General features: G+C 46.8%; 2 protein-coding genes across 2 annotated transcripts; both read right to left on the bottom strand.

The window, feature by feature from the left end:
* Positions 1 to 40,879: 40,879 nt before the first annotated feature.
* MCM5 (minichromosome maintenance complex component 5) lies at positions 40,880 to 50,615 on the bottom strand. The gene is made up of 17 exons (XM_027879560.1): positions 50,531 to 50,615; positions 50,165 to 50,347; positions 49,137 to 49,263; positions 48,912 to 49,040; positions 48,313 to 48,485; positions 46,972 to 47,127; positions 46,709 to 46,875; positions 45,920 to 46,091; positions 45,627 to 45,738; positions 44,730 to 44,873; positions 44,368 to 44,433; positions 43,342 to 43,518; positions 43,126 to 43,238; positions 42,753 to 42,881; positions 42,356 to 42,498; positions 41,663 to 41,790; positions 40,880 to 41,227 (listed from the first exon to the last, which is right to left on the bottom strand). The coding sequence occupies exons 2-17, from the start codon at positions 50,329 to 50,331 to the stop codon at positions 41,126 to 41,128; spliced, it is 2,205 nt and encodes a 734-aa protein (XP_027735361.1). The 5' UTR covers positions 50,332 to 50,347; positions 50,531 to 50,615; the 3' UTR covers positions 40,880 to 41,125.
* A 2,002-nt stretch (positions 50,616 to 52,617) lies between these two features.
* On the bottom strand, positions 52,618 to 58,679 carry HMOX1 (heme oxygenase 1). The gene is made up of 5 exons (XM_027879561.1): positions 58,544 to 58,679; positions 58,116 to 58,236; positions 55,272 to 55,763; positions 54,560 to 54,671; positions 52,618 to 53,353 (listed from the first exon to the last, which is right to left on the bottom strand). The coding sequence occupies exons 1-5, from the start codon at positions 58,573 to 58,575 to the stop codon at positions 53,217 to 53,219; spliced, it is 894 nt and encodes a 297-aa protein (XP_027735362.1). The 5' UTR covers positions 58,576 to 58,679; the 3' UTR covers positions 52,618 to 53,216.
* Between the last annotated feature and the right edge of the window lie 6,067 nt (positions 58,680 to 64,746).

Below are 64,746 nucleotides of genomic sequence, written 5' to 3' on the forward strand. Positions count from 1 at the left end.
CTAACTGCTGAAAAGAACAAAAAGCACAGATGCTCCCTGGGAGGGAGAAATGCAAAGCAAGCGTTTTAAAGAGATGTGAGAGAAATAGCAGGCAGCAAACTGGTCTTGGCTACCCAGGCCAGGTGTGTCAGCCAGAAAACTAAACACAGTTTGGCCTGCATCGGTTACCGTCAGAGCTTTGAAAGGCAATTACCTACTATTTAGGTGGCTCTGGCCAGCCATCTTTTGTAATGAGGAGCTTGAGTGTGGGAGCTTACCAGAAACATGCTGGAGAATGGTGGGGTGTCCTCTGGCTCCTTGCTTGGAGTCCAGCTTAGATCACTCTTGTCTCCCAGATGGTCACATCTCCCTCTACTCTCAGTCACACCCTACCAGAATCCACTGCAGGAATCTGTAAAGGAAGAAACCTGCTTTTCGCATCCCCATTTTGCCCTGTTTAGAGCAGGGACTAAACCCAAACCACTTGAAGTGTGACTTGATCATTACATCCCTGATGATTCAAGAGGTGAGAATCCCACATTTTGCTGGGACTACTCCTCTTTGAAAGTGAGTATGACCGTAACACTCTCCCATGGACCCTGGAACACTTCTTTCCTTTCGTCTCTTGAGATATCTGTTGTTGATACAATGATACCTCAACAAATCATGGAATTATGCAACTTAATCTGTGAAATACCCATAAAACCTTTCCTATAGATAGCAGATAAACTCCTTTGTGAAATGAGTAACCAAAACTAGATCATCTGCTACCTCAAGGTTTTTCTGCCCAAAGTAAAGGCAGATGAAAGGCTTTTGGCTATTACTGTTCCTGTGAAAAACAGGCAGCAATATTTGGAAAATGAAATGCATGGGAGAATGGCCCTGAATAGAGCCTAGACAAAGGCCTCTGTGTTGTATGGTCTTTAAAAGATTTTAGGGCCCAAGAGGAAAAATGCGGCATGGAAGCAGGATTTCATAGCTCCTTGGTAAACATACAGGACCATGCCAAAAATCTCCAATGGCATTAACAATTTCTTTGCCTGATGAAAATTACCTTTTATCTGAAAGAGATAGCATCTGTAGATCCATCCCTCCACAGGTGGAAAGGCCTTTGCACATGGGAAATGCCTAAAACAGGGAGACTAATAGAGGAGATAACCATAGTCCACAAACACCACAAGGTTGCAGATATCAAGGAAAAGAGTGAATTGTTTGGCAGAACATTCTGTCCGATGCTATGACAGTCTCTAAATGCTGGGATCTGACTGATTTTGGATTAATCTCCAGGGAACGTGTTGAAAAACAGCTTTGGTTTTTGCTGCTTGTATAAAGCTTAACAGACTCAGATGCTGGGAAGTGCCCTGTAGGGAGCAGTCCTCTTCTGGCAAGCAGGTACCATCTTGGATTCTCTTCCATCTCTAGAACTCTGCAAGAACACACCATCACAATGAACTTTCTTACCCCTAAATAACCCAAGTGAATGCACAGCCCTGTTTTTCATGAATGACTCTGTGACAAGAGTTTCAGGAGTCCTCTAGAGGCTGCAGCACATCTCAGCCTTCAGACACAACACTGCAGGGAACTCTCACAAACAGAAATCCAGGTCTAGTCTGCCATTATGAAGAGGGCTGGGAGGCAGTGCAGATAAATAAAAAAGGAATACACAGCTTAAAATGGGAAGCTGTCCATCTGACTGTCTCTTGGAATAATTTTTTTTGCTTCTAAAATCTGACTCTGGGCAGTTCACTCCTTGTCCTGAGGTCTATAGCTATTCTTGGTGGTGTCACTGGATCAATATCGCAGGAAACTGAGAGGTGATGTGTGGTGCTGTCAGATGAGGACAAAGGGGATCATGCCCTTCTCCCAGGGAAGGAGACAGCAGCGTAATGAATGTGAGAAGATGTCAATCAACATTTGCCTCCCTCCACGAGGCTGGACTCATGCTCTTGCAGCAGCAGGAATGCTAATCATCTGGGTGAGCTGGTTGTTCCACTGCTTGAAGGCTGATTGATAGCAGTAATTAAAACTTCATTTCTTTATGGGGCGTCTTGGTGTGGTTGCTGTGTCTAAGGGCCTCAAGCACTTTGGAGGCACAGTTCAGAGTGGGCTCTGTCATCTGTGGGACATTGTCAATGAAGTCAACACTCATGTTAACTCGATTAGCATGTGTGTTGTGTTTTTTTGCTGTGTTTTGTGTTTTCATGATGCAGATCAACTAATTTTCTTAATTACAGCTGTTAAAGCCTAGGGCATGATTGGCTAATTGGGTTTTGAAGAATGTGACATTTTGCAGCTAAAAGCTTTATCAAGAGTAAGCAGCATTAACCTCTTTTCTTGCTTCCTTTTTTTTCTTTAACATAAGCAATAGAGGTTTGTTGTCTCTAGCCAGACCCACTGCTCATGCCAGAGTCTGGGCAGCTCATTATAAATGACTGTGTCCCCAGAGATTTGCAGCCCAGTCCTTCCAGCTCAGCTGGTGAGCCTATTGCAAGGCAAGGTAGATCCCTCCCATTAAACCATACACCTAATGTGAAACAGTCCCTTTGCAAACACAGATGTGTCAGAAACTCCCCTAAATGCCATGTCTTGGGTGGGCTGGTGCTCCCATTTGCTTTAGTAGGAGTGCCCTCTCCTGCCTGCTCATCTCACCTCTCCAAACTGAGTTACTGCTTCTCCCCTCATGGTCTCACCGTGCTGCGCTTGCACACACATCTGTCTGCACACTTAGAGGAAACTCTCAGCACACTGGGAGTTTAGAGACATTACCTTAATAAACAGGCAGGTTTAGCTGAAGCCAATAAAGCTGTCAGAATGGCCACAAGCCCAGCTTCGACATAACTCTGTAAAGGCCACCAGCACGTCTGAATGAGCCGGGACCTCTCTGGCTTCTTGAAAGCAAAGTGCCATAGTGCAGAGAAACAGGCATCCCTGTCACAGAGCTAATCCAGGCTGGGCAAGTGACACCTTGTCCTAAACCTCCCTCTGTGTGATTTATCTGAGAAATATTGGCTTGAAAAGCTTTTGGTTATGAGCCTGCTTCCAAAATGGCAACATCCTTTCACGCTCTGCCACCCACTGAAGGGATTTCTTCCCCTCATCCCGCCCAAATTTTCATTTTGCTAGCAAGCCACAGATAGATGTTTGATATCAGGCTGCTATCAGATGCCCACTGGATATGCAGTTCCTCATGAACACCATATGGGCTCACTCCTCTTCAATTTTCTTGCCATAACGGCCAGCAAGAGAGAACCTTATTACAACCTGCAGGTAAGTGTCTTTCCTTAGCTGGAAGTGAACCAGGTTTATGATTGCAACTAGTACTGAGTACATAGGACGATAAAATTGCCCGGGAGGCTCCTCCAAGTTTTCCCCAGTCTTTACAAGGGTGTTGAAACAGAGGCTGCTCCTTACCTTAGTTGGTCTGGGTCATGGTAGTCCCTAAGACAAAGGAAGAGCTAGTGGGTCCCCCCAAACAGTATTGTTCTGTAGATACAGGCTCACAGCAAGAGCTTGACTTTTAGAAGGGAAAAGAAATTAAATCCTTCAAAATGTGTCTGCTTTGAAGATTAAATCATATTCATTTCATCCTATTTGTATATTTAGCACATTTTCTTGGCACAGATATAGATGCAATTCTCATTTCGTTTACACAGCTGCAAATCCCCATCTGAGTTAAAAGAAGAGAGTAGAGTCAGAGCCTGTTAATCCATTCTGGAAGAGATATTCAATCTTGTACATCACAGTTTACACTAGACCTTACCCGCAAGAGACTAAGAGGTTGTGTTTCTACTGTTAGAGTCAGGATGTAGGGCTTATAGACAGACTAGTGCAGTTTACCTACAGAAGTAATTTCTGCTCCCATCTGTAACTGCAAAGCATCTCAGTACATTGTGGGTAAGAAGCTACTCAGTGGTGAAAAGCTGCAGTGATTTCCACTTGAATAAACCACATCCACAGTCTAGCCATTAAATGGCAGTCTGGCATCACTGTCAGAGTTTCATGAGTGGTCTGTGCATTGGTACAGTCGGCAATCCAGAAAAAAGACAATTCTCTATTTTTCCAAAGAGAGGTTTTCAGCAAAAATCTTGTGGGAAGAGACTTATCAAGGATACATGAAATCATCTGAGACACTAGTTGGAGTGAGTTTTGGAGAGTGCGTTTTCCACTTGCTTGAGGAGAATTTGGAGATGGTTCATACCTGCCACAAAGAGTCCAGTGCTAAATGAGACATGGAGTTCAGCCAGCTGTCTCCAGTTTCCATCTCTTCCTTACTGATAAGGCCAATTTGGTGCAATTTCCCCTGTCTGTATTCATTACTGGTAGACCAGATTATTCTTTCAATATTTTTTTAAAGTGAAATATGGCATTTTATTGATGCCATATTTTTTACAGCAGGTCCAAAATATGGCATCTCCATATGGTTGCAAAACATATTAGCCAGCTTGAACATGAATGTGGGTGTAGAGTTGAACATGAAAGATACAGTAAAAATCTGCTATATAGTTGATAATTCTTGCTTTCTTCAAATGTTTTCTGCATGCACAAAACCGTACAAGTTAGTATAAATACCTGTGACTTTTACTCCTATTTGAAATCTTGGTCTGGACGCCAGGATCTTCCTGCAAGCCTTCAGGCTCGGATTTGGTTTTTGACAGATGAAAGTAAATACGAGAAGCTGATGAATGGAGTATCTCTGTTCAGTGCTGGCGCAGTTCAGAAAGCTGTGGGGGGAGGATGGGACTCGACACCTCCCAAACACTGTGCAGCACGTTGGCTTTGTGCAGAGGGTGCTTCAGCACACAGCTTACCTGGGAGAAGAGCACAGTGGGGAAATAATGGGCTAGGGCAACGTTATGTTGCAGTTACCACTTCATAGTGGAATGATGCTCACCCACCCAGGCTGCACTGGTATAAGTGCCAATAGCCATCCTGCGATGGGAACAAACTGAAGCCTATCCCTAAAAGCACCAAAGGCAGTATAGGGGCAGGGGGGGAGGGAAAAAAGTGAGTTTTTGATATTAAGAGACAATTCAAGAGACTCCAGTACCTGAAGAGGGAAATAATCTGCTATTTTGGCCATAAACTCTGTGTATCCTACACCCTAGCAGTAGGACAGGGCTGGTGGGATTCTGAGTCAGGTCTCTCATTTGAGATCAGTCTGTACAGCAAATAACTTAGCTCCCAGTTTTTCTCTTGAGTCCTGTTCATGGGGTTATCCATGGTACATGTATTGCAGCTCACTCCTAGCCTCTGTTGAAATGGATAAACCAGCTGCTACTGAGGCTGTGTGTTCTTCTATGAACATTTAGCTTCACCCTTAAGGCAGCATGAGTTGGAGACCTCATCAGTCTTGGCTTCCTCAGCCCTATTGTGCCCCCAGGCACTGACTGCTTACCTATCTTCTGCCAAGGGCACTTTTCTCTCTCTTTCTCTGGCCCAGAGCACTGCCTGCTGTGAGCCTTGGGGTAATCCCTGGGCATTTGCCTCTGAAACCACAGAGTTTTATGCACCTTTCAAATCTGTGGGAACTGCTTTTGAGATGATGTCCTCAGCAACTGCTAATCAGTACTCCCCCAGGATCTGAGACTTGGTGGTGAGATTACACATAACTTCCATTCAAGATTTTACAGAGCAAATTTCATAGATGGGTAGTTTCCAAGTCTAACTTGCTCCTTTAGGAGTCTAATAATACCTATAAAGGCATGAAATAGCCTTTGATTATGAACTCCTAACTGATACTTATTTCCCAGGAGAATTTGGCTGTTTACAGCTTTGCTCATTCTTCTGTACTCTCACTCCCAACCAAGTGGAGGTTGTTATTTTGGGGCTGCATTCAAAAACATCCATATGGGAAGAACATAAGTTACTTTCAGAACAAAAATAAGTCATGGTTACGTACATGCTTTAAAAGGCAGTCAGTCCCTTGGGCTGGTATTGAAACACCTTGATCTTTTGCAGTATTTACACCCAGCAACTCAGTCATCAAAGCACCTGAGAAGGATGGGAGGTAGCTATAACTCTCTTTTCAGATGTGTATTGGCTAGTTTAGGCACCGTCTTAGTCTACAAGGAAACCAGTTGCAAACCCTAATTCTCCCAGTGAGTTGTTTAGGCATCTAACCCAAGGGGGGGGGGAGGCCCTGGACAGCTATCTCCTCCACTTCTGTAACATCTGCTTGTAGCATCTTCTGCCTCTTTCACCTTCCCTCTCCCTATGCAAGTGGTGCCAGCTATACCTAGTTGTACCCTAGCCAAGCCAGCTGCCTTCGCAGCCTGGGGGGAGCACAGATAGGCCAGGCTGCAGAGGCTGCTGTTACCCTTAAGGATCTGGACAGTTTCCTCTGGGGGGGAAGGAAGGTGAAGGACTGAGGTTTAAAAATAACAGTTGTCAGGAGAGATGAACTGCTATAAATTTTAAAAGCTGGCCGAACTGGCTAATTGCCAGGAGTGAAAGTTTACTGAAGCAGTGGATCGTTTTGACAACTGAGATCCCTTTTGCAGCTGAATAACATTTTCTCTGCTTTTGTTTCCAGTTTACATCAGTCCAACATTTAACCCACTCAAAGCTGAGAAGCAGAATAGACAACAGAAAAGGGAAGTCTGTTTTTCTCTTCGAAGCCTGGACTTACAATGAGGCTGAGATCTACTAGTTCGACAGACCTGGTGAAGTCTAAGGGAAAAATAATTTCCATTAGCATGTTTTCTTTGGAAAACAAGCTACACATTTTAATGGAAAATGTTTTGATAAGTGACTTCTGTCCAGCACATGTGATGTTGTTTGACTTAGCTAACAATATCAGTTTAATGCTAGTTTTCTGGATTCTCAGATTTGTCCAAAATTATATTTATGTAGATTAGGAATTTTAAAAATGTAACTATTTAGAAAATTGTGAATGGTTGTTCTGCTATACTAAGATGTTTAAGCATGTGCACAGGTTATTCTCTTGATTAGCAAAAAGAGATACCTTATTTATTCTTCAGGTTGTAATTAGTTGCAAATCTGACTGTCAAGTAGCTGGGAGAGGGAGGGTGGGTGGGAGGGAAGCCACTTCTCTTTTCCCAGAAAAGTTATTTAAAAGCAAAAATGCAAAAAACCCCACAACCCCATGAATAACAATTATAAATTAAACTTTCCTGTTTGCTAGCTTTAGCTACAGCTAAATGTAGGGATTTTAAACACACATCCCTTTCAGTCAGCTGCCCTTGCAATGATGACCTGACATTTCTGAGGGGGGCAATCAAATATGATCCTGTTATTTGTTTGTCCACCTGTTACAAAGCAGGGATAGACAGGTCCCTGTGCCGAAGTGAGATTGAGTTCCCATGTCCTCTGGCTCAGCTATTTCTAACCTTGACTGCACCACGCTGTCTTTGTGCTCTGTGTGATCCTGTTCTTGCCAGAGACATTCAGATGTGCTTCGTTTGCCTGGATCCTGGGGTCTGATTAAAGGAGGGTTTATCGTTGTATAGCTCATGTGCGTGATCTTTATGTGTGGTCCTTTCTTGCTATGCTGAGGAGGTAGTTGTCTCTGTAAGAATCAATCAATAACCTACCATCCAGCCTCGCTCAGTATGCTCCGGTTCAGTACACTGTGGACTCGAAATACCTTTCCAAGTACAGCAACCTTATGATGCAGTGCCTAATGTTTCTTGATCGTGTAGCCAAGTAAGTTAGGAAGATTGATTGCCTTGTCTTTTCATGTTGCTGTAGCTCTGGGCTGAATGATGGGCAATTCCTGGCTCTCTTGGGCTAGCTTCACTCCTGCAGCTTCTCCTTGCCAGCCTCTCTTGTCAGCCCTTTGGTGCCTCCTCCAGCTTTTTACACTGATGTGTCTGCCTCTACAGTCAGTTCACAAGCTCCTAAAAAGGCTCTGACTACATGTCCTGGGTCTGTCCAGGACATGGATCTTTTTCAATCTGGGAAAGTCACTGCTGGTTTGACTTGTGCTGTCCCTGAGGGCTTTGTAGCCATGGCTCCTCATTTAAGATGTGAGCAGTGTTTTCTTCTAGCTCCCAGCAGATGTGTCTCAGCAGCAGTGTGGATGTGGGAATCTCATGTCTCCTATGTAAAGATGCTTCCTTAGAGCTACCCTGCACATGAACACTGTGCCCTGAACTGGAATTACACTGGGGCACTGATAAGGGGAATTTGAAGGGGAGGATTTACACCTGTTCAAGAACTCTCTACTCCTCCCCTCCTACATACACTGTAAGAAAAAATAAAGTGCCCATATTTTACCTAAGAATCAGATTCAGTTACATCAAACTATTGTTTTAAGACATACAGTGATAGCATACATCTAGGTGATGCCAGAGTCTCTGGTCCCAGAGACACCAGATCTCCCTCGTCACAGATGCATTTTTCTTGGAACATGTCCTTCACTTCAACCCTGTCCAGGTGACACCAGGTCTTTGCTGCCCTTGAGAGAGCCAAGAAGAAGGTTTGGTACCATCATGGCAAGCAGAGGCTGGGAGCCCTGAGAGGCAGGTGTGGAATGGGGAGGTCATCACGTTCCTATCTTGGAGGAGCACCAGGAGAGAAATGCCCAGCTGCTGTGAAGTCTTCAGATCCCACAAGGAAGGAGAGCTGCAGAAATTCCTCAGGAAGATGGATAAGTACTCCTCCAAATTAGTCAGTGTCTAAATATAGTGGCTCAACCCTTGCTGAATGACATGTAATCAGACCTCTGCCTTAATGCTGTATTACATTGTTATGCTGCATTATCAAGAATAATTATCATATATGTGTCATTAATATACCAATACCAACGCAATGTATTATAATTTTTTTTTTTTCCACAGAGGCAACAGATATGGGTGTATGTGGTAATGAAGACATCCTTTAAAGGCAGGCTTCAAACTTTCTCAAAAATTAATCATCTTGGTCTGGCGAGAGGGTCAAAAAATAACTATAAATATGTCTGTTACAAACTCCAGGATAATTGCAGTTCACGGGTTTGCTTTTCAGATGGGGAGAGTTTCTTTTTCAGTGTCCTGCATTTTGGGGGAAATTTGGGGGGTTTTTTTGGCCAAAAGGGTTCAGGTTTTAAAAGTATAATTTTTAAAAATGTGATATGTCCAGCTGAAGAATAATAAAGACTAAATTACTCAATGATCACAAGAGACTCTTCAAGAAGCTGTCAGATATCCCCATATTTATAAAATATTTCATGGTGTTGCAATAGGAAAGAGACTTTACAAGATTTCTGTGGAACACGGAGCTTTTTAAAAAATCCATTGCTTTTTTTTTTTTTTCTTTCTAGAAAAGTATCTTTTGAAGAACAGCGCTATCTTTTTAGAACAAAGGCCTTGGAGGACCAATTAACTCTATTCCTTTTTCTATAACAAAGCACATCGCAACAGCCAGTTCACAAAACTCCACTGTAAAAGCAACACTAGTTTTTGCCTCACTAGTCCTATCAGCAGGGGTTGCTCTAAGGTTAAATGCATTTGTGGAAAACTTTTGCTCATTTGCCACTTTTAAACGTCATCCTATAACTTGAACAGCTGTTCTCCCAACCTGATATTTTCCTCCTGCTGTGCTTAGCTGAAGCCAGACTCAAGAGATAGGCTCTTGCGGTTTCTCCTCATATGACAACATCTCTTTAATCTCCCCAAGAAACTCCTTTCTGTGTCTGTTAGATTCATCTTTCCTGAACACAGCTTGACTAGGGTTGAATGCAACCTGCCAGCCTGACTTTCACTGTTCTTCAGATGTCTGAGCATCTGTAGAGCACTTTTTAAAATTCCCTGAAAAGGTGCCCACATATCCTAGGAAAACCTGGACATACTTTGTGTTCCCTTAGGAACGTCTCTTGCCAAAGGCTTCATTCCAAAGGCTTTTCAATTCAGAGGTGAAAGCAGAACAGGTGATTAACGTGTGGGATTTACCTTATCACAGCTGCTGTCATTTGCCTCTGCATTCCCACAAGGATAAAGTCTCATTGAGATTGAGATTCCTTTAAAGTAAAATGAGTTCTGCAAGCAGACAGCTTTGGGGGTGCTTGGCTGAAGCAAGTAGCCAACTAGGACCCTATATTGTATTTTTAGCTGTGATGCTGGTATGATTCTAAACATTTGACAGGTCATGTCTTCTCTGTATCCCCTGCAACCATATTTCTGGTTTGTATGTTTACACATTTGTGGTCCTTGGGGCAGTGGTTGTGAATTATAATGGCATAAAGTCTAGCACAGGGTGGCTCGGATTCAGTGACTCTAATTGCTGCTGTTTTAAATACCAATAATTGCAGTTCAATCAAAAAGAATGTTTTTCAAGTAGGAATTCTACTCTCATCCCAGAGGCTGATTGCTCTGACGTTAACAGTGCAAAATTCTAGTTTAGCTTTACCATTTTGGTCCAAAGCTGAAATACTGCATCATGGGAGCTCAGGGCTTTAAGAATAGCATCTTTCCTATTCACATCAGATCATTCAGCATGTAATCTTTTTATCTCCTGCTGCAACTGCTTCTTGTGGTGAGACCAATCTTCTATTGTAGCATTATTTGAAGTGATTATCTCTGACAGATTCTTAAATTTCTGACTCCCAAACTTGATTTTTGGGGGTGTCGAGCCATGATGCTTCATGATACATTTCCCCCTAGATTATGATCAAAAATGGAGCAGTGCTTGTTGTTTGTTTGAAGTTGAATCTTATTTCCCTTTAGGCATCTGAATAAGGCAGTTTTCTGGAGCTTGATACTCACAGAGGAAACACAAGATTAAGAGCTTAATCAAAGTAAGAAACAATGCCTGGCAGCAGCCAAATATCTCCCAGTCTCTTTCTCAGTAGCAGCTTGTGCTCAGAACTGTCTGTAAAAAAAATTCACAGTCAGAAACTTTCCAAAGAGGCTTTTTTTTTTAATGATGTCACGCCCATCCACTGAAAGTGGGGATTTTTTTCAAGGATATGCCATCTGGGATGAAACTTGTCCTTGGGGGATGTTGGTCATCATTCAGAGCTTCGCTGTGTATTTTTTGCCAGTGTTGAAATTGAAAAGAGAAGCCCCCCAGTAGATTCATATCAATGAAGGAATAGAAGAATCTTTGTCATTCCAAAATCTTCTAAGGATGTAAAAATACATTTACTATACATATTTCTCTGGAATATATCTCCCATTGAAGACAGCAGGATGATTTCCATCTTAAATGAATCACAGACTCTTCTACTGGCCTGCAGTGATGTTCTGCATCTATGTGGTCTTCTTATCCTAAAGAACTTGCAAATATTTCTACACCCCATAGATATATGATCCAGAATCAATGGCAGGTTTTGCTATTTACTTCAAAGGCTTCATATTAGTCCTCTCTATGTACAGCAGGAATTACTTTAGGAAATTCACATCTGGTATGAAATGTGGCATCTGTTTAACAGTCTGGGGAGAGCTTTAGGGCTGAGAGTCAATAAAAATATTCCAGCCCAAACTGCAGTTGAAATTTGCCAAACTGGGATATGACCAGGACATGAGCAGTTTGACAGCTGCTCTTTGAGAAGGTACCTGCAAATGAACGTAAGTGATTAATAGCCTGGGTTTTTGTCTGATCCAAATTTAGAGGGTCTTTTGATACTCGAATGTCAGCCTTCTATTAAAGACATTATTACATTTCTCAGAAAAGAAAATGGTAAAGTTATGCTAAGTAACAGGAGAAGAAATGTCTATCCTATGAGTAAGAGCTGGTCACCAGTTTGCACTAACACTGTAAGGGGAGATCCAGGAGAAAGCCAAAACAATAAAATAAAATTTCAGGGGTCATACAAAAAAGGTAAGCTGTCTCTTTAAATGAGAAGCAAGACTTGAGGTAAATCAATACCTGTTTCCAACATTTTGAAAGTTATTCTGTTCCATATTTTGGACTTCAGGAGGTAGAAAAAGTCTTTATTCTACTCTGGAATGGCTGATAGTTGCTTTTGTAAAGCGCAGGAAAAAAGGCTTCACTTAATGATCCCTCTGGCTCTCGCTAGTAGTGAAAGCCACCTAATTGGCAGCCCGTAAGAGTGAAATCTTCCACTTACCCACAAAAAAGCTACAGCTGTGATAGCAGCTAGGCAAGCTACTCACCACTAGGAGAGGACTGTGGAGGAAAATACTTAGGCCATGTGAAAAAGGTGCTGTTCATAATTCATTTGTAGCATTCAATTCCATTGAAAATTATACTGAGGGGCTGTGATGTTGGAATCTGGCCATTGTGTTAAGGAGCCTCTCCATTTCACCTCTATTTGTGTAGCTCAATGAAAAATCCAGCAGGCAGGAAATACTTCCAGTTACTGATGACCTAGGCTGTGTTTGAATGAGTGGCTGGCAGCAGAAAGTATTAGCACTCCCTAATTTCAGTCCTTTTTGTGAGGACTCTCTTAATCCTGTAACCTCTTGCTTTGTTCAGGGTTTGATTATTACTCTTTTTTAAAGGCAAAACTTCCGTTTTAATATGACTATTTTTAGGGAAGAAAGATGTTAGGGAGGCTAAGCAGTTTTAGGCAAATGGAAGATACTAGTAGTTCAGCATCTGGGAAAGCATCAAGGTCCTTAGGTAGCGTTCCTCCTCTGCTGGACTAGAGCTCTATAGAGCAAAACATAGAAACATGCCTCAAAGAATTGTATCATCAGATGGTACTTGAGATATATCAGACTGTGAATAGGACAATGGCTGCAAAACTCCTTCTTTCCTAACCTGCTCCCACTCAGCATTATTCTGATGTAGGAGATGGAAAAATACATAAACAGATGGAATAAAGAAAATGAATGGATGTATTTTTAATGGATTAATTGTTACTGGATTGTGAATGAAAACCTCCATGGAGACACACCATAGGATGTCCTTAGAGCCCTTTGAGAAAGGATAGGTGCTTCTTGGATTTTAAAAGCTTTTGAAACTGCATTTCTGTTTGAGAAGTACAGCTCCAGTAGAGCCATTCTAGTGCTCTACACAGCAAGTTGGGGAGACCCATTTCTTTGTTACTTTGAGGAAAGTGAGACTGTCAAGGAGAAGCTTGGGCAAGAGGAATGGAAAGCACCAGGTCAACAAAAGGCAATAAGTCTGTGTTTGACAGAAAAGTCCCTTTAGTCTACCATTGAAAATAGGGCTTAATACTCACTGATAACTGCAGAAATATCCCAGGATGGCAGAGGATATATCTGGAGTGGATACAACCAAGTCAGGCAGAATAGCTTGTTCTGTAGCCAGAGGGGGGAAGTATGTGAAGGACAGCAAAAGCCTTGTGTGAAGATGGGAAATGTTTGTCCTTCATATATATGAAAGTTCTGGAAAGAGGTGTTACGTGGATTCAAACCCCTTGTACAATGTGCTCTCTGATACATTAAAACCTCTGATCACTCATCCTCCTCCTAAACCCAATGTTTCAAAGATCCCTGTGCTCTTTAGTGCCCTTGTCCCATCCTGTTCTGAACTGAATTAACCCTTCACAAGCTCTTGTCCTTCCCATGTTGGAGCTCAGATCAGCTCAGTAGCTAAGTGTAGAATAACCACTTTTATTTTGTGATTGAACTGATTTTCCTCCAACTTACTGAGTCAAATCAACAAACTAGGGAGTCCAATGCATGCCTGAAGTATCCATGAAAGGCTGATGGGGGATGTGAGTTCTGTCCTTCACTGAAGAGCATACTGGATCTATGGCATAGCAGTGCTGGGCTTGTGTACCTGCAGCTGCTGGCATGACATACACTGCTTTTGTGAATTTAAACTAAGGTATTAGACTACGAATCAGCTAACCTAGAGTGCAGTATTGTATTTTTAAAATTAAAACCTTTCTAACTTTTTCACCAGATCTTTATACTTGGTTTAAAAACAATACATTGCTTAGATGTTTCATTTTAACCTTTGCATGTTTCCATCAGCTTTTTTTCCTTCCTGTTTGTATTTCCCTGCTTGTAAAAACAGAATGCAGTGCTATTTAATCCTTTTTCCGTTCTACGTTTCCAAGCAGTTCGTGGTCAGGTTGTGGCCTATACTGTCCCCTTCTTCCACTGAGGTGATGGTGTTGTGTGATTACCCTAAGTGAAGAGCTGGCCAAGTGCTGCTTCCTCCTCATTAAGAGATCAAACCTGTACAAAACCAATCACTGCACAGCTTGGCTCCTTCTTCCAGGTTGTGCTTGAGAGAGCCTCATTCATCTACCTGCAGCATTCAGGCAGGGCAGAACCACAGTTAAATACTTGTAGGATGAGGTGGAAACTGCATGGAGGTGTTAAGACTCTCCATCATTCCCTAGCATTGGACTTTTGTGCTTTCAGTTGATGTTTTTACAGGAAATTGTTTTCATGGGTTAAGAGCTAGGGGAGCTTACATGCTTATTATATTAACCCTTATTTTCATGGCTTAGAAGCCTGGGGAGCCTAGAGCAAAGACTTGACCATGGTTTGGCCAAGCTGTGGCCCCTCACTGTGGAGTCGTTCTTCCTGTCTGAGTATACCCAAGAGCTCTTTACCTGTTTTGCTCTTTTCGCTGGAAAAACATTCATAAAATGAAAGGGGACCCATGAGAAACAGGGAGATAAAGGCAGAGTATATAGGACATAGCCAAAGCCAGAGGCAGCTACTGGAGCAATGGCACCATCGAGAATTTAAAGATTCTGATCTTATGTTGAACTGAGAAGAGTGCTCTCAGTATACCGGCAAAGGAGACTGCATGAGAACAATTTGCTGTGTGTGCTGAGGGATGCTCATTTGGCTACGCAGCAATGCTGATTTACTCTAGATGAGGATCTACACCATTATTCCTCTATGCAGAGAAGAAACCAGAGCTTACTATAACTCTCTCCAGTTAACCCTGGAGAGATGGGTACCATTTGTTCCCCCCCTCCTTTCTGTAGAAGGTGCTATATTCCTTGCCGAGATCTCCCAAGCATCCTCCTGTGTAATGCTTGAGGGATCAGGTTATGTGATGACAGACATATCCAGCATACCAGGGAGGATGGCAAGGGGCTGCAGTGGGAAGCAGCAGCTGTGGAGGGTTGTATACTCCCTGTGGCAGTGTGGTGCTGCAGTGCCTCTCCCACCCAGGCACCATGGACCAGAAGACATCCAGGACATCCAGTTCCATCTGGTCCTGGATGACTGCGGAGAAGGAAACAGACAATTATGTCCTAAACACAACGTATGGAATACCTGGTCTGCAGCAAGGGAGAGTGAGGCAATTACAAGTTTCACATTTTGATCACCAGACTCTATTTTTGTGCCTCCCTCCACCACTGCTTGCACAAGTCCAAAGCTGCTGGGCTTCCTTTATCCCTGGATAGCTTCTGTATCCTTGAGGAATACCTAAAATATCTGGGCTTCCCCTAGCCCTGTGGGTGAGTACTCTTTCCCATGGATGTCTCTTCTCCTGAAATATCACAGAAAAACACAGACATGAAGAGAAACAGATCTATCGTAGTTTACCATGGAAGCCAGCCCAAGACGTAAATAATAAGAGGAAGGACAGGTCCCCAAGGGTCCAGAGGATTCGCTTGGCTCTAACTGCTGTGACATCTCAGTGCTGTGTAGTCCCACCAGATGCTTCTGTCCCAGACCGGCACAGAGAGATGGATGGCCACTGAAAAAGGGAAGAGGGCAACACTGACTACAAGTTTTTAAGGTGCTGTTTCACAAAACTCTTTCCTAGATTTATTATGTTTTCATGTGCTCCTGTCTCTGTTTTCCTTTTCTGCCTGCAGAGGCAGCCCCCATTGTCCTCTACAGTTCATCTCTGCTGCATGCCATGGGTCTGGCATTGCCACCTGACCACAGGGAACTGGCTCAGACCCTGGGTTGTGAAGAAACTCAGCCAGTGTCTGAACACAGAGGCTTTACCTTCAAGAAGCACGGTGTTATCCAAGGGCAGGAGTGGATTTGGGGGATATTGTCTGTGCTTTCGGTGCTTTGTTCACCTGAAACCACACAGAGTGCACAGCACTTTGCATCGCCCACTCCAGGCTGTGTCTGGGCAATGAGGGGCCTGGCTTCTGTAGCCACCAAAGGGATAGGGATGCAAACAGAGCCTGGTTTATTGCAAGTGAGATTGAGAGCTCAGTCATAGTACTGGTGGTCGGGCAAAAAATTTGAGCCTGCAATGGGACTTCACCCTCTCCCCATTCCTGTTTGGGCCAGTTCAGGCGAAGATATATTGCTCAGCTGGCTGAGCTTAACCCTCTGCACACCCATCTTCATAGACCTGAGTCTGCTTTAAATCACTTTTGTTGCATTCAGTTGCTTACTGAGCTGTGATGAGTTAGTGTGGCTTTACTGTCACCAGAAAATACACTCCTGGTTTATTTTGGTTGTTCCAGTTAACTCTTTCTCTGTTTCCTCTCAGTTCTTCTCCTGGCACCTTCTGCGCTCCAGGTTTTCCGCCTACTTTTTGTTCCCTGAGTGTTGCCCTTGTTGTGACACCCTATTTGCTGAATTTAGGCATCTATAATGAGGACAGTGGCCAAGACCCTTAGCAGCTGTGCCCCTGCTCAACCATTCACACCTCTGCCCCTCTGTTCCTTCCTCAAACAGCCCTTGCTGCATCCCCTGTCTTCGCCTGGCCTCTGACCTCAGCACAACTAGATCATCTAGAAAATTTTTTGGCAAATACTAAAAAGGAACTACTTGCAAAACTGGGTCAAAATCAGCAAATAATTTTGGCTGGGGAAAAAAAAAAAGCGTGAAGAAAAAGAGGAATTCTGAAAATGCCATGCAATGTCACTTAGACATGTGCAAAATGAAATGTTCCATTTTGGAAAAGCCTAAATCACATCAAAGATTTTCAGACTGACTTCAGTCTTTCAAACAGCATTCTAGCCACTGAATTTGAAAACAGTGGCTAGAATGCTGGCTGACTAGCAATTTTGTTCAAAAAGATGAAATAAAATAAAAAGTAAGATTCCTAGAAGATTCACAAGACAATGGTGAAGAGTTTTCTCTTGGCTGGAGCAAAAAGACCTCAGGATGACCTGAAACACTTTTTTATGTTGAGAAAAAAATATGTAAAGCTTTCTCCTTCAGTTTGACACAAACAACCCCCTCTACCTCTCCCGTATTTACTTCACTGGAAAGACACACTAAGAAGGACCCTCTTTCACTCGATCCCAGCCAGGGCCTTGATTTCTATAATTTTAAACAGAATTTTGTACAGCTTCTTTCACCTTTGGCAACAGGGGCAGCTCCTTGAGAGAGATTGGTTTTGCTAAGCTAACAGTTGCCTTTGCAAATTCATCCAGTAGGCACACCTAGAGTTTAAATATAAATGTGAAGAGATTTGAAGTTAATGTAATGCACTTTTTAATGCAGCCAAGCCTAGAGATAACGGCTTTCAGCACATGATGCCTCATTCAGAGAATGAAGCGGGTGACCCACTCCATTGAAGTTTGAAATTAAAATGGAAATGAACTTCCCTGCTCATCCATCATGACACCCTCACCTTAAAATAGCTGAGGTCATCAAGAAAAAAGATGGGATGTGCTTTTTAATTCTGTTTCCATTATACTGTGAGTTAATATTCATGGAAATTCTGAGAGAACACTTGGGAGAGAGCCCAGAAAAACAAGAAGGGAAAGAAGGACGGATTTCATGTGGTTTATAGGAATATGAAAGAGAAGACTCTGTGATTCATTTCTGAAGTGAGGTGTCACTTCCTTCAGCCAGGAGCAGTCCTAGCAGCCTCCTGGCATTCCCAGGAGTCAGGTTTCCAGCTGGGAACGTCCTGTGCCAGGCATGTGTCTGGCCTGGCTTGACCAAGGACATCCTTGCTCCGAAGGAACCTGACAAAGCCCAGTCAGCAGCTCCTGGAGGCGCAGTGGCACAGCCGGGCTGCCGTGTCCGCAGCCGGTGCCTGCCTGCTGCAGGGCTGGCAGGCTGTGTGCTGTCCTGTTCTGCCACGGGAATGATTTGTACTAGCCTGTCTGCATCTGATTCTGCACACCAGGGATGGCAGTGTGGGCTCATCTTCAGTGCTCAAAGGTGTCAACAGAAAACGTAACTTCAAAGTCCAGAAATGTCACCCCACAAAGCCAGGAGACTGACTGCAAGGTCTGAGTTTGGCTGAGAGTCACAACGCACCATCCTATGAACCATTTGCGGCATTTTTCTCTCCAGCATTTCTTTGGTGTCTCTTATCAGCGCTACTTGCTAATTAGCATGCTTATTGTGGGTTGCTTGCTTCTTTTGAAATGTGCTAAGACACGCAGTTCTGGAAAAAGCACACTGACAAATTTGAAACACCTGTAATTATCTGCAGTAATAGCTACAACTTGGGTCCAATGGTAGTGAGCCACGCTATCATATCATGTCACATCCTCTGCTTATGAGCAGGGATACATCCTCTGCCTCCCAAAGCATCTTTCACACAGCCAAGCTGTACCACTTGGCCCTCCACGGCAAGGGAGTGCTCATTCCAAGCAGGCAGCAGTGCTGTTTCCACACCACATTCTGAAGTGTGTCTATTGCTACAGGGGACTATTGAGTATAGATGCCAAAAATCACCAGACGATCCACAAACTTCACAGTTAAGATAATTTCACAGCCTTCCCTGTCATTTCCTATTTAGATCCAAGTCTGCTGTTCTTGTAGGACTTAGTCAGGACCCACCCCATCTTTTTTGCCTGGCACACAATGCTGAAATCAAATGCAAGCAATGTGAAAGCTGATTCACTGAATGTCTCCTGAAGCAAACTTGAGGGCACAGGCAGTATGACACAGGGAAGCCACTGCTGGAGAAAACATTTTGTCTTAACCAACAAATGTTTCTCTGCCTGATAAGGAGGACACCAGTTTGCAGGTTCTTCCACTTTGTTCCAACCTACGCATCAGCCCCTGCATCCTCACTCAGATCACACAGCATCTGCATGATCTGAATCACACAGTCAGGGTTTATTCATTGTCACATGGCTGGAGCAAACCCACACTTGTCACTTGGCATATCTGCAGCTTTAACCGGGACAAGGGAGAGACCAACACATTAGTCAGCAGTTGGAAGCTCCCTCCCATGAAGCTCTCACGGGACATGGGTGACTTGAAGGTGCTTAGACCAATGAGTGCACCAGCCATGTCAGCACAGATTAAGTGGCCCGAAAAAAGCTTTATCTGAAACACAGAAGAGTAACAAGACAGCTGAACCCAAAGAGCAAAAAATTTTCTGCCCAACTTTGAAATGGGCAGCAACACTATCTGATCCATCTAGATCCATCTGATCCATATATTGCTCAGCTGGCCTATCTAATCCATCTAAGATCCATCTAGAAAAAAGACCTCTATCTTTGCTTTAAAGGGGTAGCCAGCCTGCCTGCTCATCTCTGGATGTGTACTCCTAAATCCTCTCTGCTCCTTTAGCTGGTTTCCAGCTGTGGTGTTAACTGGGGTTAGGCACTCAGGCTGATTCTTGTCATCTGTACCTTGCCTCTTCACCAGTTTAAAAATATCGATATGCTCCATTACTCTTTGTTAGGTGCAGCTTTCTGTGACCCCATGGGGTGGTTGCAGCACGGTGACAAATTGCACAGGCCACACATCACAGCGTGGTGAAAGTGCAAGATGGAGGAGAAGATCAGGTGGGAGTTGTGCGCTTGGTATTTGCAGGTGCCCACTTACGAAGCACAGTGACCTGGAAAGGGAAGGTGACATTTCTTCATCACCCCGAGCTAATATCTTGCCTCTGGGCTTGCTTTGCTCACATCTGAATCAACCCATGATGATTGCTTGCATTCCTCCCTCCTGCTCTGTGCCATTTTCTCACCTGCGCTTTGGAACAAGTGAAGATGTCATCCTGCGTGGTTGCACACCGGTGACCTACAACACTTCTGCACATCCTTGCCAGTGCTGGTTCAGCCTTTGTCTTACATGTGCATGACCGCGAAGGCTGGAGGCAGAGTGTGCCCATCGGAGGGTGGCATGATCTCTCTGCTCACCAGGGGCAGCCACCGTGTCAGAGGGAGGAGAGGCAACAGTGAAGGGCAGAGGCAGGAGGGGATGCTCCTCATTGCATGGATTAGGGCAGGAAGCTCAGAGGGTGGTTGGTCACACTATACCTCTCTATCTTGAGTTTGAAGTCATGTGGCAGCAGATACTCTGCATGATCTGGGAAACCCTCATCTCAAAGAGGCAAGATGGGCCAAGGAGGTGGTTGCCCCAAGAGGGGCAAAGGAGGTGCTTTTCCTATGGATCCAGGGCTGTGCCAAGGACCCAGGCTAGGACTTCCTGCTTGTCTTCAACAGGTCCCTGCCACTTCCCTTGGTCCTACTGGACACTAGTCCAAACCTCAACACTCGGTGTTTGACCACAGTGTAATATCCATCCTTTTAGCCAAAAGCATTTTGGAAGATATATCTTTAAGCATCTGGCTAAAATCTGCTCAAGAAAGGACCATATCATGTCACTTTTAATATAATTATATATATATTCTGTGCATACGTGCAAAGGTCCAGACTTACTCAGATTCACCAAAATAAACAGAGACAGCAGACATCTGACAGCTGTTTCTGCAGGTGGTGCAACTAAATTTTGTTATCCTTTAATAGAGAAATGTGATTTAATCACACCTGTAGTTGCAAGGCAGTTTAAATTAATTTTATAAAATAAGCAGTGTACAATTCCTTTACCTAAATTATGTGTAGATTACTTTTGATTCTTTGTTTCTGTTTCTCTTCAATTGTTCTCCTTCCCTCCTTCCTCCTCTCCTTCCCTCCCTCCCTTTCTCCTTACCTCCTTATTTGTTTCTTTCCTTCCTCCCTCCTTATTTGTTTCATTCGTTCTTTAGTTCACTGGAATAAAATAATTTAAAAAAAAGGTGGATTCATTTATTGTTTTTCATCTGGCTGTCCTAAGGAAATGAGACACGAGACAATGCTGTCTGGCCATCAGCCTCCTTAGTTTCTGCAGTGAAAACCTCAAACATAACCATTTCTTACAAGTTGCATGAAAATCAATGACCAAGTGAAGATATTCAATATAGGAACTTGCTGAGGGAAAGGCCACAGCATACATTTAACTGTTTTTTTTCCAGTTTGATATTCACTCAAGCCAAACTGCAAATGGATATCAGCCACATGATCACTGTCTGTGTTGTTTGAGCTCTGAGTGGAAGTAGAGACAGGGACAGTGGGTACAAAATTATAGGAACTCACATTGCATTCCTTCTGCTGTTCATTGGACAACTTGCTTTCTGAATTTCCTAGAAGACATTTTATTACAGTAAAAATAAACAAAACCTCTACTACATCTGGTTTATGGGGGTGGGGGGGGGAAAGCTGGTGCTGCAAAAGGAAAAACACAGGAATGAAAGAACATAGAGAAAAAATTTTTGGACTAAATGCTGCCTCAGAATTGCGAACAAAGAAACTGTTTCCTGCTGTTTCATTCTCGTTCTGCCCAAGTAAAGAGGGTTTAATGTACTGTCTGTGTAAATAAAGGAGGGCTGCAGTAAGAAAATATGGGGCTCTGTTATTAGCTTTTTTCTCCTAAATGAAACAGTACTGAGGACACTTAAAACTAGCTAACCATGCAAGTCAAAAAGGAATGATAACTTTGTGATCTAAAATGATCCCGACATTGCACAGACCTGGCGTGTGTGCATTATCTTAACGCTCCACTGCTGTTTATTTTATATGTGTTGTCACATCAGAGCTCTGACAAGGCTCGAGCTGAGATTCCATTCTGCTGGAAACACTTAACCCTCCCAAGACTAAAAGCCTTGTTCAAATGAACAGAGATGAATCTAAACACCCTCCCATTCTCTTAACCTTTCCCCACACTCACTGTCTCCACCCACCCCTCAATACAACTTCTAAGCAATCCTGTCCTCCAGTGACATCCAAATTTCAGTACTGATGGCTCCAGAACATTAAACTGGGGTCTAGGAAATACCCAGTTTTACTTTGAACTCTGGAATATTAGTAGCTGAGAAACCTTGCGTTCATTTTCTTTCCCTTCTGGTTTTGAAGTTCCAAGTTATGTTGGCCTTTTTCATCATATTTTTCTCTTTCAACATAAAAAGAATGCCTTTTTTTTTTTTTTTTTTTTTTTTAAATTGAAGTTAAGATGGTCATCTAGTTCATGGTTTCTGGGGTCTAGGCTTTAGAAAAGCAGCATCCCAGATCATAGATAAGGGTTGTGATAAAGACTGAGTGGTACTGGCATCTGCTTTAGTACATCTAATCTGAGATTTCTGCTCTTTTGGCTTTCCTTTCCCTACTTGTCAAAGAACTTTTTTAACCCCCAACGTTGAAGTCTTTATCCCCTGTGGGATAAAGAGGAGTTTTGATGCCAAGAAAGAAAATCATATGGATTGAGTGCTTCATAACTCAGTCCAAGAAGAAGTCACAGACTGTTTTGCTTTCCGAATTGTCTCAATAATCTTACCCAAATTTCCAGCTCTGAAATGCTGATATCCCCATTTCTCAGATTTCAGATATTCTTTACCTGATCAGTGCACTGAACGCTGTCTGGTGACTAAAGCATTAAGGAAGTTTCCTTACTGAAATATGCTTTCATTCTGTCTGTCTCTACTCTTCCCCACACCACACCCCCTCAGGATTTTCTAACCTCCCTGCTCTATTTTGGCTAGTGATGTCAGAGGCAGAGCAGTTACCATGGAGAAGAAGGGGACTGACTCCACTGAGATGGACACAGGCATAGCCTAAACCTACGGCAAACTTGTGATTCATCAGCCAAATTGCATGTCCTCCCTCATTAACGGCTTGCAGAAGGGGTCATCGATAATTTTTCATTTTAATGTATGTGGTGGTGGACAAGTTTACTAAAACTTCATGAAAGCCTGGATAATGTTTACATCAGAAAAAGCCACAACACATGTTATTAATGAATAAGTGGAACAATACAAGGCACCCTCTCAAGAATGGTTACAAGAACAAGGCCATAGAAACAAAGCTGGGGGCTGGAGATTTTCACTAAAAGAAAACACAATTACTCTTTGCACGCTAGGATCAGTGTAGCAATGATGCACAGAAAATGCAAGGAGCTCCTTAAATGGTGAGGAGAGAGCAAATCCAGTGGCACTAGGTTTCATAAAGGGCATCTCCATGAGGATGCCTGAATGCATTTCAGAATATTTCTGCTTCTCTTTCTGTTGTTTTGCTATTTTCTAATGTTTGGCTTACTTCCTAAACTTTGCTTATTATGTGAAATATTTCACTCCTACATAGCCCTCTTTTCTCAACAAGTGTTTAAACCTTTTCCTCTTCCATCGCTTTAGGAAAATTTTCAGAAGGTGAAAATAAGTAACCTTTGCTTGCATGGAGGGGTAAGCTCAGTACTAGGCAAGGCTCTAGGAACATCATTTGGCTGGAGAACACTGTGACATCCCACGTGTTCACTGGCCAAATACGTGTCTAAGATCACTAGAAAATCCTATATGCTACCTGGATTTTGGAAAAGCGTTTCAGAAACACCAAGAAACCCTTTTTTGGTCATAGAATTCAGCACTGAAATGCCCTGCGAAAGTTTTCTAGGAAAATAGCTTTACACACTATTTCATAAGAATAGGAAATATTCTCATCTCATAAACAGTAATAACGGAGTTGAGAGTTATTTTTCTCAGTTTCCTTTACGGTTGGGAGGCTTTTTTTGCTCATCACCAGGCTGCTGAAAGTATTATCTCTCTAGCAACGGAGGCCAAGCTGAAACACCAAATTCAGCTCCAGCTCACAATCCAACACAGGCAGAACTGCGTTCGGTTCACTCTTCTGTAATTTTATAGTGTTTTGAAAACTGTCGAGTGTAAAAATGTAGTTAAAATGACAGCAGTAAGAACTCTCTGGATCTTGGCAAAAATTGCTCATTATTGCTCAGTGGAATTTCTTGATGAGGTGTTGTGGTAGCTGTAACTGGCTTCTCCAGTGATTATTAAACATGGTTGCCCAGAAGCATCTCCTGGCTCAGGAATTGCTGCAACTACTGATTTTCAGAAGGGTTCTCCTGAGGCAAGACCACTTAAGATTTACCCAGCGTGCTGTACCCTTTCTTGCACGTGCAAAACTGCCTGCTGGAAGAGGCAAAGGAAAGCTGGATCTTGGGTTTGTACCACCACGGCTGTTTTTACCTTTCGTTCTCCTTAGCTCCACTGACATGAATCACATGAACCTACTTTGAAAATTATGTAGTAGTAAGTGCTGCCATGCCTTCGAGGTCCAAGATCCCAGAGAACACTCTGGCTGTGCTGAGTCTAGGAGCAGTGCTGTTCCTAGAGCTGGAAAAAAACAACACACCAGTGAAAAGGGCTGAGAACCACTGTCAAGAGACAGCTACAGCACGAGCATTATTCCTCTGACTGTTTTTTAAACAGTTTGACTCCATTCAATAGTCAAAACCAGCATCTTCTTAAATCTTGGAGATTTATATTTGGCAATATTCATTTACAGGGTCAGTTGTGATGGTAATCATTCCCCTGCTAAATCCAGGTTTGCTGCAATGCAGTAACACTACATTTTTTGTAAAGGTCCTGACCCCTCTCAACTGAACTTGTTCTCTTGCCATGAAACAGCGAGTCCAGCTCAGGCGAGAAAGAGGTATAGTACTCTTCAGAAATACATCCCACTCTGCTAGGGTAAGGAAACAAGAAAAAATAATGGAAGACTCCCAGCTGTGCTGCAGTACAAAAGAATATCTTGTTCTCTTTGAGATCCATGTGGGAAACTTCAAATGAATTGTTTTGCTTTATGGATTTTAACTCTGAGGCCAAAAGACCCCGTGTATAAAAAAAATGAGGAACGGGGGATCCTGACCCAAATCTGCAGTTCTAAGAGAAGGAGAAATACATCTCATTTTTCCCTATTTGTTTCCGTTCCTCATCCCCCCTCTCCCAGCTAAGGGACCACCCCTGTAGAGTGCTTTTAATTAAGCAAAATCCATTTGTTTAATGCCTGGAACTCAGGGAAGCAGGAGTAAATATTCCCGTGAAACACCAGCGTAAATTTATTTAAGGATGGGAGTTTGTAATGACCAAATCACATCTTGTACTCAAAATCCACTTAAATAATCAGATTCAGAGTGCCCAGAGACTGCCTGGGAGCTGTTTTTAGAAGAAGAAATGTTTTGTTCTGTTATCTGAGCTGTCCCAGGACGATCCTGCTGAGAGGATGTCGTTACCAAAGGGTGTCCTAAGTGGGTACTCACAGAATGACCCTCTGTGCAAACTGAGAGAGACCTGGGATGCAGCATGGCAAAACACTGTTGTGGAAAGTCATCTGGGTTTTCCTTTAACGTGTTTAGAAATTATCTATTTTCTTCCTTCCCAAATAAATGTTGGTTAGAGCATGGTGTGATCCCTGTATGGGCACCCCTTAAGAGTTGGAGTCAGTGATTCTTGGGGGTCTCTTCCAACTCAGAATATTCTCTGATTCTGTGAATGGCATCTTCACCAATATACATTCCTGGCTGTGGTGAAAAATGTAGTACTGAAAATTAAAAAAGGTTTTGTTTCTTCCGATATCCCAGGATTTTTCTTTTCTCCGTGAGAAAGCAAACATTACAAACATGAAGTTTGGGAAAAAAAAACCCACCTAATTTTTTTTGATTTCACTGAAATTTCCCATTTGCTTACCAGGTTTGCCTATTAACAATGCAATTAACCCTGCCTGTGCCCCCCTTCATCCCACTTCTGCTGAAAAATACCCTCTTCAGGTTTAGACATCACTTTCTGAAGGCTCTCAGGGCAATGGTTCCCAAGACCGTACCTTCACAGTGGCCTCAGAACAAATCATCTGAAAGTGGTCACTGCTGCATGTCACAGCTTGCACACTCACCACAAATTGGCTCTGGCAAATCAAGTGTGACTGACCTTTTTCTGAGAGAGTAATTTATTTCTGTATACCTGTCGTTGCTTGTTCCACTCAGCGGTACTCCAGCTCCATCCTGATGGCCTCAGTACTTAAAGATAACGCTTCCCACCTCCCTTCTGATTTCAGGTGTTCCTGAGTGTTAATCAACATGCTCTCATCTTTTTCTGCTGCCTACTGCACATTCCCCTGGATGTGGGAGCTGTGCTGCCATTGTCTCTGTGCAGCAGCAATGCCTTCAGGCTTGGGGCTGGGTGCAAGTCAGTCCCAAGAGGAGATGCTGGCCCTCCTGTCCCAAGGGATGAGAGCTCTTTTGAGGAAAGAATTGCTGGAAACCCCATTTTACCACTTCATCTCACACTGGGTGATAGCAAATCGTTACAGGTGAAGCTCAGATCAGTGCATGACCAAACTAGAGGCCCCAAGGGACACACGCAAGAAGGAAGAGTGTAGCCCTGCCTCTCCTGAGGCACAAGAGCTACTCTGCTCTGGTGGCAAGGAGCTGGGCTGTATCTAGTCCTACTGACGCAGGGATATCACAACATGCCTTGATGGAGGACAATTAGCTTTTAAGTAGAGAGCAATTTCCAAGAGAAGCTCCTGCTAACCAAAGTCTTTGTGTTTAATAAGGACTAAAGGTCCCTCTGATGTAGAGTAAATCGGGGAGAAACCACGCTGTTCAGTGGCAGGGTGTGCTTGTCTTGGTGAGTGCTGGCACTTTTTCTGACTTGGCCAAGTCTGTGGCTGGCCAACAGCTGGCATCTGTTTACTGTGCGTGTGCAGCAATACTTTTTGTAGTGGTTGCAAGCTGTGTTTGGCCCCAGCCCAACCCTGCTCACTGTTGCTCTGTCACTGCTCTTGTCTCCTGGTTTTCCTCCCCAGCCAGGGCACCAAGCCCCAGCAGCTACCTCCTGCTCTGCCGAGGTGATCTGCCTCCAAAGCTGCCTGTACTGGCCCTGTGTCCTGCTGTCACTCTTGGGGCTGCTGGACTGTCCACTGCTGGGACAACCGTGCACCTGTGTAAGTGTAGGTAGCACAGTGGCACAACCTAATGATCCCTGCCTTGGTCTCTGGACCTGCCTTACCTCTATTGGGAACCTACACTGGGTGCGGAGTCTCCAGTCCCTCACTAAGCACTTCCTTTCTGGCATCCTTTCTCCAGCCTTACTAGTGTCTCCTCTGCTCTCCATCACAACTACCCTACTCTCGTCTCCTTAGTTACTGCCTTTTCCTGTCATCTCTTCAGTGCCACTTCCCTGATCTTCCTCCTTGTCGTATGTTCCCCATGACCTTTCTCATATTTCCTTCTTCATAATCTGTGGCAACCACTAGCACCAAACAGCTAATCTCTTCTTCCTCATCTGCCCTCATCAGTCAGCAATGCCACCCTCTCTCCTCTGTCCCACAGGTACCAAAATCCTGTGTGACCTTCAGCTCCCTCCTCCCTCTTCTCCTTCCCTGACTTTATAACAAATTCCTGTAGTCACAGTTCAGCAGTCTGGAGGTGGCAGGGCCCTGTGGACTGTTCCAGCCCTGGGACTGGAGCTGGTTCTGCACGTCTGTACACACACTGTAAACAGAGCTTTCTGCCAATTGCTGAGTTCCAAAAGCAGGGATTTATGCAGTCATGAGCCCCCTTAAAACAAAACAAAACAAAACAAAACAAAACAAAACAAAAAACAAAACAAAACAAAACAAAACAAACAAACAAAAAAACCAACCCAAAACCAAACCCCAAAACAATTAAGTATGGTGAGAAATTGCAACTACTTCCCTGTTTTGGGATGTGGGAAATTGCATGTCTCCCTGGTTATTTATGCTGGTAGTGTTTTCAGCTGGCAGCTCTCAGGAGTCTTTGGGAACAAGGAGCTACAGCACCTTTTGGCTGAGGGGCACGGTAATTTACAAGTTACAGATGAGTGCATGCACGCACACACACACAAACCCATGCATACATCAAAACTCAAGCAGTGCACCAAAACTGCAGGTACAGAATCGCCCTGCAGAAACCATCCTGACAGGTCCTGTGAGGAACTGTCAGAGGTAATGGCATGTGGCCATCTTCATCATCCTGGAAAAACCCACGTCACCAGGCTCTGTCCTTCAAGACAGACTCTGCCACTGCTGATCAGGTCCCCTCTGGACAGAGTGAGTCAACTCTGAGCAATAAAGTATCAGCAAAGCAACCACCACGGATCCACTGGGACTTCTCTAGGAAACCATTTCTGCTTCATTCCCACCGATTCAACTTTACTCATCCCTACTAATACAAACTACAACACCAGGGAAAAATACTAATATAACATGAAGCAGACCTTCACTCCTTATCTGAATACCCTACAAAGATCCCTCTCCCTCAAAGCCTCCACTGCTGGGGCAGTGTGACAGGCTCAGGCTCGGTTACATACCATCTACTTTCAATCCCCTATTCCTCACATGGTGACTGTGATACTCTTAGACTGAAGGATACACAGACAGAGGACAGACCCATTCTGTGTAAAACAACAAAATGTGGTGAACAGGATTATGGGCAGGGCAATACTTTAATTTTGGTAGAAGATGCTTGTCTGAAATAGGCTTTTCCTTTTTTCTTCTATAGACTGAGGGGTTTCTGTCCCTCTAAGTCTACAATGTATGGGGCTCAGAAACATATTTAGCCCTCATGGCACAAAATAAGCCTGCTGAAAGGCATTGCTGTAGGCTTGAGCACTTCTGGTAAACTGGAACAATCCCAAATGTACTCATGATTATAGATTTTATATGGTTTCTTTATTGAGTAATTGTGAAATGAGTCTCAGCAAAGCTGCCATGGACATCAACAGGCTCAGATTAAGGGCTCCAATCCAAGTGAATATTTAAAATGACCTCACGTTCCTTCCATTTCTTTCCAGATCTCATCTTCATCTGCCCGGTACGTATCATACCCTTCCATCTATTGGCATGGCTCTGTACAAACAGTAGATAAGAAACAGTAATTAGGTGGAATGGCAGAGGGCAATTCCATGAGGGATGAAGCTCATAGCCCTGCAGTCCCAAATATCATGGGGAGGGCACTGCTGCAAAGAAGAACCTGTCATGGGGCACAGGACCAGTCCTGTCCTTCGAGTCTGCAGTCATTGAGGGCAAGAGAAGAAAAGGCAGGTGTGGATACCAGAGGCTGGGGAGCTGGGACTGAACAGAATGTGTCGGCATTTCTCTGCTTGCCTCCTTGGAGGCAGCTGTGTGTTTTGTCTGAAGCCAGTCTCTCATTGGAACTGCTTGAGAACAAGCACCGAGGAGCCCCATTGTAAACGCCACACAGAAACACAAAAGACAGAGTCCTAAGTAAAAAATATTTCCATAATAAAACTGTCAAGGGGAAGTGAGAGGCTAGAAACCTTTGTACCGCCAAGTCATTAAGAACAGTGACGCCCTCTCCAAAGCACTTGAGATAAACCATCTCCTTAATAGTCTAATTGTAGAGGAGCATTTGGGATGGGATGCACAGACAGATAGACCAGGGGAGTAGATGACCCGGGGATGAGAGCCTGGGAGCTGCAGGGGACGGGTACGTGGCTTGAGCTGCTGCCAAGGAGCACAGAAATCCCCACTCCCCTGCAGGCTTCCCAATACTCCTTCTACAGTTTCTCCAAATTAGGTCACTCCCACACAGCCTACAAGTAAGAGCAGCCAGCACTGGACCACCCAGAGCAACGGGGAGGAGGCTAAGAACGATGAAGCAGAACCACAGATGATATGATGCAAGGGTGGGTTGGGCAATTAGAAACATACGTTCCAGTGGATGAGGAGAAACAAAAGGCCTTCACAGAAGATGGTGCAACATGATCCCTGAGCTGTGGCACAGCCTAGGGTGGGAAGTCCTCACATCACAGTGCTTCGTGCAGGCACCCAGCCCAAGCCGGTGCATGGGGGTCCATCACTGGCCTCGCTGCACCCATAGATAGCACTTTGGGTCCTCAGCTGGGGTGTTTCTCTGCCAATAGAGGAGACTTGACTTTGCCAAAGGCATTGGTTGGCTCTGCCCAGTTGAGAGAGCTGTCCCCATGCTTAGCTTTCAGAAAGGGTTTACCAGCAAGGAATGAAATGTGGTGTCAGGACCTCAGGTAACTTCTCAACTCAATACTGAGAATCTGCCTCCTTCCCTGAACTGTCTGGGATTCAATTTTCTCAGAACTCAACCAGTGGCTGTTTTTCTTATGCATCTCACAGCCGTTTTCCTACCCACACTGCTTTTGCCAGAGGGCTGGCTGCCTGAGACCGTGAAGAATAACAGCAACAGATCACCATCATCCAGGTTCTTGCTCTTCTTCTGATCTTCTCACTTCACAGGTCACAGGAAGCCCTATCCAGAAGACGCCAAATGAGAATCAGGCCTTTCTAGGGGCAATGGTGATGAACTCCAGATCTGGGTGGTCTTACAGACTCTCACAAGAGTTCATTTCACCTTTGGATTTACAAAGTGAGTCTGTTCAACAGACACAGAAATACCCTTAGGCCTGTTATTCCTCTTCCTCACTGTAATTAGGAGAAGGCACCTACCTGACAAAGAAAAATCATATTTGGTTCAGCTCACAGAGCTGAATGAAGCAGACTATGGCCCTTGAAAGCCACTCATGCACCTCATGGTTCAAAGGAAAGACATGGATTATTGTAGGACTAGCAAGAGGACCCACAGTTTTGAACAAATCACCTGCTGTTTTTAGCCCAGACACTGAGACATAGGAGTACAGCGAATGTAATAACAGATGAAACACAGATGTGGAAACCAAGACAACCAAGTACTGATGGACATCAAATGACAGAAATAACCCTAACAGATCAATACCAGACCAAGCAACCTAGAAAACCTGCAGTCTCAAATACTTCTCCATCAGACTGAGAGGAGAAGTTACTTCCATTTCAGAAGTGATGGAGTCATTCGCACGCCAGGTATAAAACACAAACACCAGACACTTGGCATTGTGCAGCTACCTGACAAAGACATTAAGTTAGTTGGACTCACTTGAAGCACAGTCTTTTTATATTTTCAAAACACCAAGTTCCGTGGAAATATTCAGGCTGCCATGGCAACGTGGTACATTTGTTCCTGAGTGTCATTTCCCATCACAATTGGGTTTTTTTTCAGAACTTTGCCCAACTTCAAAACTTTGGTTGCTGAGGCAACATCTCACTTTCAAGGGAAATGACTGGCTCTGCCTATCCATGCCAAGGCAAGGGCTCTTCTTTGAAGACCTGCATGCTGTGGTAAGGGAGGAGGTGTTGGGGAGGCTAAAAAGGTATACAAGGAAGCAGGGGGAGAGGAAGGAACTGTGCTGAGAAGTGGCTGCGGAAGGGCAACACACGCCTTCGCATGAGGCAGGTGGGATGGGCTTTAAGTGGGAGGCTCCAGGCTTAGCACTGGAGAGCTAATGTGCCACATGACATCACTGAGGATATTATGTGCAATCTCAGTGAAAAAACACTTTGCCTTCAATGTATCATGTCAAGATCTCATGGAGATTCATAGTCCTCACAAGACCTCTGCAAAAAAGGAATTTGTCACTGGGCTTATTTGACAAAAAAAGTGATCGAGACAGAGAGAGCTTGAATGAACTACTGAAGGTCAGAGAGTAAATTAGTGGCTGATGTAGGAATAAGCCCCTGGGGGTGTTGTGTTTCATTTGTAAGATCATCATTCCTCTGATATTTAACTTATGCTTAAACAGAAACCCATTTACCTTCTGCAGAGAAGCACTGCAATCACTTTTCCTCTCACTAACATATTACAGTCCTCACCTCTGCTATTTGTCAGTGTGTTTGCTGAAATGCACTGAAGTAGGGATTCCTTTCTTTCCAGATAGTGAGGCCTGGATTTGGACTCTTCTTGACACCCTGCTGCAATAAATGTGATCACCACCAAAAACCATAACAGCTCTGGGCAGCTCTTTAAGTGGAGTCATTCCCACCTTCCTCTTGACTGGAAGTCTGTAAGAGACACAGCACCACCACTGTTTAGCTGCCTCTGGGTTCTGGCTGACTCACCTCCAGAAGACAGTGAGCAACTTCATGAGGCAATTTCTTTTATCCAGGAGAAAGAGGGAGTGGTTTGTGGAGGAGGCCCCGGAGGCGTGGCTGGGGGACCACTGGTGGCTCTAAGAAAATGCCCAGGATGAGGCCATACATCACCACAGGAACAGGCACCAGGCAAGGAGCACAAGACAGGACAAGGACAGGCAAGGGACAGCGAGAGCATGATAACAGGAGCATGGCACACCACAGCTGTTGGCATGGGGACTGAGGGTGGAACCTGGGGAATCAGTACTGGGAAGACTATCCTGCCACAAATCAGCATGAATGACATGAGCAGGAAAATTAGCTTTTATTTCATTAAAGTTGCTGAGGAGATATTATTGAAGCAGCAGCAAGTATTGATCAGCCAGGCAAGACTCTTCAGAGGGGATTTGTTCACCATGCCAGTAGCCTCTTATGGAACAGTGGTGTTCCACACAGAGGGCTGTGATTCAGCCCACGAGGGGAGGATGAATTGACATGGAAGAAAGATGGGAAAACTACCTTTCTGAGACTAACAACAAAAGAGGGGGACATTAGAGAGGTGAAAAGTCATGGCACATATTTCTCTGCCTCTTAAAGAAAGGAGAGAGCTCAGGAGGAGTGGAAAATACTGTGGATGTGGCACCTGTAGGATGAAGGAAATCCCCATGAGCAGAGCCTGGGATTAAAGAAGCTGGATTTCATCCATCCTTCTCCGCTGTTGACTCTTGTGCGTCTTGGGCTTGTTGCTTTTCTGTGCCTTCACTCCCTCCACTGCAGGGGGCGTGACCAGACTTCTCTACCACCAAACAGTTTGAAAGGATAGATATGTTACTGATTGAAAGGTGCCAAGTCACTGCTAGTAAACCAGCTTAGGACTGAGGAGTGAGACTGCACAGGCACACTTAACACAAGATCTCAACACAAGATCTCCCCTCTCCCCTCTCACCAGTTCCCATTACCCTTGTCTTTCCCTTGCCTCCACCGGCACCAAGTGATCTTCTCACATGCCCTATCTGGGCAGCCTCCAACTGCACCAACAGCTCTTTGCTCTGCTATCACCTTCACATGAGGAAACCCACAAAAGGAGCCAGAAAAAAATAAGAGAAGCTGGTTCACTTAGAGTCGCTTGGGCTGTACAGATTTCACCTGCCTCTTGCTGCTCACTTTGGGACCCAGAACAGAACCATTCACATCCTTTTTTATGCAATAAGCAGGTGGATTACATGCTTAAAACAAATTATCACTTCAATAGGAGTTCTCCAAAGCCCTTGACTATTGCAATGCCTGTGAGCCAGCATCTTTTACAGCCTGGAGGTGCACACAGGAGGTGCTGCTGAAAAGCAAAGCCCATGAGGAAATATATAGGGTTGGCACCACATATTGCTTGACCAGAGGGCACAACTGATTAATTAGGCTAGCTCTTGCCATGTCCCCACTGTGCAGCCTGTATCTCAGTGCCCCAGTTCCAGACTGATGGTGACTCTGGTGCCTGTGTATGGGTCACTGGAGATTAGGCTTTGATTTCTTTCTGTTTCAGCAATTCATAGCCGACTGCATAAGTAGAGTCAGATACAAACCCACTGCCTAGATCACCACCTACCTGTTCCAAATATGGGTCAATGTAGCATTTAAAACATAAACAGCCACCACAGCCCTGCCAGGCAGATGCAAAGAAGGAAAGTAAACATGAAAAGTACTCTTGATGTCAAAAGAGAAACATACAGAGGACAGCAGACTTTGTCTTTCTCCTGCATTTAATTGTCTTTGATGCTTCCTTCCCATGGGCATTGAATTTTAACTGCCTCTTCCCGAGTGATGGAGGAGACCAAGAATGGCCTATGGTGATGGTATGTTTGGCAGAGAACTCCCCAGGAGCTGCAGCCTTCACGTCCTGTGACGTTTTCTTCTGTCCAAGTCACTACCAAAGCAGCCCGAGGAGTGACTCCCATGGTGATAATGTTTGTCTGGTGATTTCCAGGGATTGTCCACATCTCAAGACTTCTCTTGTCTGGGCACTGACTCCAGGGATTTTCCCTGATTGGTTCTGAGTGTTTCATAACTTTGGCGATCCCAACCCATGCCTAGCAGCATTAACTGAGGTTATGAGACCCCAAGGCAGAGCACTGCCTCTGCTCTCCCAGGGGTAATACAAAACATTCCTGGGGCACACACGAACCAGTTGGAGAAGCTGAATGAGGCCCTGTAGCTCCTGATATACTTCAGCACATATCAGAGGTTGAAGAAACCCTCAGGACCTCTTTCCTGCCTGCTGATCGCAGTGTGGGGGGAACAAGTCCTCTCCCATGCTCTAGCATCTGAGAATTGCCTGGGAGTATCCTATTCCCAAAGGCAGGACTTCCAGCAGCTGCTGGATGGCCCAGCAAACAAACAAGTAACTTCTGCAAAACATGTCTGGATATCAGCCATATTAGCCATGAGTGCTGCTCTCCCTGTGGATACAACAGCTGCCCATTGGAATAAACAGGAAACCATTTTATCCTCTGAGGAGCAAGAAAGGTGAAGGGGTCATGACTGTAAATTGTGTGTCTCTGGAGTTGGGGCATGCAGCATGAGCCACAAGCAAATAGGTCTTCTGTTTTTTCTCATAGAGAACAGACTCAAATACTGGGCTTTGCCTTCTGAGCTTGTTCTCTGACCTAATGTTACCCTTTTGTCCAGTGCAAGAGACATAACAGCAGAAATCCTGGTTTCTCCTCTGAGGTTTTGGAAAGCAGTCAAGTAGCGTGGCATGGGGAGGTACTGAAGAAACACACCTGTCAGGTCACATAAAATACAGGCAAACATGTCTTGTCAGATTCTGCAGGACTACACATAATTGTTTTGTTTGGTCTTTCTTGGCTGTGGATACCTGTGCTTCTGCACTTTGCCTTCCTACCAACTGGTGATATTCTTTGGGGATATCTTGAGTACCTTTGGGATCCTTTTTTCTTGGCAATTTTAGAGTCCTTACTTTTCCAGCCCCTTGGAAAGCAAACCACTTTCACATCAGATGAAGGCAGCCACCAAGAATTTGCTTTGTTTGTGGAATTATTTGACTGCTGGGTTCCTTGGCCAGATTGCTAAGGCTTGTGTCATGCAGAAGGTCAGGTGAGCTGGACCAAAAGGGGTCTTCTGACCTTAACAACTCAAGTTTCAGTTCAACTCAAGACTGGGAAAGCTTCACCCTCTTCCCATGTGATATATCTATTACTGTAAGTTGAATTTCCAACTTAATAGGGTACAGTAAAGTGAGGTTGGTGCAGTATGGCAGTAGTGATGTTACTGTGGAAACAATGATATTTTAATTGTCTGCTCAGGAGAAGCCAGGTAAATCAGTCACTGTAGTTCTCCCATTGCAGCAACTATGCTGCCAAAAGATCTGTACTGAGCATCAGGTACATAGGGCTCTGGCACTGAGCAGTTTGTGAGAGCCATGTGGTGCTGGGAAAGCCGTTTCCCTTTTTGTGTCCTTCAATTCTCCCCAGCTCATGCTCTCACCCTTCACCTGCTGGACCCATATGAAAGGCAAACCTCTCAGATTGGTGACAGCCTCTGCACTCCTGGTCAGACCACCAAACACTTCCTCATTACAAAACACAAATAGAAGATAATTAATAATGTTGAATGTGTATCTTATTCTGGTGAAGGGATCTAGGACAGTGATATTACCTGTACGCCAGGTGAGTCGTCAACTGTCGCTTTAAAAACCTTATAAATATCTCAGATATTGTGCATTTAGCTCCAGAGCCCTAGTGAAACACTGAAGGTACTCTTTATGATCATTTGTGACAGAGCCCACAGAGTACCAGGTGCAGTTTGAAACCTGACAGATTCCATCAAGTGAGTGATTTCCAGAAAGGAAAGATGCCTATTTGTCTATTTATAGATGCCTATTTATACTGCAGAGGTGATGGATGCTGATGAGCACACAGTGTGTGGCCAGCTGTGGACAGACCTGCTTTCCACTCAGCAAGCAGTTCAGGGGAACTGTGATCAAGGCAAGCAGGATAGTCCTCCTGCTTTTGTTCTGAGGGTCCAAAAGTGTGTGGTGCAAAGGGCTGATAAACTGGCATTGCCTGGCTTTCCTGGTTGGAAAAGGAAATTCCGCCTATTTCTGGGGATTTCTGGCCAAATTGCCCACACACAAGTCTGAGAAAAAGAAAAAAAAGCATTAGGAAAAAAAAAAGTGAGGTAAGATAAGAAAAATAATGGGGAGATGAGGTGTAGCATCTTGGCTGGATGAAAGCTGAAGGGCAGGGAGGAGAGGAACGGCCAAGAAGCAGCAGATGGTCCAGAGGATGTTCTCTGATGCGTGTCCCTTGGTGTTCTGTTCCTAATAGGCAGTGCTGAGAGTTGATCCAGTATGTTATACCCCAAAGTCCTGCCTGCCTGTGAAGCCAGCAGGCTTGAAAACAGAAATGGGAGGCTTTTGCTAGGCATTCTGTAAGATGGCCAGGGACAGACCACAATGGCCAGGAAGGGGGATAGGTGGGGATGGTCATGCAGATGAGAAGAGATAGCAGGCATGAGGCATGCAGTGAAGGGTAGGAAGAGTAAATGCACTGCCTGGCATTGCTGGGAGAGACCTGGAGCAGAGATGTTCAAGAAGGAGAAAAGGATGTTGCAAAATGGGCAAAAGAGGATGAAGAACAATAGCGAGCATATGGATGTCACTGCTGTGGGAGAATGAGTGGTTTGGGATTTTGAAGGAACCTAACCCTGAATTAGGGTGTATAGGCTGTTAGTCAAACTTCTTAGAGGACTTGAGACTCAGCAGGAGACATCCCCACCCAGCAGAGCACTTCACAAGCACCCAAGACACTTGTGCTGTTCTACAGGGTGATGCCATGGCTGCACAGCATTGCTGCACCACAGGCTTCTTTTGTTTCTTCATCTTTTCTGACACAGTCCAGAGCAAAGCACAGGAATTTCTTTTCCTCCAGGAGATCATTTCTCAGCCTGGCAAGGGCTGAAGAGGCCTAGAATGTGTTAATGTTAGTTACATCAGCAGGTAAACTCTGCCACTCAGATTGGGCTACTGTTGTGCCAGACACTACAAAAAGTCATGGTAAGAAGTGATCCATGATCCAAAAAGGTTATTATCTAGAACAGGCAAGGAGGTGAAGTCACTTGCTCAACTAGTCAAGCAAGTCAGCAGCAGAAAGGGGGAAGGAGTCCTAGCTTCCTTCATCTGAGTTCGGTGCTTGGTGGACCAGATCAGATTATTTCTCACATTGCCCACATCAGCATATTCCACCCGCCAGTGTTTATCTCACATCCTTGAGCAATAGCCCTCAGGACTCTGCAGTTCAGTTCTGTTTTATTTTACGGAGGAAGTGACACTCACAGCATGCTCAGAGGTTACACTGCTGCATTGCAACAGCTCTCATCCTACACAGAGATGGAAGAGATCCGAGTGGTGCAGATGTGATGACTCAGCTTTGCTGGATTTTACAGTAGTGTAGCTCCACTGACATTCCACAGAAATATTCTGATGAGCTGGGTGTAAGAAGAAAACCAAAGGTAATGAAGCTGCCCCAAAATTAGTCACCCAAAGCAAGCCTTCTCCTGAGCCTTTCTCCCATACAGCAGTGTACCACACAGGGAGGAAGGACATGCACATCTCCCCGTTTTGAGACGCCTATGATATATCAAAAAATGCCTACTTGATGTAGTTGCCTTGACCTCCTTTGGTACTCAATAGAGAGAAAACAAATGCAAACAAAAGGGAACAGCTTCTCTGGTTTCTTTTAACATTTACTTGCAACAAAACAACTTTCTGTCTGTAAGCGCTCACTCCCCTGCACTGGCACAGGGAGCACCTTGCTCAGACACACCTCTTGATGCCTCATGAGGTGTCCAGCCCTCCCATGGACATCAAGAATGCTGACAAGAGCCAAGCAGACTGGATCTCTTTGGAGTGAGAAACTCCTGTCCACTCACACTAACACATCTCATGAATAATTAAACCTAATCTGCAAGTTCTTCGGTAATTACTTCAGTGTGGCAAGAGGTCAGTGTTTTCTACAACAGCCCAACCTTTGAATCAAAGGCATCTGAGCATCCTTGGTGGCTGCCTGGTTTAGGTTGGTTACACTCATCCAGCTGTGCTTCCCAAGGAGACAAGCCAAGGCTGGGGAAGGGTGGGAAAGGGGCTTCCTATGCCAGTGGTATAGCACTGAGGTGAGGAAGGGACAAGGTCAGGTTGGCAGGCTAGGTAAGGGAATGCTGTGCTGCTCAAATATAAATGGCTAAACCTGACTGGCTTTACTCTCTCTGTTAGCACTGGATTTGAGAACAGCGTTTTTGGTCATCTAAGGACACCTGGACAGGAACTCTATCCCAAATCTCAGCATGCCAGAACTTCAGGGATGACCAAAAAGAGACACCCTCACCAGGAGGACGACAGTCCTTTATCAAGTAGCTAACATCTGAGGAAAAATCTGATCATCTTTGCCAGGAGGACCACCAATCCCTCATCATGTAGATATCGACAAGCATCTACCCAACTGAAACTGCTGTTCCTCACAAAATTTCCATCTGCAGCACTATGTTCAAAACAAGTCATTACTAATCAATGATCTCAAGTTCCAAATAATACCAGTTGCGCACATGTAGCTCCACTTCTTGTGATAACACTGCATACATTAATTGTTAAACAATGTTGTTTCAAGTCGTACGTACACTTACATAACCTCATACCATATAATCAACACATTTCATAGCACGAAGAGATCAATCACTCTGATCCCCATCACGGAAATATACCTCTGCTCCCCATCATGTCATGAAAACAACATGGAAAAAAAAAAAAAAAAATTCCAACCTCCGCACCTGCCAACGCCCAGCAGAGCTTGATGTACCTTGGGATGGTAGCCTGTTTAAAACCTGTGAGCACCATGTGACCACCTCTGACAGTCAGCGGCTCAAATCTAGACTGTCTTACTGCTCTGGCATGGAGCAAATATTATGGGGATGGGGGCATATCTAAGGGAGCAGGGAAGGGGGGAAGGAGCAGAAGAAGGCAGGTCATGGAAATAGAGCCCCTTGCACTGTGTTCCCCTCCCCAGGACCCTTCCCAGGACATTCTTTCCCCACCCAGCCCCATCACTGGGTGTTTTTTCCAAGCCTGGGAACAGAGTCTCACAGCCTCCTCCAAAAATAGCAGTAATGGCAGTTTATGGCTATACTGATCCCGTACTCAATTCTGTTTGCTTTGCTCTTGCTGCACCTCTGAAAGAGAACCACAGACAGTCTGCACCACCAAAGAAATGACAGAGGTACTTACGGAAAGGTGGCAGGGGCTGAGACACCTGCAGAACCCATAACTGCAGCACTGCACAGGCTATGATATGTGGCAGAAAAACAGCCACGACACCACTGCTGCTCCCCGCCTTTGTTGACCCTGTTTTAACAAGCCACCTCCTGATGCTGCCATAGCAAGTGCTTGAACAGAGGCACAGGAGCTTGTGTGGTGGGCAGGATGCTTTCAAACAAACCCTAGCAGTTTTGGGAAGTAGGTGAGGATGTGGCCCTGTTGTTCCCACATTCACTTATTCCTCCTCCATGGAGATGATCCTCTCCATGGAGCAGCAGCATCCTTTTCTGATTTTTTCCAGCCAGGGAGAACTGTGGGGACAGAAGGTGTCTTTTTTTTTTTAAAGGGGCCCACTTTTGCCCCAGCATTGCTTGCTGCAAGAAGCACTGTGAGGTGCTTGGCACATGCAAAAACACAGGGCAATAAAATCACTGGAGTGAGCTTTCTAGGGACCTATCCCTTTCTATCCTTTGGGAGCCTTGGGACCAGCCTCCTCTTCCTTCTAGCCCTCCACCAAGGTTGTTTCCCATCCAAAAAATGGAGAGTGAAGAGCAGAAGGCTGCTTCTCATATGTGCACCCAGTCTCTCCCAGCTCATCGTCACTCAGCCCCTCCAGATTTCTGAGCCCACAACCTCAAAAGGAGTGCACTATGCACACATCAAAATGTTCCCACAGAAGCAGAGAGGTGTTGCTGAACCCCCAAAGGTTGCAGTGGGGCCCAGCCCTTGTGCGAGAGCTGCCAGGCTGGGGGCACTTCGCATCCCAGCCCCTTGGGACCCCTCAGTTTTCCCTCTTGGAGGACAAGGAAGCACACAGGCAGCGTGTCGCATGCAGCTCCACAGCTCAGCATCCCCAAGGCTCTGGTACCCTCTGCTGGCCCTGAACATTTCTTTCGCTAATAAAACCTCTCCTGGGGTGTTTTTCAGCCTGAAGATCACTTGCAGACATGGCATCAGCCTCTCCAGCAGCAGCCTTGCTTGGCCACCACTGTGCTGTCTTCGAAGGCCCCCAGCTGACCCCAAACTGCCAAGGGCAGGGACTTACCTGCACCTTACATCTCTGGGAGGATGTTTAAGAGAACCAACTCTACTTTGCTAGAAATAATAAAAACCTGCCAAGTTTTAAGAAAGTGCAAGACTGTGCAGCAAATGCAGAAGGGGAAGCAGCTGCACACAGGCACCCCAGGGGAGTGCCTAGTTGAGGCTCCTGGTGAGTGGACAATCCTCCCCAAGGCCACTGGCATATAAGAAGGGGGTGACAGGGACTACTTGGAATATGGCATATGGGCATCACCCCTCATCCCCATCCTCCCTGGAGCAAGCAGAGAGCTCTCTCCATGTCCCCAGGCAAGGCTTTCACACAGCCCTTTACACTGCAGGGTAAAGTGTTTGCCTGCTGCAGCCCTGGGTGAGGGGAAGGAGGGATAAGCAAAGAGCAGCTTTGAAGGAGAGAACAGCAGGCTGTTTCCTTTGCTACTGCTAGCAGAAAGCATCAGACTGCACTCAGGGACTGGGTAAAGTGCCTCCTGCAGTTCTGAGCCCAACAGGAGAGCCTATGCCAACAGGATTTATGCCTTAATAGACAATTAAACCCTGAGTGAGAAACAAATTTCTGCCTTCAGCGCTACTGATGCTACCCATGGGGCTGTGTCCTGACTAGGGGCAAGTGCATAACACAGGGCAAGCACAAGGCACAGCTTTCAAACCAAAATCCTGCACCACCTCCAAAGGAGCAAGGGCATACATCCCCTCTGCCCCTCAGGGCCAAAGATCCTGAGCTACCAATATCAGTTTTTATTTTAATACAAACTAAAAGCTTTTGGAGCTCAAAGAAACACTGACGTGACACAGCAACAGCACACAAGGGAAACCCTGACCATCCCAAACCCTGGTTCAAGAGGGAAGCCGTGGGTTGTTTGGGTCCCCAGGGGAAAGCCTCTTCCAAGAGTAGCGTGTGACCCTCTTGGGCACTGCCTGTACGTGGGCAGGTGTCAAGCAGCAGCAGTTCCCTCCTGGAGGGTGGCACAGGGAGGTCACTTGATGCGGTAGAGGACTTTGCGCTGCATACGGTGCTGGATCTCCCCTCGCCGCATCATCAGCTGCAGCACCTTGTAGATGGCATGTTCTGGGTATTTCTGCAAAAGGGAAGAGCAGGGGAAGATGAGCCACTGTGGAACAGCTGACTGGAGCTCAGCAAGAACCTGCAACCTTTGCTAAAGCCCAACTATGCCCCTCCGGAGAGAGGGACACCAGTAGCATCAGATGCTGATACTCCCTTCCCCTTTCACTATTTCAGGTGGTGACTGCAGCTAGTCTCATAAACCATATTATGCTGCTTTCAAGGGTAGGACCCCAAACTACCCAAACCAGCCACAAACCCGAGAGCTTTTGCAGATCAAATCCCCTTAAATGCTGCAATCACACTGAACACCATTTCTACAAACAACTTCAAAGGCAGGTATGACCAAAAGGCTCTTCAGTCGCCTCTTTGAGGAATAGGTTTCAGGCCCCAGCAGCAGCCTGGGGTCCCTGCTTTCACAGACCAACCCTTCATGGGGTCCCTGACCCACCTGCCGCATGAAGTCCTGGACGATGCTGTGCTCCGACACCTGAGAGCCAATGGCAAAGCGGCGCTTGAGCTGCTTCTCAATGCGGGACAGCATCTCTTGGTCCTCCTGTGTTGTGAAGCCTTCTGCCCCTGAAGGGAGAGGCTGTGTGAGGTCTCGTGCCACCCATGTCACTCTCAATGCCAGAGTGCCCATCTCCTGTGTCTCCCACCCCACCTGCACATCTCAGAGACTTTAGGGAACCCATGAGCAACTCCACCATCAAAGGTTGTGCAGCTCCACACAGCTGAACATAGAACTGACTGCTGGAGCTTTTTTTCAAACCTTAATGCCATGCTGGTACTCAATATTGTCTTCACCCCTATGGGGAAAGATATTAGAGGACTAATAGGTGTGGGAATCACCTCCAGCACCAGACTCTGCTCTTGGGACCACAAGGGGAAACACCATCCCTCCCTTGACCAGCATGGGTGGAGACCCTCAGTGTCATTTGCCATTGCTCTCCCTGTGAGGCACAGCCCCACAGCCATGATAACCCCTTGCTGCCACAAGCACTGCTTTGCCTCTGCTCAGGGAGGAGGTTCAGCACCTGCTCCTGACAGCCAGATCCTCGGAGGGGAGCTTGTCTCTCCCTGCCCTGAGCAGCCAGGCCCAGCATGTCTCTCCAACCCTCAGCGTAGAGCATCTCCTCCTCACCTGCCAGGTTGCCTGACATGGCAGCGTCAAGTGTGGACACGTGGAAGAGCCGTAAGGCCTCCTCAACATCCGCCTCAGTGGCGAAGGGCTGCAGCTTCATCTTCGCCAAGGACTCGGCAATGCGCACGATAGCCTCCAGCTGCCTGTAGCCAAAGGAGATGTTCCCTGTTTTCTACTGCAGCTCTTAGGTCTTTCTCCATCCCCCCAACCCCTTCCATCCCCAGCTACCCCACTGCAGGCACCTCCTGCCTTCCCCTGCAGCATCTTCAGTGTTGCCTTGTTCCCACAGGGCTCCCCCGCAAGCCCGAGCACCCCACTAACATCCTTCCTGGGCTACACCAGTAATGCCACCCCAATCCCAAAGGCTGTGGTGCAGCGAGGAGGGGGTGTTGCTCACCGGATGGTGATGGGGATGCTGGAGCGGCGGTCACTCTCCTGCTCGTGCTGGCGAGTGCCAGTCCGCATCAGGATGTAGCGGTTCTTCAGCTTCTCTGCTGCTGCTGCCGACAGCCGAGGGCCACACTTCCTGCAAGGGGAGACAGGAGCTGGAGGCAGTGCCACTGGTGAGTCCCCGGGGCAGGGATATCCCTGGGCACCCCTCACTCCCTTGGGCCATGCTGTGGCACCACTGCCAGCTCCTCTGGCATCCCTTTTTCCAACGCAGGAGTTTAAAAAGGGTCACTCAGGTAGAGCCTGGCCTGGTTTGTTTCTCACCACTGCCTCCCACCGTGCAGCCCAGGTGCTGCTAAGAAGTCATGTCTCTCACTCACGTCCGACAGAAGGAGATGAGCTTCTTCAGCTTGTTCAGTTCGATCTCACCCTCCACAGCCTGGGTCTGCGTCAAGGCACTCACGTGTAAGGACATCACATGCTTGGCCAGTGTCTAGGAAAGCGGAAGGCAGTCAGGCAGCAGAAACCTCCCTGCCTCCTCCTCCCAAAAAATGGGACACCAGGAGTCGCAGCTGCACCCACATGCCTCAACCTACCATGTCTCGCTCCTCATTGTGCTCGTCCTTGACGATGAAGATCATGTCAAATCGGGACAGGATGGTGGGCATAAAATCAATGTTCTCCTCGCCCTTGGTCTCATCCCAGCGCCCAAAGACGGAGTTGGCAGCTGCCAGCACCGAGCAGCGGGAGTTGAGTGTGGTTGTGATTCCTGCCTGTAGGGGGAAGGTGAAACGGATGGTGTCACATCGGAGAAGGGCAGACATTAACTCATAGTGAAAGGTCCAGAGTGGTTTGCAAGGACTCATCCTCAATCACTTGCATATACATAAACCCCCTTAAGCACTACCCACTGCTCTGTAAGGGTTCCATGTTGGAGAGGCTCAGCACAGGAGCTATGTGGGACTGGACCCATGTCCTTCTGGAGGAGTACTGGCTTCAGCTGAGACTTAAGCACTGAGTGATTCCATTGAAAACCTCAAGTCAAGGGTGCAGGCACGCAAGACCCCACCCCAAGTTTGTGATCTGAGCCAGAAGCTGGGACCTCAGCCAGGATTGAGTCCTCCTGGACAGCTCTGGCTGGGTGCTCTTTCCAGAGACTAAATAGCTAAGGGGCAAGCCAGAGCAATCAGGAGGCAGCAAAGGTGCTACAGAAAAACATCAAGCAGCAGAAATGAAGAGAAACTCTGACTTGAGAAAGGACCTGGCACCAGGATGTCAGATAGTTTCTGTAGATCTTCTGAGGAAGCCAAGAGCAGTGGGAAGGAAGAAAAAGAAGTGACATCAGGCTGTGACACAGGGACATCGGCAGAACTAATAAATCTAGAGGAGCAAAGGACTGGCATAGCAGAGGGAGTTTGTTTCAGTCCTGCTGAAGTTCAGTCTCCCCACAAGACAACCCAGAGCATGCAAGCAGGGCTGACTGGTCTCAGATCAGAGAAACCAGCAACTATCAATAACACTTGCCTGGACTCTAAAATGGGCAATTCTGGCAAAAGATGCATGACCACTGGTTGCTGGGGTCTCAGGCTCACACCCCAGGACAACATGCATCCACAGCTCACCTTTGCAATGGAGATGGTCTGCTGCTCCATCGCCTCATGGATGGCCACGCGGTCATCCTCCCGCATCTTCTCATCCAAGGTGGGAGAAACCAGACAAGGGGAAAAGAAGTCACCATCAGTCACCTCTGCCAGACCTCAGCTACACATGTGTGACCCCCAGTAAAGCTCTGTGAGGACCTCTGTCCAAGAGTGCAGGATGCAAGCAAATTCCCCTGCAGCCCCATCCCCCTGACCTCCCCCAAAAGGAAGTGAGGTGCTCTCAGGAGAGTTGCCTTTCTGCTGCAGCTCTGGACTCTCCTGGGAGAAGCTGGCATCCCCAAGGGCTGTATTCCCCACTCCCACACAGGCAGCTCCATGGGTACCTTGTCGAACTCATCGATGCACACCACTCCTCCGTCTGCCAGCACCATGGCTCCTCCTTCCATGAAGAAATTCCTAGAGGAAGGGTCGCGGACCACTGAGGCCGTCAATCCGGCAGCACTGCTGCCTTTTCCCGAGGTGTACACCTAGTGGCATGTGGGGCAAGGAAAGGGACAGCACATCAGCTGCCGCAGCATCCAGGAGCCCACTGCTCCAGCTGAAAGACAAAGCAGCCCTGGCACTGCAAAAGCTGGAGCTGCTGGAGGAAACACCACAAGAACCTCCATGAAAAGCCCTCACCACATGCGGAGGTGCTGGGCAAAGAGCAAGACTATTGCCTTGTCCCAAGCCTCGGACTTAACAACTGTGACGCACCAGAGGGTGTGCAGACACACAAATACAGTCATTAAGTACAGAACAGGGAGTGATTCATTGTTTGGTGGGCTGCTACATTAGCTTTGTTTTCCCATGGAGGGAACAATGCAGTCAGAGGCTGAGTTTAATAGAGACAAAAAACCACAGCTGAAAGTGTAATTCTATGCCTGGGCTAAGGCTGGAGGTCTGTGACTGAGATGCAGTCAGCTTAATTTGTCCTGACCAGCCAGCCCCTCTGCTGATCAAGTCTCAACAACAAACAGCAGCACCAGTCACATCTTCGGACATCAGCAAAAAGCCTAGCTCATAGCCTATAATGAAAGGCATTACCTGTTTCCCTTTCCCTCCCTTATTCCCCATCCCTTCCAAGCCAGCACCAGAAATGGCAGTTCATGCCTCTGCCATTAAGTCTACCTGCAGATGCAGTGACAGGTCTGCTGCGACCACAGTCTGGTCTTTGGTGCTACACAGGAGCAGAAAGGACAAAAGAAGTGCGCTACAAGCGGGCACCTCAAACCACCTACCCCAATGGGCGAACACTTCTCAACAAACTTCAGCAGTTGGGATTTGGCTGTGCCAGGGTCACCCAGCATCAGCAAGTTGATGTCCCCCCTGCGGGTCAACCCATCTGGGAGCCTGGAGTGATAGAGTGGGAAGAAGAGAGGGAGGAGAGATGGTGAGCCTTAATTCTGGCAACTAAGCGCTGCTGACAAGTGGCAGGCAGCTGGCAGCACTGCCAGAAGACTGTATGAGGGCTCTGTGCCATCAATGACATCCCTGTCAGCACTCTCTCTCCACCAGGCTGACTTTTCCCCACCTCTTGCGAGAGCCTCCAAATAAGAGGCAGGCGATGGCCTTCTTGATGTCAGTGCTGCCATAGATGGAGGGCGCGATGCTCTTGGCAATGGTCTCGTAGATGTTGGGCATGGCAGTGAGGCGACGAAGTTCCTCCTCTTCTTGAGGGGTCACCGAGCCAGCAAAGCTATGCCCTGTATAATGATGAGGAGAATGATGCAAGAGCGGATGTTTTAAAGTAAATTACATCACTCCCCCACACACCTGCTACCACCAAAACCCTTCCTTCAAGATCATGCCAAGTGCTGCCAAAAGCGGGTGGGAAGGGTGGAGAGGACAAGCGTCTGCTAACCAAGAAAGACAGTCTGTGTTCTTACAGCCAGTCAAGAAAAAGCAAGGATCTTGGGCAAAGCAGCTCTGCAGGAACCAGAGGGAGAATTATAGTCAGGACCATGTTTTAAATACATAGCTTAATTTGAACGATGGACTTCAGCCTACATCCTCAGGGATGGCTTAGCAGATTTCCACTAAGATCAATAAGACAAGAGCACTTAAATACCCTGGAGGACTCAGGCTGAAACTTCCTCAGTTAATATTACTGAGAGAAAGTCCTACAGGACACGACTAAAACATCCAGGGCAAGTCAGAGCCCTACAATGGCCTGAACATTCTGCTATATAAGCAGTAGAGAAGGACCAAGGCTGTGATTTCATACAGTCCTTGCAGAGGGATCACCTTGTTCAGGAAGGGGGGGTGTCTCCAATACCAAGCTACCCAAACAGAAAAAATGTGCACCAAAAGCAGCCCTCACCTGATCCCTCTACGTCCACCTGGATGCCCACCACACGAATGTAAGCGCTTCGAATGCCCACCCCCACGTTGTCACGTCTCTTATTCTTGCTCTGGGCAGATTTCTTGATGGAGTAGATCCCCATGATAGTGACTCTGTTCCCTGGGACAACTTTGTCACATAGGTACCTAGGAGGAGAAAGGAGAAAGCAGAGGATGGTAGCAGGGGAAAGGATGGCACCAGCAACATCGAGCAGGATTGGGGTGGGGAGGCTGTGCCAGTACCTGTCACAGTACAGCTGCAAGTGCCGGGGCATCTCCCCATGTGGCACAGCGTCCGGGGACTCCTGTAGCTTCAGGACCTGGAAGTCCACACACTTGCACTTATCTGGCACGATGAAATAGGGGTCCAGCGGACACCTTGGGCGGCCGGCTTGTTCTCTGTGCAGAGAGATCAATCAGGGAAGGCTGTTAGCACTCAACAGGCACCCCTTAGAGCCTGTCTGTGGAGGGGACAGCAGTGACAGTGCCCCATCAGCAGGTAAGGGCAGATACACAGGGTCAGACCAAAGGCTCACCAAGCCCTCTGCCTTGTCTTCAACAGCTGCCAAAAGCGTGCATGAGAACAAGCCAGAGGCAGGGTGATACTTGTTTGAGCACTCTCCCTGCCTCCTTCCTCTCCCTTGCTAGATTAGAAGCAGGGAGGAAGGTAATTCATTAATTACACAGAAGGTAACAGTACAGGCTCAGTGACATGGCAGGGCATTTCTCTTTATAACCTCATACATGAAGCAAATGTTAAGTGGTTTCTGGTAAGAAAGCAATTAGCAATGTGACAAGGCTGACATCTACCTCCCAGTCTCTCGAGACATATCTGCCTTGCTAGACTACAAGCTCTCCAAGACTCAGAGCACCTCCACATCTTGCTGCCGTCTCAGAACGGCACTACGGATGCCTGACTCCATGCAGGGCTTCTGGGAAGGGTAACACGAGGGTGCAGATGCACTCATGCAGTCAGGGATCAGGAGTGAGGTGCTGTACAGATTACACACAGGAGCAATCCCAAACACCTCTCAAGCTGCAGTAGAGTTAAGGTGCAGAAAATAAATACTGGCAGGTATGAGCCTGAAGACCCAACCCACCAGGACTGGTTGGCTCAAGAGCTGCAGCACAGTGGCAGCCTAATGCTCGTGGTTTGCACAGGCACCAAGAGCTGTAAAGCAGGATAAAAAGGTTAGCAGCAAAGGACCCTTAAGGAGGTACGACAAAACAGGCCCCTCAGGAGGGGGAATATGGAAGCAAGAAGTTTGTTCGGAAGAGAACTTAATAGGAAATCAGGACGGCAGCTTCACACAGCATCATGGGACAGCTGGAGACAGGAACGAATCTTTAGGTACAAAAGCAAAACACCCTATGGATAAAAAGAACTCCCTGGACACGGTCACTCAACACTGCATGTAGACGCAGGGGGAGCACGAAGGGTGGATGCAGAGAGCAGTGAAGATGCTTCTGCCTTGTGCAACAGAGAGCTGACTCTGCAGCACGTGGGATGGAGAGGGATTAGGAGGGAACGCAGCACTTCTACTCCCACCAGCCTGCCAAATGCACCCCTTTGTCAGTCCTTACGTGTTGCACTTCCTGGGGAGAGCATAGCCCTCCAGGCCTGGGCGCACCGCAATGTTGGTGATGGTGTTGCGGCAGCTGCGGCACTGGATGGTGATCCTGGTAGCTTTGGCCCTCACAGGGGTTGCTGCAATTACGATCCCAGGGATCTTCACGAGGTGGGACATCTGGTCAGACTGAAAGGGAAAAGGTGAAGGGAAGGTTAGAAAGCCATCGATGGAGGACGGATGGGAAACTAAAGAATCTAAAGAAACACAGTTCTTTCTTAGCTTCACTTCTCACTTTCACAGGACTAAGGAACCACAACAAAAAAGCCTGCACAATGTCCCTCCTTCACTCTTCCATAGTAATGTAACATGACTTAAGCCATGCTGATTTAAAAGCATGAGAGGACAGAACACTCCATGGAGAACATCACCAACAGCAATAATGCCCCAGCAGCAGAAACCAGCAATAACAGTGCTTTGCAGTCAGATTTTAAGTTGCAGAGTACTGCTGCTTTAAATTAGTAAATTAGTGTGCAACCCATGTCCTGAGCTGTGTGATGAAGTACCAAAAGCTCCCCTACCATCACCCACACAAATGCAAATCCTGCCACTCACCTTCAGGCTACGGATGGTAGCTGCATTGGCATCCGATCTCAGCATCACCTGGATGTCTTGCAGAGCTTCCTCCCCTGAAGGACGAGGGCGAGTGACCTCATCTGCGACTTCTTTTGCTGCTTCTTCCAACTAGAAAGGCAACAACGAGGTTATTAATGGGTACATTACAGGATCAGGCTGCTCTCAAGATGTGGCGGTGTCAGTGCCGACCCCCTCCATCCTTACCAGCTGCAGGTGCTCCGCTGGTTGCTTGTACAGATAGTCAGCGAGATCTTCATCAAAGCTGGCCAAGTCTTCCATCTCCACCTCCACCCAGTACTGACTCAGGTTATAGTGCCGTTTGAGCTCATCCCTGGAAGGTAGGAAGTGGTAAAGCTTTGCAGGGCAGAAAGCACCAGTCTCCCACAGTAACCTTATAAAAAGCAGGGATCAGAGAAGGCAGGTTCTGCAGGGGGTCCTTGGTTTGGAAAGCAAACAGGAAAAATTAGGAGTGCCAAAAGAGAAGAGCAGAGGAGTCTGAGCAAATCTTGCACCCAAATCCACTTTGAAATGTGACATAAGACTAGGGACACCAGTGCTTGCAGTGACAATGCACTTACTAGTTACATAACCAGATAAGCAATTAGAAAACTTCTACATAGGATAATAACTATTATACCTAAGATGTGGTTTAAAACAAAGGAAGTAATAGCAGAGTAAGCACCATTCTTATTAAAAAAGATAATGTCTGTGAAATTTAGAGGTAAAACACATTTCTAGTCCTTGATTATGATACACTTCCATGTTCTCTCACAGTTGTGTCTCCAAGCTGTATAGGCAAAAGGATGTCCAAGAGAACTTCATAGACTTAGAAGGCACATGTGAACAGTGCTGTACTGATTTTAATGGGTGCAGACAAAACTCCAGACCAGAAAGTGTCAGAACTCGAAGACAGATCTTGAATTCCAGAACTAAGTGCAAGCCAGGCAGCGCAGATCCCTCTATTGCTACCTCTGCCACGGGTGGGCTGCCTAAAACTTTGTGAAAACATCAGACCTACGTTTTTCTATCAGGTTCTATAGGAACAACAACATCTCTTACACTGACAAAGAGCAGGGTTTATGGTCTTGGCTTTCTGGCCTACGAGAAGAGAGAAGCTGGGACGTGCTACCATGTATCTGGGGTGTGCTCTGCAAGAGGGAGATTAAGAGCAGGCTGGACATGCAAAGAGCGGTGGGTAAAGCTCAGAAGGAGAAAAAGGGCCACAGCAGCACCTGTATTTGAAGGTGAAGCCCGTCCGGTCCGTGCCCACCCGGTACTGCCGCAGGAACTCCTTGAACCGCTTCTGCAGCTGCGACTTCCGAACCTGCCCCTCGTCCACGGACGCATCTCCCCCAAAGCTGTCGCTGTAGTAAATGCCGGGGTCGTCGAAGCCGGACATCGCGACGGCTGGTCCGCTGCGGGGGCGAGAGCGCTCGGTCAGCCCCGACCACCCCCTCCGCGCCTCCCGTGCCAAGGGGCCCGCGGGATTTCCCCTCCCGGGCTGCACCACATGCACGCAGTACCCCCCTCCCCGTTCCCCTCCCCGTTCCCCTCCCCGTTCCCCCTCCCCGTTCCCCCTCTCCGTTCCCGTCCCGCACCTCACCGCCCTCACGAACCCGACAACAACTTTTTCGCGGCAAAACCGGCGCGCGGCGGAAACCGAACGGGTGGAGGGCGCGCGCCGCCGCCGCGAGCTCCGATTGGCCCGCCCGCCGCGCGCCGCCGCCGATTGGCCCCGGCCTCCCTCCCGCCCCGCCCCACGATGGGGCGCGCGGCCCCGCCGCCGCCGCTGATTGGCTGGGACGCTCCGCCCCGAGCGGTTTGGCGCGAAATCGGTGAGCGAGGGGCGGGGAGAGGTGAAATGGCGGGGGGGCGGGACCATTGTGGCGGAGGGGGAGCAGGCGAAACCATTGCGGGCGAGGGGAGCGCGCCGCGGGCCCCGGGAATAAAGTGAATTAATTGTGGCTGTAGGCTCCCGGGGCAGCTCGGGCCTGCCCCTGCAGGGCATCTCCGTGGTGCCTTTCTCCTGACTAGCAGTAAGTTTGGGGGGAAGGCCGGCAGGGCAATGGTGTGCATTTTGGCCCTTCAAACACCTGGTGGTGCACATCCTAAATGATGAGGAAGCTGAGAAGCGTGGGACATTGCAAGGAAGGTTTCAAATAAAGACCGTTTCGTTGTTACAGGGAAACCAGATGTATTCATAAAGGTCGTAGACGAGTACAAGAAAAGCTTCATTCTTCACCTCTGAAGGTCTTAGGCTCAGTCTGGAGTCCTTCAATGTGTGATCATACAATGGCTGTGGGATACCCAAAGGACCATCTTTTGCCATGAGCAGGCAGGGGATAGTGTCAGTAGGAATCCATATTTTCTAACTTTGGGGTCACAGTCACGACCCCTGGGCAGCGGAGAAGGGCTGAGTGTGGTTTAGTGTGTCTCTGAGCTTATGGGCATTTGTTTGCCTGTTTGGGATCTTAGTTACTTCAACATGGTTGAATGAACATAATGATCTGGGCTGGCTGGTTGGAGTGGCTTAGAGGGACTGAATAGGTAGAATTTAACATAAACCTGAATGAACAAGTTCTGGTATTTGAATAGCAATTAAGCCTCGTATCCCTGCTTTTCAAATATCTACCTTTTCCAGGAATTAACTATTTTTTTCTACCAGGATTGGCATGTGGGTCCAAAGAGAGAATTATTAAAGGAGATTGTGGATGGGATATTGGGTAGATAAGGGCCCAAGAATAACGACAGTCCCTTTTTCCCACTGCTCATTCTCAGGAGGACCTGCCTTCTGATTCTTGTTCTTTGAGTAGCCTCAGCGCTGGTCGTTAAAACAGACCAGTAGGAACATGTGTCTTTGGGATTAAGGTCACAGCCAGAACAGGCAGCAACGTGGAGACATGCTGATCACAGAGGCTTTCTGGTGGAAAGAGAGGAAGGGACTCTGAGGTGGTACTCAGGTGGAACTGTTGTTCAGTACCTGGCCACCCTTGAACTGCAGCCTCTCCTGAGTAGGAAGGCCTTCCAAAGCAGATAGGGCCTATGGCTGGCAACAAAGCTATCCCTCCAGATCTGCCTCAGCAACAGGCAGGGAAAGCAAGATGTGTGCCTAGTCCGCTCTGGCAGTGCTGTGGTTTGGAGTGTCTTTAGCAATGTTGTATGTGTGCCAAGTCCTCAGAGTGAGTTGGATTGGTTTGTTACTCAGGTGAGGGTATCCTCATGTCTCCCACTTGGTTGCCTTAATGAAAACCTAGGATGCATCTAGTTTTTGGGTGGTGAAAATGTACTTGCTGTTCTGATTCATGCTGAAGCTCTCATAAAGGCAGTCTGGTAACGGAGCTGTCCTGGTTTTGACCAACTGAGGGTCCCATCACCTTTTGTTTGTAATAGAATAGCAGCTCTTATGTACTGCTTCCACCCCTTAAAAATACTTTGTACACTCCCAGAATTTTGTGCCATTTCTAGAAATAGAGAAGAATGTGTAGGAGCTGAAGAAACCTGCCCCAGCTTATAACAGGTTATTGTTAGCACTGAGTGGGAGCAGAGTCTGGCTCTGATGATAGCTCCCACTTCCGTCTATTGTCATGTCTGTGGAGACAGCAGCTCCAAAAGACAGAAAACCGGGTGGAAGAAAGACACCTCCTTTCTCCCTGGGTAAGGCTTTAATAATAGGAAACACCAGGCCTGAAGACTTTACTTTGAAGTTTATTGTGTGTATAAATTATATAACCAGACAACAATGACACTGTATCTTCAACAACCATCTTCTGCTTTTCAAAAACCAAAAATGATTGGAAAAAGAGTTAACAAAGACCTACTAGTGTCATATAAAACAGTCTGTAACCCACGGGAGACATGTGGCTCCACAGAAAGTGATCACAGTATTACCTACTAGTATAAAAAGACTGAGCAAACAGAGCTCCAAGGATCTTTGTATTTCTGAGGAAAGACGGATGTTGAAGCTGTGTTTCTGATCCTGTAGGATTTTTGTAGGCGCTCCATAAAGCAATGACAATTCCTGGCTGTCATTTTTAGCCTTTTCTACTCTAGTTTTTGGTGATAAAGTTAGTCTCTGAGAAGAGTTCACACCAAGCACAGGAGAGACTTTGCCTGAACCCCCTTACAGCACTCTCTTTGATTTCTGGGGAGAAAAGTCTCCTAGTATTAGTGGCAGAGCCAAGATCACAGTACCCAGTCAGGGGGAATTTCTCGAAAAAGGACTGGGGAAGGTGGATTAGTTCAGGGCGAGGGAAGGCACAGAGAGAAGGCGAAGATCCTGCTCTTTCACATCGCAAATAAGCCCACGGCCACTGTCATGGCTAGGAAGCTGAGCGCCAGGACCCACCGCACCAGGGAAGTGGTGGGCGTCACGTTTGCGTTTTTCCTCTTTGTCCTCTCACTTTCTTTCCCGTGTGCTGGACCTAGATCAAATAGAGAGAAAAAGAAAATAAAGGCAAGTGAGAAGAGGTTGAGGCAAGAAATTGTGCTGGCATGGCACACTCGCTCTCCACAGTGCCAGAGCAGACCTTGCTGGGATCATCAAGTCACTTGACAAGGGCTCACAACCTCTCTGCCTGAATGTGAGTACCAGCCTCTCCCTTTGACTCCTTACAGGCTTATAAATGCACTGCCCAGATCCATTAAACTCCTGATGTGTGCAGAAAACAGCCAAATACTTAAGCCAAAATTTTAAAAGGCATTTTGTCTCCTACTTCTCATTAATTAATTAGGTGTCTAATAACCTTAAATAGTCCTCAGCACTCCAGACAATTTTCCCAGTACAATTTCAGGATGAGATTCCTCATTCGATACCAAACTTTTCTTAAAATTCTACTTTTATGGCTGTGCTGGGAAAAGAACAGAGAACTTTCAGTGCCTTTCTCAAAAAAGTTGCTCTAAGTTTCATTGTCTGGAGATGCACAAGGTGAGGTTTGCTTTTCATTCTTTGCCATGGGAAAACTGTGGTTCAATCCAGTGTGCACTGAAAAAAATCTCCCTCTTAGTTTCAGAATGGGTAGATAATAAGGGTTTTTTTATTTGACTCGTATGTCATCAGGGAAACCACTCTGCTCTGTAAACATCTGAGCTCGCTCCTCACTCAGTTACAAGCCTCACAAGCTGATTACATTTCACCATCCAGAACAATGCTCACTAGAAACCCAGAACAGTCTCTGGAGTGTTTTCAGCAAGTACTTCTGGAAGGCAGGAAAATTACCAGATGGAGGTTTAATCCAAAGGGGCAGGCCGCTGGATAGGACTGTGTGTCTGGAAGAACCTTCTGTGAGCATCACAGAACCACAGCTGATCTGCTGGGCCTTTGCTTCTGTGAACTCCAGGACAGCTTTCCCTGTGGTGAGTGAACCTTACATTCGTTCAAGTCTAAGAGGTGGAGAGGGGAATCTCTTTTTCTCTTTCTGGAGAGCCCACACGTGTCACCCTCTGTTATGCCTAGAAGAAGCTTTGCACACACCAGTGCCTCTCCTTCCACTACCTGCTGATGGCTGGAGAAGACATGGGGCAAGCACCTCATGCTCATTTCTCAGTGGCTTTTACAAACAAGAACAGAGGAAGGGAGCTGAAGGAAATGAAGGAGCAATGTTAAGCACCTGCCCTTAGAAGTCTCTTACCGTGCTCATGTGATTTGTTGACATGCCTTGTGCGAAGCAGTTCTGCCTTTGGCTGCACAGGATGACCATTCTCCTGGCCCTTAGACACCAGCTCCTGCAGTGCCTCAAATACCTGAGAAGAAGAAACACTGTCTCATTATGTGGCCTCCTCTTCTTTTATTGGACCCCTTGCCCCTTCCCCAGGCATTTTATGAACTAGAGGAAGACCCAAGCCTGCGGTCCCAGTCTCCTGACACATTTTGCATAGAAAATAAACTGTTTGTGGAGTCAAATCATGTCTTTCAAGCTCCTTGATTGCTTTACTGGTTCTCTCTGAAGTTTTCAGCTAAGGATAAGCCTGTCTTCTGATGGGAAGGAAAGCAAGGTGCCTGTGCGCCTGGTCAGTGTCCACAACGGATCTGTGTAACTTCACTACATTGGTGGGACAGATAGGGGGTGATCCCTACTCCCAGTATCAGCCCTAATTCATATCTGGATACTGGCACATGGAAGAGGCTGGATTCAAACACTAAGGGAGGGAGAAGAGCTTTTCAGAGACCATACTTTTACTCGGCTCCCAGTAAAGCATGGCCATCGAGCTCTGATTAGCTTGCCCTAATTCACAACTTCTCATAAGCTCCCAGAAGAAATACTGGCTTTGCATTTCCCCTCTAGCTATTTTATTGTTTGAGAGAGGGTGTGGGCTGGCAGGGCTGGATGGTTGTGTACTCACCTGTATATTTAGCAGGAATGCTTTCTTGGCCTCCTCCATGACTCTTTTCTTAGTGGCAAGGTCCATCTCGAGAGCATTCATGCGGGAGCGATAGAGCTGCTTGAACTTGGTGGCATTGGAGACTCCATCAAAGGTGAAAAAAGCCAGCCCTTCTCCAGTGCTGGGCAGCTGGAGGGCCTTTTGGGCAATTTTTTTCAGCACCTGCCCCCCAGACAGGTCTCCCAAATAGCGGGTGTAGGCATGGGCCACCAGGAGCTCCGGGTGGTTCTTGCCTACGTAGTGGAGCCTCTCAACGTATTTCCGAGTAGCCTCGGGACATGGGATCTCTTCCCTCCAGTTGCTGCCATAGAAGTACTTCAAGTCTTCCTCCAGGGCAGCTTTCCGGTGCAGCTCCGCTGGAAAATACACAGGGGCATACACTGGATTGTTCTTGTTACGTTCAGTCTCTTCCTCCAGAGCGGAATAGATGAAGTACAAGGATGCTGTAACCAGCTGAAAGAGAAGAAAGAGGATTAGCTCCAGGTGCATCTGTCTGTCTCCTTCAAGTTTGTGGGACAAATCCTACCAACATAAAAGGTATTCATGGGCACACCCAATGTGAGTCATGCACATATGTGGTGTTGCAGATTTCCCATTTGGAAAACAGAGTTGCAAGGTGCAGGGGGCCACTGTTTAGCTCTTTCCCTTCTGCTTGAGGCAGCAATCAGGTAAGCCCTTTCTGGCAGATATTGGTCTTACTTGCTCTCAAAGTCACTGCCTTTGCCTTCACATTAAAGACCTTGATGTAATGTAAACTGAGCCCTGTTTAATCATTCCTGGTCTACTCTCATTCCCTTAGTCAATAGAGAGAGTATTCCCAAAGGTACATTTTCTGGTGCATTGTTCAAATTTGAATGCTTCAAAATGTGGCTTCCCTTCGTGGGGCCTTGTGAGACGATGACACACACTGTTTATTTTTCACCACATTCATCCTGTTGGCATCCCACCATCCTTGGGAAGAACCAAGGCACCACCACTCTACTCATTCAGGCATGCAAGTGGGGTTGCCTCCTGGGTTGTCCCAGGGAGACAAGATAAAAGGGAGCTGGAAACACAGCCTGCCTCTGAAAGATGCCTTTGTGAAGGAGCGCTGTGAGCCTGTGTTCTCCCCTCTATTTTGAAACCATTGTTATTGTTGTTTTTCCCAGCTTATGTGATACTTTCTTCTATCTGCCAGCTTTTCCACGTGGTCTAAGACAATCTAGCTGTGTTCTTTCCTTCCCCAGGCATTCTGTTTTCAGAGGCTGTTACACCTACACCACCCCTTCCTTACACTGGGATCCCTTGCCAGCAGCAAAGGGTAAAAGATGAAGGTATTGCAGTACAAGTGAGTCAGGTTTGGATAGGGTGGATTATACTGCTCACAGGAGGGAAAGCAGTTTATTCTCTCAGAAAGCAGTCAGCTCTGCAGGGAAAGAGTTGCCATTTCAACTTTTCCCCACTGTGCCAGCAAATAGGACTTTGATAAGCACATGGGCAGTGACTTAGTTGTGGAAACAAATATTCGCCGTCTGGAGAGTCAGGTAGCAGGGCAGATATAGAGGTTTGCCAAGAGAGTAAACAAAAATAGAGGTTTTTAAACAATAACCTGCTACCCAGCTTACTGGAAAAGAAACAAAATATGGGAATGTTGCCTAACAAAGTAGGCAAAAATATAGGTCAACTTCTTGTTTTCAGAGGCAGGTAGTGGTTTAATGAGAAACATGGCTTTTGAAAACTGTCGTTAATTTTTAAAACCCATGTCCTATCTCACTTCCCCAACAACATATAAAACTGTTCTGAGAAACTAAGCTGTATTCCTGAAGGCCTGACTTTTTACACGCTTGCCAGCCTGTCTCAAAGTTCACTGCCCAACCAGTGCCATATTTCTAACAGCAGGGAGTCAGCACCTGAGATTAAATTTATGCTTGACTAAGTATTCTGAATGTCAGCTGTCAGAAATAAGTAGTCTTTTTCCTACTCTTGTGGATTTATTTGCCAAGAAACAATTCAACAACAAAGTAATTAAGCCACAGGTTGGATCGCTAGCTGTTATTTGCAAGCCCATGCGTCACATCCTATAGCCTCTCAGGAATTTCTTGCCCAGGTGTTTGCTTTGGTTTTGCTCACGGCTTTGTTACATGGCTCAGATCCCAGGAATCGTATCTAGCCAGGTTAGGCTAATATGTGGAAATGTTTCTCTTTTATCTTGAAAGAAGCAACAGGCTCCTGCCTGTTAGCAGACTTGGATTGCTCAAACTCAGTCTGCTTTTGAGTTATTGTTCATGATTTCAGCGCTAGTATAACTCAAGTCGCAATGCAAAGTTCAGTGCCAGAGCTGATCCCACATCTTCACTTTCTCACCATTCCCTCATTATTTCTAGCTCTGCCTACAGTGTTGCAAATATAATATTCTCTCTCTTTTTGTCATTTTGTCATTTTGCCTGCTCAGGTATCTGCACAGTTATATCTCTATTAAAGACCATTGCCAATAATTAACATGCAGGCATTTATGAAGAAAGAGAAAAGCAGTTGCACTAATCCCATCAACCTCTTTGTCTTTTTTCTCCCGTTTCAGTTTGGCTGCCCATCCTGATATGCACAGTCCTGCCCTGCCTTCTGTAAGAAGAGCCAGTAAGATCTTAGGGTGCTGGAGTTTGATGAAAAGCATGTTTTGCGCAGGAGATGCTGATACCAAACAGTCTGTACCGTTCCTATTCTCCTTACCTGTACTGTTTCCATCCTCCCCCCTTTAGTCCCCATTCAGCCTGTCTGATCTAACTGGTGAGGAGATCCCATCCCCAGGCAAATGCTGCTATGAAGTACCTTAAACTCATGGAGTGACACCTGCCCCTTCTGGAAATTCTTCATGAATGGTGTGTTCTCTGCCTGCTCATGCACCTCCTTGGTTGCTTCCTTCAACAGTTCTGACAGGTCCTTGGCCATGCTGGGAAAGAACACCAAAACAGATATTAATGCTGTTTCTCTCCTCTGGCAAAATGGATCTCAGCTCGCTAGGAAAAAAAAGGGAGCCTGGGACGACAAAAAACGGAGCAGAGCATTCCTGAGAGCTGCGTATGGGAACCAGGGAGCACCAGCTTCCCGAATGCTGTCCCGGTCGAGGAAGACTAACAAACTCCATCCAGAGGTGAAAGCAGCAGCATGCCATTCCCTGCAGAGCAGGAACAGGAACAGCATGCCTAAAAGCAACGGGAGAAACACAATATTCTTCTGGCAAAACGTCCCGCTCTCACCTTTCGGAGCCGTGCGTCTGGGAAGTTTCCATGTTTCTCCACGTCGTTTCACTCCTCCCCTTCCCTGTTGTTGCTCGTGCTTCCCTCCTTCCCTTCTGCTCCCGGGACACTGAAGCTCTGAGCTGGGCAGCCCGGCTCCCGCATCCAGCTTTATACTGCCTGGCCACGTGAGCAGCTGAACGCTGACCTCAGTGTGAGTACAAACTCCTTGCAACACAACAGCACTTCCCTTCCCAGCTGGGCTGTCACCCTCTCCTGGCCTGCAGCCCCCAAGGGACCAGGAGGAAGTCACCTGATGCATCTTGATAACTAAGCACAAAACAAGAGGATGTCCAGCAACTTCTCCTTCAAGGGTGCCTGGCTCTGTAACCCTTTATATGCACTGCCCACGGCAGGCAGAGCCCGGGTGCAGCAAGAGGTGCTCATTGTCCTGGGGACAGTGGGGTTTGGGCAAGGAGGGTGGATTTACAAGGCTGGGGCAGGGAGGGCAGCCTCCTCACCCTACACCCCAGTCTATGTGCTGGCTGCACCCTGCCTGGAGAGCTAATCCAGCACCCACCCTCATCTGCTCTAGCACAACTCAGGTATAAGCATCTTATTTCCTGTGGCTACGCACATCTTCAGAGAGTCTTTCAGGTAGCACTGGTTGTGGGCCATGGGATGGGGAGCTCAGCACTACAGGTTGGGGAGCACAGCAGGGACCCCAGGGAGATGTACCACTCACGGACACCTGGGGTAGTCTGGGTGCTGTGCCACCAGCTCTGGTCTGCAGGTGCCAGAAGTGCCCTTGTGCAGTGCTGGGCACTAAGGAATAAACCCTGTCACTTTGCACGGGGCCTGCACAGGTGTGCCAGCACTGATGCACAGCGAAATTGGTTCCATGCTCTCTTGCTCATGGAAACAATACCATCTGTTTTGTTTGACAACTGGGTCCTGTTGTCACCACAGCAGTGTGCAGGGCAATTTAGGAGAATAGCACTCCATCTCCTAGATACCCAGAAGGCTGAGGTAGCTGGTGGGCTGAAAAGATATCATACAAGGCTTGGGGGAAACTGAGGAAGTCTGGTCTGCAGAGACTTTCAAAGGTAAATCATTTTCTCTGATCTGAAAAAAGAGAGATGGACAAGGTGCTTCTGCCAGTAGCTGTCTGCTCTGATGTTTTTTACTGATGGTCAATGGAGCAGCCAACAGATAAAGCTGGGCTCTTCTTTTCCACCTGTAACTATGCTGGAAGCAGGGCTAGCTGGAACAGGGCTAGCTATACTTTGGAAAAGCACACGTTTTGTGCTCAACCCAAAGAGCAAGGCACTTAGAGCCACCATTCCCCTGCTGCTGTGGGTGTGAGAAAGTCCTTGCTATAGTTGTGCAGGAGGTGGTGGGGAGGCAGAGCCTGGACTGGAGGGAGAAGGACTGTGGCATCTGCTGTCTATCTGCCCTCTCCAGCCAGTCCTCTCTGTGCCTTTGCTGGTGGATGCTGCTGTTCAGGCCACTCACCTCACTTGTCTCCCTGTCGCTGCACCTACACCAGGTCACAGGAGGATTGGGTGCTGCAGGTTAGAAAGCTGTCCTGGAGAAAATATGCTTCCATGCTTTTTTTTTTTTTTTTTTTTTTTTTTTTTTTTTTTTTTTTTTTTTTTTTTTTTTTTTTTTTTTTTTTTTTTTTTTGACTCTGGCAAACATCTGGCATGCAGCATTCAGGAAGGATTACTCAGCGTTTCCATCCTGACTCAGCCAGACTTTTCCTGTCTTGCTTTTGTCTTTTAAAGGAACAGTGCATACTAGCAAATGCTGTCCTGTCACGTTCCACTCTTATCCCTATGCCGTTGCAGACAACTTGCTGCTGGCTTGCTTCTTTCCTCTAAGGTAAAATAAATGTATCAGGATGTCTAAATCTTTGAAGCAATAGTGACAAAGCTCCAGAGAGAGGGCTCTTTTGTGGAGTCGATGTGCAGAGCGTAGAGCGGCATGGCCAGTCCCTCCTGAAAATGTTGATGCCATTTTGCCACAGGGACGGCCCCAAAATGAATTTTTCCCTCTGGCATAACTTCTTAAAGCCGCATTTTCTGTCCTTTTCAGTTAGTCCTATTCTGACATGGGAAGCAGAAGCACAGATTGAACCAGTAATTCTAGTGCAGGAAAGTAGGAAATACATGAGAATTATATGTAAATAAGAATTATATTATGAGAGTATATTACTCATTTTATGAAATATATGAAAAAAAATCCAACCCTCAAGCCCTGCCCCTCCTTTCCCCTCTGTTCTGCAGCTCTGGCAACGCACCCAGTTCTTCCCCAAGAACTTTCTGGGTGCTTCCAGGCCAGTGTTTTTGTCCCTGCCTGCTTTCTTCCAAGAGGCTGCATGCTTGGAGGTCTTATAAAGGGTGTAGCCAAAAAGTCCTTCTCCCTTTCATCCAGGATTGGGGTAGATGTGAATGAGAGTCGGGGGAAGAAAGAGAGGGTGTCTAATCATGTTGTTACCACTCCAGGTACGTTTCCTTTCTTGTAACCATACTGCCCCAGGACATGGAGCCAGTGTACCTCCTCTGGATCTTGCGGCTTTACCTTTCCCTGGGCTGGTCACAAGAGATGCAGCTCACCTCTGCCGTAAGCTTTTGCAAAGGTGCAGGCAAGAAAGCCATGCTACATAACTGGTTTATGCTGTCTGATCTCTCACTGCTCTGGGTTTCTTGGGATGGAGCAGTTGTGAGACTGGGCCTAGTTCTCTGGAAAGGCCCAAATATCCTGCAGTAAGGTGGAAGGAGAACTGAAAGTGAGGTGTCATCATCTTTGCAAGTTGCTGCCCTGAGGCATTTCTGGCCCCCCCCAGTGCTCTGTGGCGAGGACTTGTATTGCTTCTGCTCTGCTGTTGTTTTGTGGTGGGGAAAAGGTCAGTGACATGGAGTGGGTCAGTGCACTGGCAGGGATTTGTGAGGGACTGTCTCTTTCTCAAAGAGAACTTTGGAAGTCAACATGGAAGTGATGAACGGGGAAGGAGGTGCATGCTCTTAGTGGAAGGAGCAGACTGGCTCCCAGGTCACAGTGGGCACTGGGAAAGCAGAGGCCAGCCCACATCCAGATCACTAGTAGATTTTCTTGAATATCACTGAAGTGTCAGGGCTGTGGTCTCCATCATGCCTGGCATTAGTCCTGTCATCTATTCTTCCAGTGAGCTGTGGCTGGTTGGTGCCAGGGCTACTCCTTGTGAGGGCACTACTGAAACTGCTCAGGAGATTTCTAACAAAGATGAATAAAGTAGCCTCAGGCAAAATATTTGTAATAGTTCCTACTGGGCTAAAAATCCTCTCTCTTCACATCCCAGGCCCTGAGGAAATGCTTAATAAAGAGATGGTAGATGAATGGTTAACAGCAACAGAAAGTTGTTGAGGGATCATCTGGGGTAGGGAACTGGGGAATTTTCTCTTCTTTGTATATTACCAGCCAGTTCTGCCCGTAGAGTTATGGTCAGAAATGCCTAGTTACACAGGCAGTCACGAGGTACAAAGTCATCCCTCCTCAGTCCCTTGTGGGTAGTGCTGGCAGGCAGCTCCCAGCAGATCAGCTCAGCTCAGCTTGGCTTCTGTGGGGAAAACCAGCCTCTGCCAACTCGGAAGGGTTAATTGGCTTTTTCAAACTGTGACACAGCAAAATGCAGCTGCCTCACTTGCACTTGGAAAGCTGACTCAGTCACCAGGATTTGCTGTGTCATGGCAGGGAAAAAAAAGTTGCGATGACCGCTGAAAATGACTTGCTGGAGAAGGGAGTCAGTGCTGGAGTATTCAGGCATATTCTGCGGGTTAATTTGTGTTTACCAAAAGGAGATTGCCTTTCCCAACCCTGTCCTGGCAGAACTGACAATGCTCGCTGCTGTCGGCATCCAAATTTCCCACCTAGGTCAAAGATACAGGTGGAAAAAAGGAGGTCAGGAGTCCAATACACTGGAAATGCCCATGGAGAGGTCAGGCACTGCATCTGTCCATGGGGCTGGCACTGCTAGAACCTTTGGAGGGTCCTACAGACAGGCATGGCTGTGCTGGGCAAAACCCACACACAGGAACCCCAGAGACCAACGTGGTGGGAGATGGAGGTGCAGGCAGATTTTTCGGGATAAATGAACCAGTATGATAAAAATAGGACATGCAGATTACAGTACATATTTTTATAGACTTATGTATATATGTGTGCTGCATCACATGGGTGTCTCCAGCACATGGCTTTGAGCAAGGAGAGAGCTCTAGGCTGTCAGGAAACAGAGTGGGCAGGAGGAGGGAGAAAAGAGCAAGTCCCCTGCAAAGCATGTGCCTGACCAGAGTCAGGCCGCACCTTAAAGCATGCAGCCGGTCTCCAGCTTATGGGTACACTCGGCTAAAATTCTGGGGGAGGATGCATCGAGCCCACCATGCTTCCTAAAGTCTTGTGTCCTGCTGGGTGTGTGCTTCAGGAGCCAGAAGGAGGTGTGGAAGGGAGTGGGGCAGAGTTAGCAAATAAAAATCCCGTTTGTGCAAATGTTTCAGTCACTTGCTGCCTCCTTTGTTTCAGTGCTACGACTGACCATGTAAAACAAAGTTTGCCCTGACTGTGAGACGGAATGAACTGTGAAACTTTGGATTTGAAAAATCACACGTAGGCAACAAGGAGGACCTTGTACCACACTGCTCACACCCCTTTCTCAGGAGAGAGAGGAACTAGAGCTGGGAGCCAAGTTTTGCACAGAAAGTGAGACCCAAATACCCCCCCTCCCCTTTAAGGTTTCCAAATCACCCCTATGTGGTTTCCTGCCCCTGAAAAAAGGAGATATGTTGGGCCACAGAAAGCTGAGGCTGTTTCTGGAGAATTCTCCAATTGTCCCGAGAAGCAGGATCAAAGCCAAGAGCAGCAGCTGCAATCTCAGGGCGGTGCACAGGAACTGCCTGTAATAAACAGCCTCACGTGGACCTTGTTCCACTGTGACTCAGCAAAAAAGCCCCTCCGCCACAGCCCAAAACCTTTACTCAGCAGTATGTGGTGTCCCGGCCTGACCTTGACTCAGCAGAATGCCCACGCGGGGGAAAGGGCAAGTCAGCATTAGCAGGAAGAAGGCTACGGGTTTTGGGGCTCATGCAAGAGTGAGGAGTCCTGACAGAACGTGGGGTGTCACTGGCAGCCGCGAAATGTTTCCCCTTCAGCTGTGCTTCCCAGAGCTGCTCTGGGTGGGCTAGGAAAGGTTGGAAAAGCAGATGTCCCAGGCTGGGAAAGCTGCACACCTCTCTGACCTGGGGACATGGAGGATGTTGTGGCCATCTGCTCTGGGACCAGGACAGTTCCTGCTCCATACAGGGGAGAATCGAGGCATGGGAACACTGTTCTCTGGGCACCCATCTTTCGCCTGTGCTGGTAGAAAACAGCAAACCCAGGAACTGTGTGTGGGAATGAGTTTATTTTAGAGGCTGGCATGTAGGATGTGCCAAATTTAAGCGACATAACCAAGGCCACATAGGGTGTCTGTGGCATAGCCTGTGTCTCCTCCTTCCCCCTACCTTTTCCTTTACTCATTACCAAAGATCTCTCCAGGGCAGGCAGGCAAGACTGTATTTACCCCACTGAGCTGCTGTCTGTTTTGGGAGGGTTACAGCTACATGCTGACAAAGAGAAATAAACAAAAGAAGGATTAGAAAGGGGAGATATTTCTTCAAAGCTCTTGGTTTATGGGAAGAGTGTGCTCAGCACTGGAGAGTGCTGTGCCCCACGGACTACAGCCACTACTGCAAAAGAGCAAGAACATCCCCCTTTTTTGAGGAGGCCTTGCCTAGCATCCCAAGCACCAAGGAGTCGGGACTGTTGGCTCTGTTTGGCAGAGATCCCCTTCTCCTGAGCAGTGTTTGGCAAAGCAGGACCTCAGGGCCATGGATGCAGCTCTTTGGGTAAATAAACATTAACAAGAGCACCGAGGCAATGTAGGGTTTGAATTTAAATGTTCGGTCTGGCAGAGGCTGGCAGGGACCAAAGGTGCTTGGCACTGAGTGAGGCCAAAGGTGCTTGGCAAGTGGCGAGATTGAAGGTGCCTATGGTGGGGTGAGCCACCCCATTATCTCACTGCTGGAGCTGGTGTTTGGTGGTGTGCATTGCTGCACAAAACACGTTCCTGCCCAGAGATGGCAGAGATGGGCAGAGGGACACTACTGGCAGAAGGTCACCCACACTCTGGCTATTTTTCTTTTCTCTTTTTT

The sequence above is a fragment of the Empidonax traillii genome, unplaced genomic scaffold (genome assembly GCF_003031625.1).
Source record: "Empidonax traillii isolate 1590-97213 ecotype Southwest subspecies unplaced genomic scaffold, ASM303162v1 scaffold55:size2822071, whole genome shotgun sequence".
Classification (NCBI taxonomy): domain Eukaryota; kingdom Metazoa; phylum Chordata; class Aves; order Passeriformes; family Tyrannidae; genus Empidonax; species Empidonax traillii.

Bases quoted from the DNA above. Each gene is read 5' to 3' on its own strand.
- HMOX1 (XM_027879561.1), bottom strand. From the start codon at position 58,575: ATGGAAACTTCCCAGACGCACGGCTCCGAAAG. The intron at 54,672-55,271 runs GTGAGTACACAA...TCTTCTTCTCAG, and splicing joins CATTCCTGCTAAATATACAG to GTATTTGAGGCACTGCAGGA. The intron at 53,354-54,559 runs GTAAGAGACTTC...TATTTGATCTAG, and splicing joins CAACAAATCACATGAGCACG to GTCCAGCACACGGGAAAGAA.
- MCM5 (XM_027879560.1), bottom strand. From the start codon at position 50,331: ATGTCCGGCTTCGACGACCCCGGCATTTACTACAGCGACAGCTTTGGG. The intron at 46,876-46,971 runs GTACTGGCACAG...TTCTCCTCCTAG, and splicing joins TTGCAGCTGTACTGTGACAG to GTACCTATGTGACAAAGTTG. The intron at 41,228-41,662 runs GTGGGTCAGGGA...TCCCTTTTGCAG, and splicing joins TCCAGGACTTCATGCGGCAG to AAATACCCAGAACATGCCAT.